This window comes from Triticum urartu, chromosome 6, assembly GCF_003073215.2.
Source record: "Triticum urartu cultivar G1812 chromosome 6, Tu2.1, whole genome shotgun sequence".
In the NCBI taxonomy this organism is placed as follows: domain Eukaryota; kingdom Viridiplantae; phylum Streptophyta; class Magnoliopsida; order Poales; family Poaceae; genus Triticum; species Triticum urartu.
In genome coordinates this window covers 432,430,364-432,501,553 of record NC_053027.1, presented here as the reverse complement: position 1 = coordinate 432,501,553, position 71,190 = coordinate 432,430,364, and the positions used below count along the sequence as shown (strand labels likewise).

Here is a 71,190-nt window from a genome sequence, read left to right as displayed (position 1 = left end):
GGACCCAAGTCTTCGGATCCCTGTTGTGGTCACGGATATGAAGAGTGGCATAGAATTGGAGCAGCAGTTCTTCATTCCAGTGCTCCTTATCAGTGACGAACTGCAGCAAGCCAGACTCTCTGAAGCAATCCAGAGCTTCTTCCAAACAGGGCAGACCAGTTATGGCTTCTGTGTCAAGACGCATATGTGGGAAAATGCGACCTTGATTGTACAGAATGCATGAGTAATAACTTCGCTGCTGATAGCTCCAGAACCGATCAGAAGATATTCTTGCCTTTGAATAGGGGTTCTTGGCGCTATTGAAGAAGGTGTTGTGTGCCTTGAAGCCATTGATATTGAACGATCCGGGTGCAGATGCAGTGCCTGGAAACCTGGGCAACCTTGGTATTGGCTTCTGAACCTGAGGCATGTGCTCAACGTGATAGTCAAACTGAGGACCAGCAGCAGGCAGAGGAGTCAGAAAGGGCCATTTGACAGTGAAAAGTTGGCCATAGTTGAATGCTTGCTCGATAGTGTGTGGCCTTGGTGGCGGAACAGGAGCAGTGGCATCAACAGAGGCATCAGGAGCAGTTGCATCATTGGCTTCATTGGCTTCTGGCACATTGGTTGGTGCAGGCTCCACATTTGCTTCAGCCATGACTATGTCATTGGCTTCATTTGTGTTGGTGGTGGCAGCCTCAAGATTCTCAACCTCCACTTGATGAGCTGGAGGGTCGGGCACAGTCACGTTCTCCTCGAGAACAGCTTCTTCAGTAATGGGGGGAGTAGGGACACGTTCTTATTCTTGTTTGTCGTCGGCTGATGCAGCCAGAATGTCTTCAGCAGCTTTAGCCTCAGACTCGGAGACATTCACAGTAGGAGTGGAATTTGGAAACACTTGACGTGCAACAGATTGGTGAGGCACTTCTCCTTCTGGAACGCTCGAAAGAGGGACTTGAGGCCTTGGTCCTTTGCGAAGCCTGCGTAGCGCTGGCGACGTCTGTGGAGATGGAGTTGGCTGGGCCTCAAATTCATCTTCTTCTTGCACTGATGGGGTTGCTTGCGGTTGGGGAGAGCTTGGAGTGTCTTGTCTCTATGGGTGATCAGCCCATGATGCATCCTGAGCAGTTGGCTTCAGAGGACGGCCAATGCTGATGAGTTCGCTGTGCGTGAGCACAGGCGATGATACCAGTTGGTGCTTGATCTGAGGAAGGACTTCATCATCTTCAACATTGTCATGGTGACCAATGTCTTCAGCAGTAGTGGGATCAACTGCTAGAATGTCTTCAGCGTCATGAGCCTCTGTGGAAGCAGGCTCATGAACAACCAGTTGGCGCTCGTGGTGTTCAGATGTAGGGCGAACCATTGAGATGGGTTCAACAACTAAGGGCTCTGTGGGAGCAGCCCGATCCTTCTTGGTCTTGCGCTTCTTCTTAGAAGGAGCGACATCAGAAGCGTCAGGATTTTTCCTTTTTCTGGCTTCAGTCTTAGCAGTCCTTGTCTTCTTCAGTTCTGAAGCAGTTGACCTGACCTTTGGCTTTGAGCCAGTCATGCTGCTTGGGAAGACTATGCGAGGTTCTTCCTGCCTCGAAGGTGCAGATTGGTCAGTTGAGGGCTTCTTCTTCTTTGCAGCTATTCTTGGGTCGATGCCAGGACGACCAAGAGCCTTGCGCTTCTTAGCCTCATTGTAGGCTTGCACACACTTGTCAGTCAAGCTCTTCATGCACTCACGAGAACCTTGAGCTTCTGCACGCTTCTTGAGAAAGGCTTCTTTGAGCTCGTGCAGCATGATCTTGAAGTTTTTGACATCTTGCACGCTGATCTTGGCTATGTGCTTCTTGAACTGAGCTTTCTCATAGTCAATCTTTTGCTTTAGTTCAACGATGCGCTGAGCTAGAGCTAGCTCAGAAGCAATGGCGCCAGTGAAGGCGACACTGAGGCCAATTGGAAGTTGCAGGTCTTCAAAGCTGAGGTTGGGCGTGTCAAACCACTCATCGATGATGTTATGGATGATTGCCACATCAAAGAGAGGCAAATCATTGAAGATCTCTGCTTCTTCCTTGCTCTTGATCAGTTGCTCAAGAGCGTCATCTGCAAGATCTTCATCGTTGGACAGATCAATGGCGTCATTGTGCAGAATAGCAGCAGCAGCCAGTGCCTGATCAGTATTCTTTCTCATCTCAATCTTCTTAGAGATACGTGATAGATCTTCAGACTGCACACTGTCTTCAGGAGGTGTAGTAGCCAGTGGCTTCGCATGTAAGACCTTTGGTGCAGGAGCAGGCTTTGAAGCTTTAGGCTTCTTCAGTTTCTTTGGCTTCGGCGGTGCAGGCGCTTCATCAGATTCAGCGTCATCTGCAGGCTCATCCACGGTTGTCCCTTGAACCATGATATGAGTGATGAGACCTTCCAGGTTGTAGAAGGGCCCAACAAGATTGGGTTCAGCTTCGCGGGTGCCATCGGCACGGGGAGCAGAAGGACCAGGGTTGAAGTCTAGTCCCAATGACTTCTTGTTCTGCTTAGCCGAATTCTTGGCAAACTGGAAGTTTCGCTTGAACAGATTGTCGTCACGACACCATAGCAATGACGATGGGTCAGCATCTGCAGGCTGTGGTCCACAGACCATGCAGGGATAGAAGCCTTGTTCAATGGCTTCATCTCTGGACCTGGGTTGAAGATTTCTATATAGGATGTCTCCCCATGGTTGCTTGATGGCATTCTTCTCTGCATATTCCTGGGTCACAAACCTGTACTTGAACCATTGCTCAGCCCAGTACCTTCGAATCCATTGGATTCGTGTCTTGCGCTGATTGTAATCCTCTTCTGGGTCTGTCTTATACAGCTCTGAGAGGTCATCAGGCAGATCTCTTGATGTTCCCCCTCGACGCTGTCGGCCACCCTTCCTTGCTGATTTCTCTATAGCCATGAGCTTCAAACTGAATGGTTTCAGCACGTTCAAAGGTTTCAAAGGCTTCCGCTTGCTGGTCAAACAGGAACTGGCTTCGGAAGAATTTATATGATGCTGTAAGAATTCTGCAAATGAATGCAGACTATGAGAACCAAGGGATTCTCCCACAGACATGTACCTGTGACAGCATTAAGGTGCGAAGGAAGGGGAAGAGGTCATATGCATTCTCAGAAGATTTTGAAGATAAATCAGTTTAGAAGACATTGACCTCATAGTGCGAAGACATTCACTCATAGATAGAGAGTTGGTTCCAGATTTGTACGAATCCACGAATAAGTACAAGTGAGGAAACTAACTACTTTGTGAAGCATAAGTGAACATACTAGCCATATTATGAGATGCAGTATGAAATAGATCCAACTTGTGTGAACAGAAACTGCTTGTGGTAGAAAGTGATGGATCTATAGAATCGAAGGGGCCGTAAAAAGGAAGTTTTATTTACCACACGAAGAACTGCTAGACGGAGTGGGAGAGGAGGCCGAGCAGATCGATCATCCGTGCCCTAACTTGGCGACGGAGGACACCTACGGCGACGGCGGAGAAGACGATGTCCGCGGCCGGCGTGAAGACGGCGTCGGTGAGGTTGCGGCAACTAAGCGCTTCGTCGCCGGCGTCGTCGAGGGTGAGCGGTGGCGCTAGGGTTTGTGCGAGAGTGGAAGAAAGGATAATGACTATGGTGAGGCATGTATTTATAGAGACAGGGACGACACAGTGTTATTACACAGGTGCCACTGGCGATTCACATCTGAAGGACATGTGGCCATCATGCAACATATCGGAGGTTGTTCCACGTTCCCACGCACGCCTGGATTGTCGGGTGGTCGTTCCCACTTCTCCGGGTTTCAGGTGAAGGAATTAGCATTGAAAACGGACTTAATGTTTGTCTCTGTATCTTCTGCTGACAAGGACGCAGAGAAGATATTCGACAGTTTCAATAGAATGCATATGATTTGGAGAGATAGAGTTTGAGATAGAAAGCATAAAGAGGTTAGGGTCCGATCATATTCACTTAGTTCAAAAGATTCAACAAGAAGACATAGCTATAAGTGAATGCTGTAGAGGACAGAACACTAGTATATATATATAATCAACATAGTGAAGATAATCATGAAGACAGGCTGATATTGAAGCCAAACCAAATGTGAAGACATACCAAACGTAACGCCATGAGTGAAACACTTCAAACAGAAAATTTTGGTGGTGGCGTTACCCACCGTATAGGAAGTATTAGACCCAGACACGGCGCACAATTATCGTGGCGCTCCGAAGTCAAATTCCATATTAATGTATTCACACTTAGAATGTAAGTCTTTATTGATTGAAGATATACTTTACTTCGTGTGTTGCACATCTAAGTCATCAATATGCATAAGTGTTAGGATGTGTGCCTGATCACAGGACATTTGAGGATTCCAAGATATTTATCTCACACCGTAACTTGCAAAACCTCTTCTCATCCAAGGGCTTGGTGAAGATATCTGCCAATTGCTCTTTAGTGTTGACGTGTATGATATCAATATCTTCCTTCACAACATGATCTCTGAGAAAGTGATGACGAATTTCAATGTGCTTTGTCTTCGAGTGCTGAACTGAGTTGTTGGCAATCTTGATGGCGCTTTCGTTGTCATAGTAGAGTGGCACTTGCTTCAGATGAATGCCATAATCTTTGAGTGTTTGCTTCATCCATAGAAGCAAAGCTGAGCACAGCAAGATCCAGCAGCAATGTATTCAGATTCAGCAGTGGAGAGAGGTACACAGTTCTGCTTCTTTGAAGACCAACATACAAGTGATCGTCCCAGAAAATGACATGTGCCTGATGTAGACTTGCGATCCACCTTGTCACCAGCATAATCAGCATCCGAGAATCCAACCAGATCAAACTCTGAGCCCTTTGGATACCATAATCCTAATGTTGGGGTGTGAGCCAAATATCAAAGAATTCGCTTCACAGCTAAGTGATGCGATTCCTTTGGTGCCGCTTGGAATCGAGCACACATGCAAACACTAAGCATAATATTTGGCCTAGATGCACATAGATAAAGTAAAGAACCAATCATGGAGCGGTATACCTTTTGATCGAACTCTTTACCATTGTCGTCGGGACCCAGATGATGTTTGGCTGGCATTGGAGTCGTGAAGCCTTTGCAGTCTTGCATCCCAAATTTCTTCAGGCAATCTTTGAGGTACTTCTCTTGAGATATGAAGATGTCGTTGCGTTGCTGACGTATTTGAAGACCAAGGAAGAACTTCAGCTCACCCATCATGGACATCTGATATTGCTCTTGCATCATATATCCAAACCCGTCTGTGTATTTCTGATTGGTGCAACCGAAGATAATGTCATCCACATATATTTGGCACACAAACAGTTCACCATCATATGTCTTTGTGAAGAGAGTGGGGTCGAGGAAACCAGGTTTAAAGCCTTTGCTCTTCAGGAAGTATTTGAGTGTGTCATACCAAGCCCGAGGGGCTTGTTTGAGGCCATACAGCGCCTTCTTGAGCTTGTACACCATGTCAGGATGTTTTGGATCTTCAAAGCCAGGCGGTTGTGCAACATACACTTCTTCGTCAATCTTGCCATTGAGAAAAGCGCTCTTCACATCCATTTGATACAGAAGAATGTTATGATGATTTGCATAGGCCAGCAGTATGCGTATGGCTTCAAGTCTAGCCACAGGAGCAAATGTTTCATCGAAGTCACTCCCTTCAACTTGAGTGTACCCTTGAGCAACGAGACGAGCTTTGTTTCTGACAACTTGACCATGCTCATCTTGCTTGTTGCAATATATCCATTTGGTGCCTATTATATTGTGCTTGCGAGGATCAGGACGCTTAACCAGTTCCCATACATTATTCAGCTCAAACTGTTGAAGCTCTTCTTGCATAGCTTGAATCCATTCAGGTTCCATGAAGGCTTCTTCAACTTTCTTGGGTTCAGATATTGAGACAAATGCGAAGTGCCCACAGAAATTTGCTAGTTGTGTTGCCCTTGAACGAGTGAGTGGACCTGGTGCATTGATACTATCAATTATTCTCTCAATCTGTATTTCATTTGCGACACGAGGATGTACAGGACGAAGATTTTGCTCTTGCTGATCATTGTCATCGTTAGAAGGATTGTCTTCAGGCTGAGCATTGTCTTTAGTTTGATCATTGTCTTCAGGTTGATCAGGTGCGGAGATGATAAGTTCCTCTTCAGGCTGAGTTTCAGAAGGTATGATTTCTCCAGTTCCCATAAGTTTGATTGATTCACTGGATGGAACTTCATCTAGCACATTTGGCAGGTGCTCTCTTTGTGAGCTATTAGTCTCATCGAACCGCACATCCACTGTTTCAACCACTTTATAATGAAAGAGGTTGAAGACTCTGTAGGAGTGCGAATCCTTTCCATATCCAAGCATAAAACCTTCATGTGCTTTTGGTGCAAATTTTGAAGTGTGATGTGGATCCTTGATCCAGCACCTGGCACCAAATACTCTGAAGTAACTAACATTTGGCTTCTTGCCAGTAAGGAGCTCATAGGATGTCTTGTTGAGAAGCTTGTGAAGATAAACACGGATGATGATATGGCATGCTGTATCAATGGCTTCAGGCCAGAACTTTCTTGGAGTCTTGTATTCATCAAGCATCGTCCGGGCCATCTCAATAAGTGTTCTGTTCTTGCGTTCCACGACGCCATTCTGCTGTGGTGTGTACGGAGCTGAGAATTCATGTGTAATGCCCAAAGTATCAAGATAAGTGTCTAGACCAGTGTTCTTGAATTCAGTGCCGTTATCACTTCTGATGTGCTTGATCTTGACGCCATAATTGTTCATGGCTCGATTGGCGAAGCGTCTGAAGACATCCTGCACTTCAGTCTTGTAGAGGATTATATGCACCCAAGTATATCTTGAATAATCATCAACAATGACAAAGCCATAGAGACAAGCAGTAGTAGTAAGAGTTGAGTAATGAGTGGGACCGAAAAGATCCATGTGAAGCAGTTCGAAGGGTTGAGTCGTTGTCATGATTGTCTTCGAGGGATGCTTGGCCCTCGTCATCTTTCCCGCTTCACAGGCACCGCATAAGTGATCCTTCTTGAACTTGATGCCCTCGATGCCTATGACATGCTTCTTCCTTGCAAGGGTGTGGAGGTTCCTCATGCCAGCATGCCCTAGCCTCCGATGCCAGAGCCAGCATTCAGAAGCTTTTGCTAGAAGACATATGGCAAGTTGTGGTCCTGCTGATAAATCTACAATGTACAAATCATCTTTCCGATACCCTTCAAACACTAGAGACTTGTCAGATTCCATTAGTACAAGGCAACGATGTTTTCCAAACATCACAATCATGTTTAAATCGCAAAGCATTGAAACAGACATTAAGTTGAAACCAAGGGATTCAACAAGCATGACTTTATCCATGTGTTGATCCTTTGAGATTGCAACTCTACCTAGACCCAATACCTTGCTTTTACCAATGTCAGCAAATGTCATGTGACTTTTCTCAGATGGACGTAGTGTTGAGTCCATAAGAAGGCTTCACTTGCCAGTCATGTGATTGGTACACCCACTATCAATAATCCATTCTGAAGCAGCTGATGTCGTACCCTACAGTGCAGTTAGGGGAATAGGCTTCACGAAGAGAATTGTGAAGCAAAAACATTTGACGAACCAGTGGATTATGAAAGCTTAGATCGAGATTTGGACTGATAGGGCGAGTAGCAAGTGATTTAGGAACAAAGTACATAATAAGACCATTTGGGCATTTGATCTTGCGCCCTACAAGATGTTTAAGGTCCCCAGCAATAGCGTCAGACGATTTTAGTTTTCGGCTGGAGACCTTTCCCTGCAAAAGAGAGTTAAGCTTTCTTAGCCACCCACATCTTCAAGGGTGGCTTCGAAGCAATGAGTCTAAGTGCAGCATCTGAGAACTTTGGCTTTGGAGCCCTAGCAAAAAGTCTTGCAGGTGGACAATAGTACTCCATAAGAATAAGTAGAATAGTTCTTGGTCTTATGAACATGGTGGTTTGATGAAACGCACTCATATTCACACGCCTGAGTACGGTTTCCCTGCAAAACATTTGCGTTAGTGCGACTCAGGTGAGTCCTCTGTCTGTATGAAGCCTTTGGACCGTATGAAGCCTGTGGTCTGTGGTTTGTCTTCTTCACCTGTGGTGTCATGATGACATTCACAGGAAGATTCTCCAAACACCTTTTCGGCACCCAGACCTTCTTCATAGGCGGTCCATTCCTGCAGTTAGTACCAATATACCTGGCAAACACTTCACCATTCTGATTCTTAAACAGCTTATAGATTGCATCAAAGGATTCATCAATAACAATGGGATTAGCACAAGTGAAGCCTGATAGAGTGGATGGATCCGCTGAAGGTTCCTTTGCAGCAACCCATGTGGTTTTGGGGTACTGCTCAGGTTTCCAGTAAGAGCCATCAGCATTCATTTTCCTTTCGAACCCAACACCCTCTTTCCTTGGGTTTCGGTTCAGGATCTGCCTTTTGAGGACATCACATAGTGTATGATGCCCTTTGAGACTTTTGTACATCCCTGTTTCAAGCAATGTCTTCAACCTAGCATTCTCATCAACAATAGCAGTGGTATCCTCAGCGGAGGGGTTAGTTACCACATCAACAGTTGAAGATATTGCAACAGTAGCAGTAGTAGAACACTCAGCAACAGAAGTAGCATTGTCACGCTCGATGCATTTAAGACATGGTGGTTCAAATCCTTCCTGAGCGGAACTGATCTGTTCGGCGCGAAGTGACTCGTTTTCCTTTTGAAGATCTTCATGAGCCGCTCTCAATTTCTCAAGATCTTGCTTCCTTTGAAGATAATCATAGGAAAGCTTTTCATGAGTTGTTGAGAGCGTTTCATGACGACTTTCAAGTTCCTCATACTTAAAGTGAAGATTTTTTATGTCTTCAATTAAGGACTGAGATCGAGTCATTTCAGCATCTAACAGATCGTCGCTTTTATCTAACAATTTTTGAATATGTTCCATAGCTTTCTGTTGTTCAATTGCAATTCTAGCAAGTGTTTTGTAGCTGGGTTTTGAACCACAATCAGAGTCATCTTCACTAGATGTTTGATAGTGAGTAGTGCGTGTGTTTACCTTGCCACCGTGTGCCATGAAGCAGTAGGTAGGAGGGGAGTAGTCCTTGTCATTTGCATCGGTGTCGGTGATGAAGTCATTGTCATCAGTGTTGAAGATGGACTTGGCAATGTATGTTGTAGCCAGACTTGCAACGCTAGAATCGAACTCCTCCTCAGACTCCACCTCCGCCTCCTCAGAAGCGGACTCCTCCTCTGAATCCATTTCCTTGCCAACAAACGCACGTGCCTTGCCAGATGAGCTCTTCTTGTGTGATGAAGACTTGGAAGAAGACTTTGAGTATTTCTTCTTCTTCTTGTTGTCGGAGTCATATTCCTTGCTCTTCTTCTTCTTGTTGTTCTCATTGTCCCACTGCGGACACTCAGAGATGTAGTGGCCAGGTTTCTTGCACTTGTGGCATGTTCTCTTCTTGTAGTCATGAGTAGAAGCTTCATCATTCCTTGAGCTTGATCGTGAAGACTTTCTGAAGCCTTTCTTCTTGGTGAATTTTTGGAACTTCTTCACAAGCATAGCAAGCTCCTTTCCAATGTCTTCAGGATCATCAGAACTGCTGTCAGATTCTTCTTCATATGAGGAGACAGCTTTTGCCTTCAAGGCATGAGTTCGCCCATAGCTGGGACCGTAGATGTCTCTTTTCTCAGAAAGCTGAAACTCATGTGTGTTGAGCCTCTCAAGTATGTCAGACGGATCGAGTGTCTTGAAATTAGGACATTCTTGAATCATTAGGGCTAGGGTGTCAAACGAGCTGTCAAGTGATCTCAGGAGTGTCTTGACGACTTCATGCTTGGTGATCTCAGTGGTGCCGAGAGCTTGAAGCTCATTTGTGATGTCAGTGAGTCGATCAAACGTAAGCTGGACGTTCTCATTGTCATTTCTCTTGAAGCAGTTGAAGAGGTTGCGAAGGACACTGATTCTCTGATCTCTCTGGGTTGAGACGCCTTCATTGACCTTGGAGAGCCAATCCCAGACTAGCTTAGATGTTTCCAAAGCACTCACACGGCCATACTGTCCTTTGGTCAGATGACCACAGATGATGTTCTTGGCAGTGGAGTCCGGTTGAACGAACTTCTTGACATCAGCAGCGGTGACACCTTCACCAGCCTTGGGAACGCCATTCTTGACGACATACCATAGGTCGACATCAATGGCTTCAAGATGCATGCGCATCTTATTCTTCCAGTAGGGATATTCAGTTCCATCAAAGACGGGGCAAGCAGCGAAGACTTTAATTATCCCTGCAGTCGACATAGCTAAAACTCCAGGTGGTTAAACTGAATCACACAGAACAAGGGAGTACCTTGCTCTGATACCAATCGAAAGTGCTAGTGATCGACTAGAGGGGGGTGAATAGGCGATTTTTATGAATGTCTTCAAAACATGGAAGTTTCGAAGACAAACGATAGAAATAAACCTATTACCATACAGCGGAAGGTAGACTATGCTAGGCAAACCATAGTCAAGTATTCAATGAAGTGAAAGCATAATGACTAATAGCAGCTAGGCAGTAAGGATCAGGTAGGAAGATATTGTGAAGCCAATCATAACAAGTAGTCACTCAGTGAAGACAAAAGATAATGCAATCATACAATGACTTCACAAGAACCAACAGTAAGCAAAGGGAAGGGAAGGATGAAACCAGTGACTCGTTGAAGACAATGATTTGTTGGACCAGTTCCAGTTGCTGTGACAACTGTACGTCTGGTTAGGGAGGCTGAGATTCAACTCAAAAGACCTCGTCTTCACCTTATTCCCCTTGAGCTAAGGACACCCAGTCCTCGCCCAATCACTCTGGTAAGTCTTCGAGGTAGACTTCCAAACCTTCACAGACTTCGTTCACCAGCGATCCACAATGACTCTTGGATGCTCAGAACGCGACGCCTAACCGGCTGGAGGATTCATAGTCCTCAAGTGTAATAAGTCTTCAGATCACACAGACAGGAAGACTTAAGTGATGCCTAACACTCTTTGGCTCTGGGTGATTAGGGCTTTATCCTCGCAAGGAATTCTCTCTCAAAGGCTTCGAGGTGGGTTGCTCTCAAACGACAAAAGCTATACTCTAACTCTGAGCAGCCAACCGTTTATGGTTGTAGGGGGTGGGCTATTTATAGCCACTAGGCAACCCGACCTGATTTGTCCGAAATGACCCTGGGTCACTAAGGAACTGACACGTGTTCCAACGGTCAGATTTTAAACACACACGGCAACTTTACTTGGGCTACAAGCAAAGCTAACTTATCCAACTCTGGACAAGATTTGCTCTCATAGTCTTCACTCGAAGACATAGGATTTTGGTTAAGCATCACTTCAGTCATTCTGACTGGTTCTCTTGGACCCCACTTAACAGTACGGTGGTTCCTATGACTCAACAAAGAAGAAAAAGAACGACGAAAGAACTAAGTCTTCGCGCTCCATAGTCTTCATGCGATGTCTTCTCTTGTCATAGTCTTCAATGTGAGTGTCTTCACATACCGCCTTTGTCTTCAATGTCTTCTTACATTTTTAGGGGTCATCTCTGGTAGGAAAACCGAATCAATGAGGGACTTCTACCTGTGTTATCCTGCAATTCTCACAAACACATTAGTCCCTCAACTAGGTTTGTCATCAATACTCCAAAACCAACTAGGGGTGGCACTAGATGCACTTACAATCTCCCCCTTTTTGGTGATTGATGACAAACTAGTTGAAGTTTTCAACGGGGAATAAAATATGTGAAATTGTAAAGGATAGGTTATTGTCTTCATAAGTGGAAAAGGCTCCCCCTGAAGATGTGCATATAAGTAATTTTCTTTTGGTATGCAAATGCACATGGCAGGTTGTACTTGTGGAGATCCTCTTCAACTTATGACAACAATTTATCATGCAAGTTATGATATTATGAAGATAATGACATGCATAATGAAAAATGGACATCTGCAGAATGACCTAAGTGCGGAAGTTATCATCGCATCGCAGAATAGCAAATAAGTAGCAGACGACCATCGAGTTTAAGTGTTACAACTCAAGGAACCAAATGTATCAAAAAGCGAGAGTTGTAAACACTAGGCAAAATATAAAGCAACCGCCCATATGGACCCGCTTGAAGACTATCAAATTCATATGATTCTTCCCCTTTTGTTAGTAAGGACCAAAAAGGTTTGAGGACATAGAGCATCTACTCGTTCCCAGAAGGAGTGGGTGAAGCAGCAGGGTCGTCGGTGTTGTTTGGCAGAGCGGACGAACTTGGTGCAGTGTTGATTCGCGCTGAAGTCGGGGGTGTTGAAGTAGCATCATCTTCATCATCAATCACTCTGGCATTCACCGTTGCAGCGGAGGAGAATAGTCCGAGTCTTCAAGGGATGGAGTTCGACGTAGGACAGCATTCCGTGGAGGAGTGGAGTCAAACTTGAATCTTTCAGTGAAGCCATCGTCTTAAAGATCTGCTTCAGCACTGAGCAGTGTCAAACTCTTCCATGATCGCTGACAGGTCTTGTGAGTGACAAAAGCATTCTTGGTGGCAAGATTGCAAATGCGATTGACGTCCACCAAGAGACTTTGCATCTGTCGCTTGAGCCAGAAGTGATGCTTGTCTTGTTTCTGATGCAGTGCCACAAGAAGTTCTCGGTCATTCAGAACACGAGAGCGCTTGCAAGGCCTTTGGGCAATGGTGATCTCAGTAGCTTCAGTCTATGCACGGTGAGGCAAGCGAGTATTTCCAGCCAATGGATAGAAACGAGCGACTGCTTGAACCCCTTCAATGTTTTGCGAGAAGCTTTGGTGGTCAGCATTCTGAAGACTAAGAGGCTCCTTGGCAGGCTCTGGATATATGGCTTCAATAGACAGATCAACCTCTGGCAAAAAGATGATATGGTTGCGTGCAGAGGGCTGATAGTTGAAGGCGGAGTGGAGCTTGATCAGACGCATGATCCAGGGAGCATAGAACTTCAGACCAAAAATGTTAGATCCTGATGCAGCAAGTTGGCGGATAAAGAAGTCTTGTGTATTGAAGCATTTTCCGTGGAGAATATGAAAGACCAAGGTCTTCATTGCACCTTCCAGCTTAGCATGAGAAGAATGTCCTTTGATGGGCCAAAGAGTTCGCTGTAGGATGTGATAGATGGTATGTGGCAGATACTCAAGGTCTTCAACAAAGAACTCCTTAGGATATTCTGCATCTGGAGGCAAAGGCTTCATCATGCTGAGCATCTGGCTCATGTCGGGTTCAGGCTTGTGAAAAATGCTCTCCAAGGCAGCACTGTGAAGCTGACAACCGGGTTCATATAGGTCACCTGGAGTGGGCAGGCTAGTAAGCTCAATGACATCAAGAGCTTTGGCTTCATGATGGACATTTCCTGTCATCCACTCAAGGACTCATGTCTTCGGATCCCTGTTGTAGCCACGAATATGAAGGGTGGCATAGAATTGGATTAGTAGTTCTTCATTCTAGTGCTCCTTGTCAGTGACAAACTGCAATAAGCTAGACTCTCTGAAGCAATCCAGCGCTTCTTCCAAACAGGGCAGACCAGTGATGGCTTCTGTGTCAAGACGCATATGTGGGAATATGCGACCTTGATTGTATAAAATGCATGAGTAGTAGCTTCGCTGCTGATAGCTCCAGAACCGATCAGATGAGATTCTTGCCTTAGTGTAGGGGTTCTTAGCGCTGTCAAAGAAGGTGTTGTGCGCTTTGAAGCCATTGACATTGAAGGACCCTGGTGAAGTGGCTGTCCCTGGAAATCTGGGCAGTCTTGGCGTTGGCTTCTGAACCTGAGGCCTGTGCTCGACATGGTAGTCAAATTGAGGACCAACAGCAGGCGGAGGAACCAAGAGGCCATTTGACAGTGATAAGCTGCCCATAATTGTATGCTTGCTCGATAGTATGAGGCCTTGGAGGCGGAACAGGAGCAGTGGCATTGACTTCAGGCTGCAGATTGGCGGTAGGTGCAGCATCAGCGTCAGGTGCAGTCACTTCAGGCACCATATTGACTTCAGGCGCATTGACTTCTGGCGCCACATTTACTTCAGGCGCCACATTAGCCTCAGCCATGACAACGTCATTGGCTTCAGTGTTGGAGTTGGTGGTCGCCTCGGTCTGTGTAACCTCCATTTGTATAACTGGAGGGTCGGTCACGTTCTCCGTGAGAACAGCTTCTTGTTGGACAGGGGGTGTTGCAACATGTTCTTCATCCACTCTTGGTTCTTGTGTTTCATCGGCTGATGCAGCCGTAATATCTTAAGCCGTTTTGGCTTCAGATTCAGAGACTTGTGGCCTTGGTCCTTTGCGAAGCCTGCGTAACGCTGGCGACGCCTGTGGAGATGGAGTTGGCTGGGCCTCAAAGTCATCGCCATCTTGCACTGGTGAGGTGACTTGTGGTTGGGGAGTACTTGGGGTGTCTTGTTGTTGTGGGTGATCAGCCCATGATGCATCATGTGCAATTGGCGTCAGAGGACGACCAGTGCTGATAAGTTCGCTGTTCGTGAGAATAGGCGATGATACTAGGTTGTGCTCGATCTGAGGAAGGACTTCATCATCTCCAACATTGTCATGGGGACCAATGTCTTCAGCAGCGGTGGGGTCAACTGCTGGAATATCTTCAGCTTCAGGAGCCTCTGTGGAAGCAAGCTCATGAACTATCATCCGTCGTTCTTGATGTGCAGACTCTGGACGAGCAACCGAGATTGGCTCGATAACAAGGGGCTCTGTGGGAGCATCCCGGTCCTTCTTGGACTTGCGCTTCTTGGTGGGTGGAGCTTCATCTGAGACGTTCTTGGTCTTGCGCTTCCTGGCCTTGGCTTCAGCTGCCCTTGTCTTCTGAAGCTCTAAAGCCACTGTGGGGACCGTAGGCTTCACGCCTGTCATGCTGGTAGGGAAGACAATGCGAGGCTCTTCCCGCCTAGATGGTTCAGTTTGGTCCACAGATGGCTTCTTTTTCTTGGCAGCCATCCTGGGGTCGATGCCTGGACGCCCAAGAGCCTTGCGCTTTTCAGCTTCATTGTAAGCTTGCACGCACTTGGCAGCCAGACTCTTCATGCGCTCATGAGAACCTTTAGCTTCTTCACGTTTCTTGACAAAAGCTTCCTTGAGCTCGTGCAGCATAACTTTGAAGTTTTTGACATCTTGCACACTGAGCTTTGCCATGTGCTTCTTGAACTGAGCTTTCTCATAGTCAATCTTGTGCTTCAGTTCAACGATGCGCTGAGCTAGAGCTAGCTCAGAAGCAATGGCGCCATTGAAAGAGACATTGAGGCCAATTGGAAGCTGCAGATCTTAAAAGCTGAGATTGGGGGTGTCAAACTACTCATCAATGAAGTTGTTGATGACTGCCACGTCAAAGAGAGGCAAATCATTGAAGATTTCTGCTTCTTCCTTGCTCTTTATCAGTTGCTCAAGAGCGTTATCTGCAAGATCTTCATCACTTGACAGATCAATGTGTTTGTCTCGCAGAATGGCAGCAGGGGTCAATGCCTGACCAGTACTCTTGATGTTTTTCTTCTTCATCTCCGTCTTCTTGGAGATACGTGATAGATCTTCAGACTGCACACTGTCTTCAGGAGGTGCAGTAGCCAGAGGCTTCAAGTGCGAAGCTTTTGGTGACGCAGTTGGCTTTGATGCCTTAGCCTTCTTCTGCTTCTAGGGCTTTGGAGCAGGTGGTGTTTCATCTGTGTCAGCATCTTCAGGAGCGTCCCCAATAGTAGCTCCTTGGACTGCAATGTAGGTGAGAAGACCTTGAAGATCATAGAAGGGGCCAAGCTCGTTTTGATCAGCTTCACGAGTGCCATCCTCCCTTGGAGCAGATGGGCCGGGGTTGAAGTTCAGACCTAGCGACTTCTTGTTCTCCTTTGCTGAAGCCTTAGCAAATTGATAGTTGTGTTTGAAAAGGTTGTCATCGCGACACCACAAGAGAGAAGTGGGGTCAGCGTTGGCAGGTTGTGGTCCTCTGACCATGCACGGGTAGAACCCTTGTGCAATAGCTTCAGCTTTGTTCTTGGGTTGAAGACCTTTGTAAGTTATATCTCCCCAAGGACACTTTATCGCATTCTTCTCAGCGTATTCCTTGGTTACGAAGTGGTACTTGAACCATTCTTCAGCCCAATATCTTCGAATCCATTGGATTCAGGTTTTCCTTTCATTGTACGTTTCCTCTGGATCAGTTTTGTACTGGACTGCCAGATCTGGTGGCAAATCTTTTGATGTGTCTCCACGGCGCTGCCTGCCACCCTTCCTTGCTGATTTTTCTGTAGCCATGAACTTCAAACTGAATGGCTTCAACACAGTCAAAGGCTTCTGTCTGCTGGTCAGACAAGAGCTAGCTTCGGGAGAATTGATGTGATGCTGTAAGAATTCTGCAAATGAATGCAGACTATGAGAACCAAGAGATTCTCCCACGGACATGTACCTGTGACAGCATTAGAGATGCGAGGGAGGGGGAAGAGGTCATATGCATTCTCAGAAGATTTTGAAGATAAATCAGTTTAGAAGACATTGACCTCATAGCGCGAAGACATTCACTTATATGTTGAGAGTTGGTTCCAGATTTGTACGAATCCAAGAATAAGTACAAGTTAGGAATCTAACTAGATGTGAAGCTTAAGTGAATATACTAGGCATTATATGAGATGCAGACAGGATAGATCTAACATTGTGTAGGCAGAAACCACTTTTGGTAAACAGGATGAATCTTTAGGATCAAAAAGATGGTAAAAGGAGGGTTTTATTTACCAAATGAAGAATTGCTAGACGGAGAAGAAGTGGAGGCCGAGCAGTTCGATCTTCCGTGCCCTAACTTGGCGACGCAAGACACCTATGGCGGCGGCGGAGAAGACGATGTCCGCGGCCGGCGTGGAGACAGCGTCGGAGAAGTTGCGGCAGCTAAGCGCTTCATCGCCAGCGTCGTCGAGGGCCAGCTATGGCGCTAGGGTTTGACGAGGTGGAGAGGTGAAAGAAGGATTTTTGACCGTGAGGGGACAAGTATTTATAAGGAAAGGGACGGCACAGCGCAATTACGCAGGTGCCCCTGGTGGTTCACATTTGAGGGACACGTGGCGTACATGCAACACATTTGAGGTTGTCCCACGTTCCCATGCCCGCCAGGATTGTTGGATGGTCGTTCCGGCTTCTCCGGATTTCAGGCAATAAGAATAGAGCATTTAAACCAGATTTAATGTTTTTCTCTGTATCTTCAGCTGACAAGGACGCAGAGAAGACATTCGACAGTTTCAATAGAATGCATATGATTTGGACAGATAGAGTTTGAGATAGAAAGCATAGATAGATTAGGGTCCGATCACATTCACTTAGTTCAAAAGATTCAACAGGGAAGACATAGCTATAAGTGAATGCTGTAGAGGACAGAACACTAATATGTATATATCAGAAAACAACACAGTGAAGATAATCATGAAGACAAGTTGAAATTGAAGACAAACCAACTGCGAAGACATAGCAAATGCAACGCATTGAGAAAAACAGTTCAAATAGAAGAATTTGGTGGTGGCGTTACCCACCGTATAGGAAGTATTAGACCCAGACACGGCGCACAATTATCGTGGCGCTCCGAAGTCAAATTCCACGTTAATGTATTCACACTCAGAAGGTAAGTCTTCATTGATTGAAGATATACTTTACTTCGTGTGTTGCACATCTAAGTCATCAACATGCATAAGTGTTAGGATGTGTGCCTGATCACAGGACATTTGAGGATTCCAAGATATTTAGCTCACAATGTAACTTGCAAAACCTTTTCTCATCCAAGGGCTTTGTGAAGATATCTGCCAGTTGCTCTTCAGTGTTGACGTGAATGATATCAATATCTTCCTTCATGACATGATCTCTGAGAAAGTGGTGACGAATTTCAATGTGCTTTGTCTTCGAGTACTGAACTGGGTTGTTGGCAATCTTGATGGCGCTTTGGTTGTCACATAAGAGTGGTACTTGTTTCAGATGGATGCCATAGTCCTTGAGAGTTTGCTTCATCCATAGAAGCTGAGCGCAACAAGATCCAGCAGCAATGTATTCAGATTCAGCAGTGGAGAGTGATACACAGTTCTGCTTCTTTGAAGACCACCAGACAAGTGATCGTCCTAGAAAATGACATGTGCCTGATGTAGACTTGCGATCCACCTTGTCACCAGCATAATCAGCATCCGAGAATCCAACCAGATCAAATTTTGAGCCCTTTGGATACCATAATCCTAATGTTGGGGTGTAAGCCAAATATCGAAGAATTCGCTTCACAGCTAAGTGATGTGATTCCTTTGGTGCCGCTTGGAATCGAGCACACATGCAAACACTAAGCATAATATCTGGCCTAGATGCACATATATAAAGTAAAAAAGCAATCATGGAGCGGTATACCTTTTGATCAAACTCTTTACCATTGTCGTCGGGACCCAGATGGTGTTTGGCTAGCATTGGCGTCGTGTAACCTTTGCAATCTTGCATTCCAAACTTCTTCAGGCAATATTTGAGGTATTTTTCTTGAGATATGAAGATGCCATTCCTTTGCTGATGAATTTGAAGACCAAGGAAGAACTTCAGCTCACCCATCATGGACATCTGATATTGCTCTTGCATCATGTGTCCAAACTCATCACTATATTTCTGATTGGTGCAGCCGAAGATAATATCGTCCACATAGATTTGGCACACAAACAGTTCACCATCATATGTCTTCGTGAAGAGCGTGGGATCGAGGGATCCAGGTTTGAAGCCTTTGCTCTTCAGGAAGTCTTTGAGCATATCATACCAAGCGCGAGGAGCTTGTTTGAGGCCATACAGTGCTTTGTTTAGCTTGTACACCATATCAGGATGTTTTGGATCTTCAAAGCCAGGAGGTTGTGCGACGTATACTTCTTCTTCAATCTTGCCATTGAGAAATGCACTCTTCACATCCATTTGATATAGCAAGATGTTGTGATGGTTAGCATAGGCTAGCAGTATGCGAATAGCTTCAAGCCTAGCCACAGGAGCAAACGTTTCATCAAAGTCAATCCCTTCAACTTGAGTATATCCTTGAGCGATGAGACGTGCTTTGTTTCTGACGACTTGACCATGCACATCTTGCTTGTTTGATATATCCATTTTGTGCCTATTATGTTGTGCTTGCGAGGGTCAGGTCGCTTGACCAGTTCCCAGACATTGTTCAGTTTGAACTGTTGAAGCTCTTCTTGCATAGCTTGAATCCATTCAGGTTCCATAAAGGCTTCAGCAACTTTCTTGGGTTCAGATATTGAGACAAAAGCAAAGTGCCCACAGAAATTTGCTAATTGTGTTGCTCTTGAACGAGTGACTGGACCAGGTGCATTTATGCTATCAATTATCTTCTCAATCTGTACTTCGTTTGCAACACGAGGATGAACTAGACGAAGATTTTGCTCTTGCTGATCATTGTCAACATTGGAAGGATTGTCTTCAGGCTGAGCATTGTCTTCAGGTTGATTAGGTGCAGAAATGATAAGTTCCTCTTCAGGCTGTGCTTCAGAAGGCATGATTTCACCAGTTCCCATTAGCTTGATAGACTCACTGGGTGGAGCTTCATCTAGCATATTTGGCAGGAGCTCTCTTTGTGAGCCATTGGTTTCATCAAACCGTAAGTCCACAGTTTCGACGACTTTATAGAGATAGAGGTTGAAGACTCTGTAGGAGTGCGAGTCTTTTCCATACCCGAGCATGAAACCTTCGTGAGCCTTAGGTGCAAATTTTGATTTGTGATGTGGATCCTTGATCCAGCACCTAGCTCCAAATACTCTGAAGTAACTGACATTTGGCTTCTTGTCAGTGAGGAGTTCATAGGATGTTTTCCTCAGAAGCTTATGAAGATAAACACGGTTGATGACATGACATGATGTATCAATAGCTTCAGGCCAGAACTTTCTTAGTGTCTTGTACTCATCGATCATTGTTCGAGCCATCTCAATGAGGGTTCTGTTCTTGCGCTCCACTATGCCATTCTGCTGAGGTGTGTACGGAGCTGAGAACTCATGAGTGATTCCCATTGTATCCAGATAAAGATCAAGTCCGGTGTTCTTGAACTCAGTGCCGTTGTCACTTCTGATATGCTTGATCTTGACGCCATAATTGTTCATGGCACGGTTGGCGAAGCGTCTGAAGACATCCTGCACTTCAGTCTTGTAGAGAATTATATGCACCCACGTATATCTTGAGTAATCATCAACAATGACGAAGCCATAGAGACAAGCAGTTGTTGTGAGGGTAGAATAGTGAGTAGGGCCAAATAAGTCCATGTGTAGCAGCTCGAAGGGTTGAGATGTCGTCATGATTGTCTTCGAGGGATGCTTTGCCCTAGTCATCTTTCCAGCTTTGCAGGCACCGCACAAATGATCCTTCTTGAACTTGACGCCCTCGATGCCTATGACATGCTTCTTCTTGGCGAGAGTGTGTAAGTTCCTCATGCCAGCATGCCCCAGCCTCCGATGCCAGAGCCAGCACTCTGAAGCTTTTGCAAGAAGACATACGGCAAGTTGTGGCCCTGCTGAGAAATCTACCATGTATAGATCATCTTTCCGGTACCCTTCAAAGACTAGAGACTTGTCAGATTCCATAAGTACAAGACAACGATATTTTCCAAACATCACAATCATGTTCAAGTCACAAAGCATTGAGACAGACATTGAGTTGAAACCAAGGGATTCAACAAGCATCACTTTATCCATGTGCTGATCCTTTGAGATTGCAACTCTACCTAGACCCAATACCTTGCTTTTACCAGTGTCAGCAAATGTGATGTGACTCTTGTCAGATGGACGTAAAGTTGAGTCCATAAGAAGACTTCGATCACCAGTCATATGATTAGTGCATCCGCTGTCATAATCCATTCTAAAGCATGAGGTGTCATACCCTACAGTACAGCCAGGGGGATAGGCCTCACCAAGAGATGTGTGAAGCATAAACATTTGACGGGCAAGAGGATTATTGAAGCTCAGATCAAGATTAGGACTGATAGGATGAGTGGCAAATGATTCAGGAACAAAATACATAGTGAGACCATTTGGGCATTTGATCTTGCGCCCTACAAGATGTTTTAGGTCCCCAGCAATAGCATCAGACGCCTTTGATTTTCGGCTGGAGACCTTTTCCTGCAAAATGAAGTTAATTCTTCTTAGCCACCCACATCTTCAGGGGTGGCTTAGAAGCAATGAGTCTAAGTGCAGCATCTGAGAACTTCGGCTTTGGAGCCCTAGCAAATAGCCTTGCAGGAGATGAATGATACTCATATGAATAAGTAGAAAAGTTCTTAGTTCTATGAACATACGGTTTGAAGACACACGCTCATATTCATAAGTCTGAGTATGGTTTCCCTGCAAAACATTGGCGTTAGGGTGACTCAGGTGAGTCCTCTGTCTGTATGAAGCCTTTGGACCATATGAAGCCTTAGGTCTGGGGTTTATCTTCTTCCTAGGTGGTGTCATGATGACATTCACTGGAAGATTCTCAAGACAGCTTTTGGGAACCCAGATCTTCTTCATAGGTGGCCCATTCCTGCAGTTAGTACCAATATACCTAGCAAACACTTCACCATTCTGATTCTTAAACAGTTTATAGTTTGCATCAAAGGATTCATCAATGATAATAGGGTTAGCACAGGTATAGCCAGATAAGGTGGATGGGTCCACTAAAGGTCCCTTTGTAGCAACCCATGTGGTTTTGGGGTACTGCTCAGGCTTCCAGTAGGAACCATCAACATTCATTTTCCTCTCGAACCCAACACCCTCTTTCCTAGGGTTTCGGTTCAGAATCTGCTTTTTGAGGACATCGCACAGTGTCTGAGCCCTTTCAGACTTTTGTACATCTCTGTTTCAAGCAATGTCTTCAACCTAGCATTTTCATCGGCAATAGTAGTGGTATCCTCAGCAGAGGGGTTAGTTACCACATCAGTAGTTGAAGACAATGCAACAGTAGCAGCAGTAGAACATTCAGCAACAAAGGCAGCGTTGTCACGCTCAAGGCATTTTAGACATGGTGGTTCAAATCCATCCTGAGCGGGACTAATCTGTTGAGCGCGAAGTGACTCATTCTCTTTTTGAAGATCTCAATTTCTCAATTTCTCAAGCTCTTGCTTCCTTTGAAGATAATCATAGGAGAGCTTTTCATGAGTGGTTGAGAGCGTTTCATGATGACTTTCAAGTTCTTGGTACTTAGCATGAAGATTTTTTATGTCTTCCACTAAGGACTGTGAACGGGTCATTTCCGCGTCCAACAGGTCATCACTTTTGTCTAACAGTTTTTGAGTATGTTCCATAGTTCAGTTGCAATTTTAGCAAGTGTTTTGTAGCTGGGTTTGGATTCACAATCAGAGTCATCTTCACTTGATGTTTGAAAGTAAGCATCGCGTGATTTTACCTTGGCACCACGTGCCATGAAGCAGTAGGTGGGAGCAGAGTCGTCCTTGTCATTAGCTTCAGCGTTGGTGTGGAAGTCATTGTCTTCAGTGTTGAAGATGGACTTGGCAACATAGGTTGTGGCTAAAGCCAGACTTGCAACGCCAGGGTCGGACTCCTCCTCAGACTCCACCTCTGCCTCCTTAGAAGCAGACTCCTCCTCTGTATCCATCTCCTTGCCAACAAAAGCACGAGCCTTGCCAGATGAGCTCTTCTTATGAGATGAAGACTTGGATGAGGACTTGGAAGAAGACTTTGAAGATTTCTTCTTCTTCTTGTCATCAGAATCATATTCCTTGCTCTTCTTCTTCTTCTCATTGTCCCACTGTGGACACTCAGAGATATAGTGTCCAGGTTTCTTGCACTTGTGACATGTTCTCTTCTTGTAGTCATGAGTGGAAGCTTCATCATTTCTTGGGCTAGATCGTGAAGACTTTATGAAGCCCTTCTTCTTAGTGAACTTCTGGAACTTCTTCACAAGCATAGCAAGTTCCTTTCCAATGTCTTCAGGATCATCAGAACTGCAGTCAGATTCTTCTTCAGATGAGGAAACGGCTTTTGCCTTCAAAGCGCGAGTTCGGCCATAGTTGGGACCATAGATATATCTTTTCTCAGATAGCTGGAACTCATGTTGTTGAGCCTCTCAAGTATATCAGACGGATCGAGTGTCTTGAAGTCAGGGCGTTCTTGTATCATGAGGGCAAGGGTGTCAAAGGAGCTGTCAAGTGATCTCAGTAGTGTCTTGACGATTTCATGCTTGGTAATCTCAATGGCGCCGAGAGCACGAAGCTCATTTGTGATGTTGGTGAGGCGATCAAATGTGAGCTGGACATTTTCATTGTCGTTTCTCTTGAAGCGGTTGAAAAGGTTGCGAAGAACACTGATCCTTTGATCTCTCTGGGTTGAGACGCCTTCGTTGACCTTGGACAGCCAGTCCCAGACTAGCTTCGACGTTTCCATAGCACTCACACGGTCATACTGTCCTTTGGTCAGATGACCACAGATGATGTTCTTGGCAGTAGAATCCAGTTGAACGAACTTCTTGACATCAGCAGGGGTGACACCTTCACCAGTCTTGGGAACGCCATTCTTGACGACATACCAGAGGTCGACATCAATGGCTTCAATATGCATGCGCATCTTATTCTTCCAGTAGGGATATTCAGTTCCATTGAAGACGGGGCAAGCAGCGGAGACTTTGATTATCCCTGCAGTCGACATAGCTAAAACTCCAGGTGGTTAAACCGAATCACACATAACAAGGGAGTACCTTGCTCTAATACCAATTGAAAGTGTTAGTTATCGACTAGAGGGGGTGAATAGGCGATTTTTATGAAAGTCTTCAAAACATGGAAGTTTCGAAGACAAACAATAGAAATGACCCTATTAATATGCAGCAGAAGATAAACTACACTAAGCAAGCCATAGTCAAGTATGCAATAAAGTGAGAGTACGAAGACTAATAGCAGCTAGGTAGAAAGGATCAGGATGGAAGATGATATGAAGCCAAACAATAATAATAGTCAAACAGTGAAGACAAATAGGTAAAGCAAACAGGCAATGACTTCACGAAGACAAACTCTAAGTAAAGAGAGGGAGAGGATAGAACCAGTCACTTGTTGAGGACACAGGATTTGTTGGACCAGTTCCAGTTGCTATGACAATTGTACGTCTGGTTGGGGAGGCTGAGATTCAACTCAGAAGACCGCGTCTTCACCTTATTCCCCTTGAGCTAAGGACACCCAGTCCTCGCCCAATTACTCTGGTAAGTCTTCAAGGTAGACTTCCAAACCTTCACAGACTTCGTTCACCGGCGATCCATGATACGTCTCCAACGTATCTATAATTTTTGATTGCTTCATGCTATATTATCTAGTGTTTTAGGCAATATTGGGCTTTATTATCCACTTTTATATTATTTTTGGGACTAACCTATTAACCGGAGGCCCAGCCCAGATTTGTTGTTTTATGCCTATTTCAGTGTTTCGAGGAAAAGGAATATCAAACGAAGTCCAAACGGAATAAACCTTTCTGGAACGTGATTTTCTTCCCGAATATGACCAGGGAGACTTGGACTCTACGTCAGAAGATACGGGAGCTGCCCACGAGGGTGGGGGGTGCGCCCCCTGCCTCGTGGGGCCCCCGTGGCTCCCCTGACGTGCTTCTTTCACCCATATATACCGTCGTACCCTAAAACTTCCAGAACGCACAATAGATCGGGAGTTCCACCGCCGCAAGCCTCTGTAGCCACCAAAAACCTCTCGGGACCTTGTTCTGGCACCCTGCCGGAGGGGGGAACCCTCACCGATGGCCATCTTCATCATCCTGGCGCTCTCCATGACGAGGAGGGAGTAGTTCACCCTCGGGGCTGAGGGTATGTACCAGTAGCTATGTGTTTGATCTCTCTCTCTCGTGTTCTTGATTTGGCACGATCTTGATGTATCGCGAGCTTTGCTATTATAGTTGGATCTTATGTTTCTTCTCCCCCTCTACTCTCTTGTAATGGATTGAGTTTTCCCCTTGAAGTAATCTTATCGGATTGAGTCTTTATAGATTTGAGAACACTTGATGTATGTCTTGTCGTGCGTATCTATGGTGACAATGGGATACCATGTGCCACTTGATGTATGTTTTGGTGATCAACTTGCGGGTTCCGCCCATGAACCTATGCATAGGGGTTGGCACACGTTTTCGTCGTGATTCTCCGGTAGAAACTTTGGGGCACTCTTTGAGGTTCTATGTGTTGGTTGAGTAGATGAATTGAGATTCTGTGATGCATATCGTATAATCATACCCACGGATACTTGAGGTGACATTGGAGTATCTAGGTGACATTAGGGTTTTGGTTGATTTGTGTCTTAAGGTGTTATTCTAGTACGAACTCTAGGGCTGTTTGTGACACTTATAGGAATAGCCCAACGGATTGATTGGAAAGAATAACTTTGAGGTGGTTTCGTACCCTACCGTAATCTCTTCGTTTGTTCTCCGCTATTAGTGACTTTGGAGTGACTCTTTATTGCATGTTGAGGGATAGTTATGTGATCCAATTATGTTATCATTGTTGAGAGGACTTACACTAGTGAAAGTATTAACCCTAGGCCTTGTTTCCTATCATTGCAATACCGTTTACGCTCACTTTTACCGCTTGCTACCTTGCTGTTTTTATATTTTCAGTTTACAAAAACCTATATCTACCATCCATATTGCACTTGTATCACCATCTCTTCGCCGAACTAGTGCACCTATACAATTTACCATTGTATTGGGTGTGTTGGGGACACAAGAGACTCTTTGTTATTTTGGTTGCAGGGTTGCTTGAGAGAGACCATCTTCATCCTACGCCTCCTACGGATTGATAAACCTTAGGTCATCCACTTGAGAGAAATTTGCTACTGTCCTACAAACCTGTGCACTTGCAGGCCCAACAATGTCTACAAGAAGAAGGTTGTGTAGTAGACATCAATCCACAATGACTCTTGGATGCTCAGAACGCGACGCCTAACCGGCTGGAGGATTCACAGTCCTCAAGTGTAACAAGTCTTCAGGTCACTCAGATAGAAAGACTTCAGTGATGCCTAACACTCTTTGGCTCTGGGTGTTTGGGCTTTGTCCTCACAAGGATTTTTCTCTCTCAAAAGCTTCGGAGGTGGGTTGCTCTCAAACGACAAAAGCCGTGCACTAACTCTGAGCAGCCACCAATTTATGGTGTAGGGGGTGGGCTATTTATAGCCACTGGGCAACCCGGCCTGATATGTCCGAAATGACCCTGGGTCACTAAGGAACTGACACGTGTTCCAACGGTCAGATTTTAAACACACACGACAACTTTACTTGGGCTACAAGCAAAGCTCACTCATCTAGCTCTGGATAAGATTTGCTCTCATTGTCTTCGCTCGAAGACATAGGATTTGGGTTGAGCATCACTTCAGTCACTCTGACTTTGTTCACTTGGACCCCACTTAACAGTACAGTGGTTCCTACGACTCAACAAAGAAGAAAAGGAAACAACGAAACAGCTAAGTCTTCGCACTCCATAATCTTCACACAATGTCTTCTCATGTCATAGTCTTCAATGTGAATATCTTCATATACCACCACTGTCTTCAATGTCTTCATACATTTTTAGGGGTCGTCTCTAGTAGGTAAACCGAATCAATGAGGGACTACTACCTATGTTATCCTGCAATTCTCACAAACACATTAGTCCCTCAACCAGGTTTGTCGTCAATACTCCAAAACCAACTAGGGGTGGCACTAGATGCACTTACACAATGGCGCTGAAAGAAACCCGCCATAAAACCGTCCACTCCCGGGGCTTTTGACTGGGCCATTTGGAAGAGTGTGTTCTTGATTCCTCCTCCGTATAAGGTTTTTGTAACGCATCATTCATGGCCTCCGTCACGCGGACAGGAACAAACTGTAGTAACTCATCTAGCTGATGGAATCCTTGTGACGTATACAGGGCCTGATAACAAGACTGGACCTCCGCATGATCCTCCTCTGAATTGCTGCATTTCGACCCATCGGCCCGTTCCAATCCTTCAATTTTATTCATGCGTTTGTGTTGAGAAGCGTGGGCCTGAAAATATCCCGTGTTCCTGTCCCCTTCGCGCAGCCATGTAATCCGAGACCGCTGACGAGTCCAAATTTCCTATTGCTTAAGGGCTAGCTTGAGTTGTTTAGTGATCTCCTTCTCCTCGTCAGACGGGCCCCTTCCAATAGAACGCTCCCGCAAGCGAGTAAGTTTCTCGCGGAGCTTACGAACTTTGCGAGCTAGGCATCCAAACTCCCGCGCTCCCCAGGACGATAAGTCATCTTGGAGTAGTTGTAGAGCTTGATTGACTCCTTGCAACCCCTGGCCTCCCGCACCTTTTCGCCATCTATCGAAGACAAGCTTATCATACTCCACATGTGTTTGCCAGACATCTTCATAGCGGAAAGGCCTCGGCCCCCTCAATTGATTTTGACCAAGTCGCTCCCGGAGATCTGCCATGACAAAACAATGGTCAGACTCCGTAGTCACAATATGCCTCACTTTAATATGTTCAAACATATTTATCAAGGCGGCATTTCCAAAAGCTCTATCAATCCGGGCTTTGACATTTGAAACGCCTGGCTGGCAATTATCCCATGTGTATTCAACTCCTGTCCACCCTAGATCAATAAGCAAACATTCATCCGTAACTTCTCTGAACGCACGCATCTGCCATTCAGGACGTGATGCTCTCGAGAAGTGTTTCATGCCCAGTAAAATTTTGTTAAAGTCTCCAATGCACATCCAGGCTTGATGCTGAATTGCAAACAACGTTCTCATGAACCTCCAGCTGTGGTGTCTATCCTCTGCCCGTGGAGCCCCATAGAAACCAGTCACTCTCCGTACCTTATAGGCATTATTCCTCCTCCGCACCATAACATCTATATGGGCAAAACTGTAGTTCTTTAGCTCAACATCTAGTTCAGACGTCCAAAACATACCAATCCCTCCACTGAGACCCACACTATTAACTGCAAAACAGCCCGTAAACCCCAAGGAGGTCTTCAAGCTTTCTACTCTTGCTGCAGCTATTTTTGTCTCCATGACAAATAGGAGACCGGGCGCTTCTTGCTTCACGATGCTGCGAAGCTCTCGAACTACCCGGGGTTCCCAAGCCCCTGTCAGTTCCAACTTAGGCAGCTCATTGTCCCAGGCAGGGCTGCCTCGCAGCCTCTGCCAATTTTTCTGAATTCATCGGGGTGGGTTTTTTCTTCTTCGGTTCCCATGTCTCCCCCTCGCTCGTAACTAAATCTTGTTCCGAGCCATGAGCCTCTCCCGAAGCACTTGGATCATCAGCCCCGCCCTCCTTCTCTGTATGAGCAGTGCTCATGAGAAGAGGCATATCAACCCTTCTGTACACTTTTTTTGGCTCTTGAGGTCCACCCTTTCTCTTGTTCTGTTGTGGTCTGACTTTCATTGGGGATGTAACCTCAGCACCTCCATCTGCAGCCGAGGTAGAATTGCGAGTTTCTGCTTTTCTACTTTGCGTACCACTTTGATCTCTCGCAGAGTTCTCACTCGATGCTCCTTTCTTTCGATCCGCCGGCGCACGCAGACCCTTCCCATACGGAAGATCGCCCTTTTCATCTCTGGTCCCTGGCGTCGGACAATAAAGATCGGCATGCCCTAGCCGGCGACACGAAAAGCAAAAGTGAGGGACATTTTCATATAGTATATCATACGGATCCATGCACTTTCTCCTCTTTGATTCTATTAATATCCATCTCCTCAAAGGCTTCTCCACTTCAATTGTGACTCTCGCCCTCAGGTACCCTGCTTCTTGATCAAACTGAAGCATTGTTGCATGTTGATCAATCTGTTTTGCTATGGCTTTAATCCACTTTTCATCACGCAGATTGAAAGGGAGATTAACCACCCTAGCCCACATCTGCAGCTTATCAAATCTCAACTCTGATGGTCTCATACACTCACCAAACTCTGACAAAATTACCGTGTTCTTACTCACATGCCATGGGGAGCGTGCCCAAACCTGATCACGATCTCTCTGGCTGGCAAATTTAGCGACAAAAATATTTTCTCCAGCAGGCCGGAAAGACAATCCCTTAGGGTTTCCCCACGCGGGACGTAGAGCACTCGTGATAGTTTGGATGTGCAAGATATGACAATGAAGAACTTTCCCCGCCAGCATCCACTTCTCCGGCCCTTCCTCGCAATCATCCAGAACAAGTGGCGTCGCTTCCTCTTCCGAGATATCCAACTTGCCCAAAGCCTCCGCCAGCTTCGCCCTCGCCGCCATAGGCGACAAGGGATCCTTCCCCCGATCCCGATCAGGGGCCGTAGCCATCCCTAATCGATCTCTCAAGGCACCTCGTCGATGGGATCAACGAGCGCCGCCATAGAGTCCACCCTGAAAACCCTAATCGCCTCTCCCGAAGCTCCAGGTTTTTCGGAGGAAAAAATTCAGCAACCACCCAAAAAAAATTCAACAGCCACCCAAAAAAATCAGTGGAACCTTCTAGTACTAGCGATAAATCTACATAGGCCGGTCCGTATAGGACTACCGATGTGGTGGCTGCGTACGAGGAAAGTGTTAACAAATGCATGAAGCAGTAAACAAGAAATGGCCACCTTAACACAGAAAATCCTATTTGAAGCACATTGCGTCAAACTGTTGACAAAACACACATGCCAGCAACGCAAGCGAGCGATTTGGCCCAGCCCATCTGTAGTATGCATACAACTTTCACGTTTCGGTTTTTGGAAACTTCTAGAGGGTTCCTAGGAAGTTTTCCCTAGTGCTGAGAACCTTCTAGAAGGTTCCTGAAACGGTTTCTTATTTTATTTTTCTATTTCTGTTTCGGTTTCATTCTCTCTTTTCGTTTTCCTTTTTTGTTTCCACATGTATTTTATTTTTTCAAAATTTGTTCACACTTTTTTATATATTTTTCAAAAAATATTTTTTCGAAAAATTATCATATATTCAAAAAATATCATGTTTTCGCAAAAAATGATAGTACTTCCAACTTTTGTTCGGGAGTTTCAAAGAAATTTCATGTGTTCAAAAAATGTTTGTGTTACAAAAAATTGTTCTGGATTTGCGAAAAACATTCATGTTTTTCAACAATTGTTTTGGTTTTTCAAATATTATACATAAATTCAAAAAATATTCACATTCGGAAAAAATGTTCAGGCTTTTCTTAAAACGTTCATGTTTGTCACAATTTGTTTGATTTTTAAAAGATTGTTCAGAATGTCGAAATATGTTCCCGTTTAAAAATTTTCTCACTAAATCAAAACCGAACATTTTTCAACAAACAATTTTTTTAAATGCACACATTTTTCCGAATTTTTTAAAATAATTTTTGAAAATGTGAAAAAATATTTAAATCCAATTTTTTTTCAATTCTCAAACAGTTTTTGAAAATGGGAACAACTTTCCAAATTACAAACCTTGTTGGAAAGGTGAACAATTTTTGGTAATCATGATTTGTTTTTGAAATTCCAACATTTTTCCAAATTTCTAACTTTTTTTGTAATTACTGATTTGAAAAAAGAAAAATCAATAAAGAAACAAACAGAAAAATATCACATTTGAAAATTCAAAACAATATTTTAGATTTGTAGTGGCTAATAGTTCCTTTGAACCGTGTATTTTTATTAGTCGTTGAAGCTCATCCGCTTGTTGGCCACGACTCCCAGCTGTTGGAGGTGCAAGGTGGGAAATATCTGGTGCACCAGTGCTTATGGTGCTACCGGTGCACCAAACTCACGTTTCACACTTTTAATGTTTAAAAAATTCCAAAGAACAGTTAGCACATTCAGACAACATTAATTTATGTTGTCACGAAATTTTGGGTCAAAATTCGAAACATAGCTCAGAAAACAAAAATGGCAAATTCACTACTGAATAGTACATAACATATGTTGGGCTATAGATTTGGCCCATTATCGCAATGATGTCAAATTTGTCATTTGAATCTCAAACAATGTTGTGTCAATGTGCTAGATTTTCTTTCGGATTTTTGAAAATGTTATACAGCATCCGGTGCACCTGTAGCACCACAAGTGTGGGTGCATCCGATACATTCCTAGTGTTGGGTTTGATCTCTCGCATGGGCGCATTCATTTTTTGGGTGATTTTTTCACTGTTTCCTCGTGACAATGGGCCAGCCTAGTTGCAATGCGCGACGTATAGGAGCCCCTAACACGTTGTTTTTTTAGAAAGTCCCTAAGACGGCGTTTCCTTCGTTAAATTGGGCCGGCCCATATATCCCCTGCTCCAGTAGTTTTGGGAAGCTACTAGATGCTTTGCGACGCTTGTCTCAAAAAAAAAAAAGATGCTTTGCGACGCGCGCAAATCGCGCAAATCGGACGCAATGCGCGGCCTATAGGAGTCCCTAAGACGTCATTTTTTATTTAGAAAATCCCTAAGACGTCATTTCCATCGTTGATCGTACGAAGTGCTCACACGCTCCCATATTGAGCCGTCCCATGTATCTCGTCTGCTAGCTCACGTTTAGCTACTAGATGCTTTTAGATCTATTTTTTGTTTTCTATGTTTTTTCACTGTGGTTTTCTACCATTTTTTTATTTTTCTGGGTTTTCTCTTTTCCTTGTCAGTTTTTCGTCTTTAATTATTTGTGGAATTTTTTTAAATACCTGAACTCTTTAACTTCTGGATTTTAATTTTGTGAACCTGTATTAAATTTATGAATATATTTTTAAATGCGTGAACCTTTAAAAAATCATGAACATTTTATAAAATCTGTTGATGTTTTTTCAAACTGGTGAAAATCAAATTCGTGAACTTTTTCAAATTCATAAACTTTTTGGAATCCGTGATTTTTTTTCAAAAAATACATGAACTTTTTTCTAATTCATGACCTTTTTCAAATCGGTGAACTCTTTAACTTCACAATTTTTTCCCAATCCATGGAATTTTCAAACTCAAGATTTTTTTTCAAAATCCATGAAAACTTTTTAAAATTCGTGAGTCCCTTTTTTGAAAAGTCATGAACGTTATAAAATAAGATAGGTTCTCTAAAACTAAGAGAGGTTGCAAGGGCAGTAACCAAGGTACTTTGTAGGATAGGATTGAAGAAGGTAGCTAAAGTACTTAACAGATACCAAAAAAATGTTAGGGGCTGGTAATAAAATATTGCAAGAACAAAAGGAGAGCTTGAGTGTGCGGTGGTCAAGATGAATATTGGAAATATGCCATAAAATCAATCATAAAGATAAACACATGCAGTGGTTCTTGAAGGAATGTGAGATTAGGAGGCAACAAATCTATCTGCATGTGTGAAAAGATAAACACCAAACATATCCCTAGTCATGCCTTTGTACTAGCTCATGTATTGTTGACGCTTTGTTTTCCTAACCATGAGCATTGTTATGGTAATAAGGATGCCAACAATGACCAGAACATATTCTTAGGGTAACAATGGTATTGGAAAGACCTAACTTATGAAATATTGCGAGATCACATCATCAATATGTTGTCGACATTTTTGTATAAAGTGTTAACGTCTACTTTTGTCCTTAGGCCATGAGAAACTTGGAGGGGTCATGCAACCGTTCTCCACATTGATTAGCAATATGTCCCATTGTACCATGGTTTGCACAGAACCGGGGCATCCTTTCATACCACACTTACAATATCTGACTAGGCTTACAAGGTGCCACATTCCCTGACAAAAATGTAGCAAGGGGCTTATCAAGCTTGATCTTCACCCTAACTCTGCACAAACTTGATGTATTCCACACCATCCAGACCCATCTCTACTTCTAGCACTTCTCCCATCTTTGAAGCCATTACCTTAGACACGGAATTATTGCGTACCAAGTTTGACAATTCAATGATCCTCATCCAGACTTTGATGGAGTCTAGAGACATATTTCTATATTTACCAGTCAATTGTATTCTTCATTTACCACTACATGGTGCCTAAAGAGCCACGGGCCTCCATACATTGTCGTGTTCCAGTCTCCAAAGCACTCGAACTCCACTGTGAACAAATAATCATTCAAAGCTCAAAACTTCACCTCTTGCGCACAACCCCATGCCACCTGCATGGCCGTGAAGAAAGCCATATGACTAGAGGGGACTTTCACGCATACCCTTATCAACACCGCCCAACATGTCTCCCGTGGAGGCTCTCTGTCCCGACCCAAAAGATCAACAACATCATCTTCCTTCAATTATCTCGAGTCTTCAAAGTAGATCATCAACTTTCCCTCGGTTTCGGATCCATCCTGACCCACCCGTTTCCGCCGTCATCGCCACCACTACCTTCCTCCTCCAGGATGTGAAGGATTAGGCATGCCCTCGCGCGATAGAGCCAAAGGACGTTATCCCAATATCGATGAGGGAAAGGCCCGCCCCGAACGTCGGTAAAATATGAGTTCCAACGGTGTCACCACCGCCCGGGAGAAACCCTAGGTTTTAGGGGCAAAATATTCTGTACAGCCCTTACACCCTGTTGTATCATGCACCTGTCGATGATGGTTTGTATGTTTTTTTTTCAAGGTGATAGACGTTGAATTTGCCAAGCCCACAAATCGTTAGTAGTGAATATGAAATCATCAAATTGGTTTTGACACCAAACACGAAATCGTCAAAATAACGTTGACACAAAATATGTTTTTTTTTATTTTTGTAACCGAACGAACTATTCTGTTTTTTTTATTGTTTGGATTGCTTACCACATGTTTCATGTGGTTAACTATTCTGTTTTTAGTTCCGCCTCCAATCCTTTTTGCCCAAGAAATGCAGCCTGTTTTTTCGGTGTGGCACATTTGGCGGCCTGCCGAACAGGATCCGCTATTGTTGGGCGTCCGGCCCAACATGGACCTGGAAATGTGTCCTTCCTTCCCAGCCCGTGCCGCCGCCGCATTCCTGACGCCGAGCCCTAAACGCTTCTACTCTCCTCGGTCCTCGCCCACCCGCCTCTCCCTTTCCCATCTCCCTTGCCTTCGCCAAACCCTCAGAGATGGCCTCGACCTGCTTCCGCGCCGCCGCCCGCGCCGCCACCGCGGCATGCCGCTCGGCGGCCTCCCGCTCCATGCCCTCCGTCGGCCGCTCCGCCGCCCGCCGCGCCCCGCTAATCTCCAGGTAAACAAACGGTGACGCAGTTGATAGCCTTATCCATGTGGGTGCCGGATCTGTGACGCGGAATGGTCTGTGGCGTGCAGGGTGCCGCTGGAGCTGGGGTGCTGCGCGGGAATGTCGCTGCTGCCGCTGCACAGCGCGGTGGCCGCGGCGAGGCTGACTTCGCGGCTGAGCACGGCGTCCCGGAGCTCCTCCGCTCTCTCTCAGGGTATCCTCTGTCGCACCTATCCCGGACTTTAACATCGTACCATCGATGAAGCTGTTGTCTGTCTTTTCGGTTTGGGTGAGAACTGCGCCCGCCCGTGCATACTTATACCTTACTTTAATCTTGCGCGCCATTAGTTCAGTTGCTTGCTCAGCATGGTGAAGAATCTGATGCTGCTTGTTTGCTCTGTGTCACCCTTTGGTCACTTCCCTGTCGATGATTCTGTGTAGTTTTTGTCCAGATGTGTGTGGTCGTTGTCGTATCACCGAAATGCCAGTGTTCTAAGAAGTTCCATTTGGTGTTTGTTTGCTATCATTTCTATTCCAAAAGGAAATTATTCAGCTCGCTGTAGATGGTTCGACTAATGAAAATGGAGAATTAGAGATGTCCATGTTCATAAACTCTAAATTCCTCTAATTCTTACCAAAATAATGTCGTATGTAGCACCGTTTTGGCCTAATAGTATGCTAGTGCTGTTCCACGGTGACATCACTGTGCGTAGTGACATGACTACCTCAATATTGTGTTTATGTTTGGGTAGGAACAACAAATCACTTTAATTCTTAGGTTGCACATGTCAGTGCTACCTTTGGGTCTCTCTAGCTGATCAGCACTCCATACTATACCTCCTTTACCTACAGTCCAAGAGAGAAAACATTTTTTCATACTATAAGACAATAACGATTGCAGATTCATTTGTTCAACAATATTCTTTCATAGATTTTTGTATTGAGGTCAATTGAGTGAGACATTTGGTTTCTGCAGGCACATGAGTTGCTAGTTCTTGAAAGGTATTTTACTGGAAGCTTGCTGTTTTGCTTCGCAATCATCAAGAATGAGTGCCTAAACATGTCAAATTTGTACCTGAAGACTAGATTTATATTATTTACATATAATTATTAGCCGCCTTTCTTGAAGAACAGTTTGATGGATAAAATACGCCATTTCCCTATGTTTTATGCAGTGGTTGTGATTTTGCTAAGCCTACCTGTTTGGGAAAAATATATGCAATATTATTTGTGCAACTTTCCTATATGCTTCTCTCTTTGCCTTGTAAGATGGTTACATTTTCTCTTGAAATTCTATTTAACAAAGTGAGTTGTATGAATCCGCCTGGCAGTGTAGTTTACAACATTACCATTCTTCTTTTCTCAGATGAAAATGATGATACGTGAAACATTTACACAATGTCTTAAGGTGGGCGCTTGGCTATTGTGGATATGCTCCAAACATATTGCTCGACATCTGTCTTAGCCGTAGTGTTATGTCTTAGACAGTCAATTCCTTGTAACATTATTATTTCTAGTATCAGGAACACTTCAACGCTGTATGCTTCCATGCTTATAAATTTAAAGAATAAAGGTGCTGTTGCGATGTTCAATCTCCTGATGTATACTTTATTTGTTTGTTTTATATAGAGATGGGTCTCTCTGCTCCAAGGTGATAAAACGCGGGAAGACCTGCTCGTGTCGTGCAATCAGTCTGATAGAATTTGTAGAGTAGTGAACTAAATGAACTTCTTTTGGTACGGAGTAATTTATTTGTGACACGTACAATCATGGTTCTGCTGGGCCTTTCCAAGTTTTGAGATCATATCTTTTATCTTGATATAAATATGCAAGGACAAATTGCAGAGTGATGGCTGTGTTTGTTTACAACAGTTCTGAATGCCATTTATATGGTAATGATCGATGAGAAACGAGTTTAATAATGCAGTATTGCCTATCTGCTATTTGATATTCTAGCCGCATTCATACAAGTCATTTCAGAACCTGGAATCAGCTTACATCCCACCAGATAGTCTCAATGCTTCATTTCCATGGTCTCCTGCTCTGTGAATTTTGTTTAAATTTGCAGCTTCCAGGAATTGTTGTGGTTGCTGGCTTGCTGTGAAGAAATGGTTGTTACAATATAAAAGGTTGGTTAGCCAAATGCCCAAATGAAAACCTGTGTATTCTACTCTACCTTGAAGATGGTCGCCTGGATTGCTTGTTTTTTTTATTCAAAACCAGAGTCGATTTCAGCAACTGTTGCATCTCATCGGACGGCTCTTCCTTTTCCTCTACATCTATCCACTGCCTCCGCCCTCTTAGAGCATCTCCAAATAATATTGCAAACTACATGCTACCCTACTCCTCGTCGGAGCTTGATGGACCCCTTGATGTAGTCGTGGCCTCATGATCGTTCACAGTGGGGCAAATCGATGTCATCTCCTTCAGTGTTGTCTGCGAAGAGCTCCTCCTGCTTGATGTCGTGGCGGTTTGATGTCGCCACCTGCTCGGACTCAAGGATGGCGTGATTCTCCATGATGAGCTTGGCGAAGGCGGCAGTGCCTCCATGCTTGGCCTCGAAATGCGCCTTCGTTGAGAGGTGCTTCACCTCCTCAACTTGGGTGAGGCAGAATTGCTCCTCCACCACCTTCATCGAGAGGAGGTGGATGTCGTCCACCATGACATTTGCCACCTCAAACCTTGCGGAACCTCCATGCCCTCCTCCTCTGAGCTCGGGCAGGCCGCCATGTGCCGTGTGTTGTGCATTGGCGTCCATGTGGGCTAGAAATCCTTCATGCCCTCCTCAAATCCGTCTCACATATGGGCTAGAAATGGGTAGTGCTGGACAGCCCAAACATATGGGCTAGATTTAAAGGGTTCGGTTAGGTGATAATTTTTTATCCATACTATGTTCGAACTGTGTGCCCGAACATATGGGGCGAAGCGGAAGATCCGGTTGAAAATGCTCTTGTCCATGCTAATCGGTTGTCTCTCTTGCTCGTGGCGCTCCTACAGTGTAGCCTTTGCCATGTCGCCAACACCCGACTGCTAGCAGTTCTGTCGCTGTTCCCGACCATCTCTCTAACCCTATCGTGCCCGACCATCTTCCCTGGTGTTACAAAACCCCTCCTCTGCTCAATGTCATCGCTGCCTTCGGCTCGGTGAGCATGAATAACCAAGAAATCATACGTTTATGCTAAATATGTAGTACCGTGAGTTTTGCAGACCAGAAGGAATAAAGTTGGTTAGCAGATGAGGAGGCTCATCAGACAGAGGGGACAATGGCGATCCACAACGATGCATGTTATGTGGTGGTTGTTAGAGTTATAATATAAGTCATGTACCCCTTTGTATTTATCCCGTTGTATAAGGGGTTTCCTGCATATGTTTCACACCTGTACATTTATATAATATCGGCCTATGGCCTCATGGGAATACAAGTTGCATATTCCTATCATGGTATTAGAGCTAGGTCAATTTTATAGCACGCGCAACTCATGCTGTTGATCCACCTCCGTCGCGACGCCTTCATCCTTGGCTGCGCTGACTCTCCCTCCCACCCCCGATCGAGACTCCCAGATCGATCTGCTCGACCCGCCCTCATTCGCCTGTCTCGTGAGGCGCCGCCGCCTGGGCGCTGCCGCCTGATAGCCGCCATCGATCCCGATCGAAGACGCCCGCGATCCAGCCGACTGGTTCTGCTCATGACCGATCCAGCCGCCAGGTCCTGCCCAAGATCCTGTAGCCGGTCCCAACTGCTCTCTCTCCCGCTCGGATCCCGTTGCTAGCGTCCTCTCCAGCGGACGCCCGATCCAGCGCCGGCCCGATCAGGTCGCTGGTGCTCTCGTTGGTTCTCAAAACAAAAAAAAACAAAAAATATGTCTGCTGCATCGGGCTATGTTGCTGTCCCTCGCTGTCCGGTAATCTTTGATGGTACTAACTACACCGAGTTTACTGGCTTCATGCGCATTCACATGCGTGGCATCCGTCTTTGGGGTGTTCTTTCTGGCGAGGTCTGCTGTCCGCCACGTCCAGTTCCTCCGGTGGCCCCTACTCCGCCAACTCCATCGGTTCTTCCTACGGATGCTAATCAGGCCGCCAAGGATGCGGCTAAGGTTGCTGATGAGGCTGCTGATCGTGCTTATGATGAGAGGGTTTTGGCTTATGAGGAGGCTCTTCAGACATATCATGGTGCTCTGTCTGTTTACACCCAGTGGCTTGATGATGATGCTCGTGCTGCAGCTGTTCTCACTGCTAGTGTTCTGCCTCAGTTTGCTTCTGAATTTCTGGGTCTTTCTACTGTCTTTGAGATGTGGACCCGTCTTCGTGAGCGCTATCAGCCCTCTGGTGATGCCTTATACCTCTCTGTGATCCGTCAGGAGCATGCTCTTCAGCAGGGTGACTCCACTGTTGATGACTTCTATGCACAGAGTTCTGCTATCTGGCGCCAGCTTGATTCTCTCCGTAGTGCTGGTTGTCGTACCTGCCCCTGTTGCCGGCTGTCCAGGCCAATTTGGAGTTTCATCCCGTCTATGAGTTCTTGTCTCAGCTCCGTAAGGAGTTTGAGCCCCGGCGTGCTCAGTTGTTTGCTCGTGGCCGTATTTCTTTCATGGAGGCGCTTTCTGAGATTCGTGCTGAGGAGACTCGCTTACGTGGTGCTGGTTTGCTGGAGGTTCCCTCTGTGCTCGCTACTCGTGCTCCTACGCCACTTGCTCCACCGACCCCTTCTCGCTCGAGTGCTCCGCCGCTCTTGCCCACTCCTTCTGGAGGCTCAGGTCGCCCCCGTCCACATTGCGCCTATTGCAACAATGATGGTCATCTTGAGTCTCAGTGCTACACGAAGAAGAAACACCTGCGCAAGGCTCGATCCTCATCTTCAGGGACTTCGTCATCTACCTCGACAGCTTCAGCCATTGCTTTGACTGAGCAGGATATTCTGAGACTTAAGCATCTGCTCACGGCTTCAGGTTCTTCCTCGACGGGTACTGCCGGTTCTGTGACTGATGCTTCCCGCACTGAGCAATCACCCTCTACACAGTCAGGTACATCCCCCTGGGTTCTGGACTCTGGAGCTTCTTTTCATATGTCTTCTCATTCTTCCACTTTGTCCTCTCTTCGATCACTGGATTCTCCTATTCATGTCTTCACTGCTAATGGTACTCCACTTTCTGTTGCTAGTAGAGGCAATCTTACTACTCCTTCTTATTCTGTTCCTGATGTTGCTCATGTTCCTCGACTTATCATGAATTTGTTTTCTGCTGGTCAACTTACGGATTCTGGTTGTCACGTCATCCTTGACGTTGACTCTTGTTCTGTCCAGGACCGTCACACGCACACTCTGGTTGGGGCTGGCCCTCGCCGCCGTGATTCTCAGGGTCTTTGGGAGTTGGACTGGTTTCATGTTCCTTCTGCTGCCACCACCATCGCCAGTTCTTCCGCTTCTGTCGCCTCCGTCACTGGTTCTTTCCAGCAGTGGCATCATCGACTTGGTCATCTGTGTGGTTTTCGGTTGTATTCTTTAGTTCGTTGAGGCCTTCTGGGGTCTGTCTCAGGAGATGTCTCTTTAGAGTGTCAAGGTTGTCGTCTTGGCAAGCAGATTCAGTTACCATATTCACATAGTGAGTCAGTGTCTAAGCGTCCTTTCGATTCAGTCCATTCTGATGTGTGGGGTCCGGCCCCTTTCGCTTCGAAAGGTGGTCATAAATACTATATTATTTTCATAGATGATTTCTCTCGTTACACATGGCTTTATTTCATGACTTCTCGTTCTGAGGTGTTGTCTATTTATAAGCGTTTTGCTGCCATGGTTCATACTCAGTTCTCTTCACCCATTCGTGTTTTTCGTGCTGACTCCGCTGGCGAGTATATCTCTAAGATGTTGCGTGGTGTTCTTGCTGAGCACGGGACTCTCTCTCAATTCTCTTGTCCTGGTGCTCATGCTCAGAATGGTGTGGCTGAGCGAAAGCATCGACATCTTCTTGAGATGGCTCGTGCATTGATGATTGCTGCCTCTCTCCCGCCTCATTTTTGGGCTGAGGCTGTCTCCACATCCACCTATCTTATCAATATACAGCCTTCCGCTGCTCTACAGGGTGGTGTTCCTTTCGAGCAACTTTTTGATCGTTCTCCCGATTATTCGATGCTTCGCTCGTTTGGTTGTGTTTGCTATGTTCTTCTTGCCCCTCGCGAACGCACCAAACTGACCGCTCAGTCTGTTGAGTGTGTCTTCTTAGGCTACAGTGATGAGCATAAGGGCTATCGTTGTTGGGATCCTATTGGTCGTCGGATGCGTATCTCTCGAGATGTGACTTTTGAAGAGTCTCGTCCCTTCTACCCACGCCCATCTTCCTCGATTTTTTCAGTGCAGGATATCTCTTTCCTCACTTTTCCTGACTCACCTATCACCCCCGCCGAGACTGTACCTCTCCGTTCCACTTTCTCTCCTTCTCCACATCTAGTTGATTTGCAGCCATCATCCTCCCCGGTCTCCTCGCCTAGCATGTCACCGGGTTCTCCACCTTCATCTCCGGTGACTTCCTCCCCGGTCTCCTCTCCCAGCCTGTCACCGGATTCTACACCTTCATCTCCGATGACTTCTTCGTCGCCACCCCCTGATTCTACCTTGCCGATTCCTCCTTCTATTATTCCATCTTTTCCTCAGCATTACACTCGTCGTCCATGACCAGTCGATGCCTCTGTGGATGGGTCGTCATCTTCCTCTCAGCCTACTTATGGCTTGCGTTCTCGTCCTCGTCCGCCTGTTGATCGCTTTGGATTTCCCACCGCTGGTGCTGCTATTCTTGAGCCGACTTCTTACCGTCAGGCTGTTGTTCATCCTGAATGACAGTTTGCGATGGCAGAGGAGATTGCTGCTCTTGAACGCACTGGTACCTGGGATCTTGTTTCTCTTCCTCGCGGAGTCCGTCCGATCACTTGTAAGTGGGTCTACAAGGTTAAGACTCGCTCCGATGGTTCTCTTGAGCGTCACAAAGCTCGTCTTGTGGCTCGTGGTTTTTAGCAGGAGCATGGTCGTGATTATGACGAGACTTTTGCTCCTGTGGCTCATATGACCATTGTTCGTACACTTCTTGCCGTTGCCTCTGCACGCCACTGGTCTATATCTCAGCTTGATGTTAAGAATGCCTTTCTTAATGGTGAGCTGCGTGAGGAGGTGTACATGCAGTCACCACCTGGGTATTCTGTTCCTGATGGCATGGTATGTCGTCTTCGTCGCTCTCTCTATGGCCTTAAGCAAGCCCCCCGCGCCTGGTTTGAGCGCTTTGCCTCTGTGATTACTGCTGCTGGTTTTTTAGCAAGTGCTCATGATCCAGCATTGTTTATTCACCTTTCTCCTCGTGGTCGGACTCTTCTTCTTCTTTATGTTGATGACATGATCATCACGGGGGATGACCCCGAGTATATTGCCTTTGTCAAGGCCCGTCTTAGTGAGCAGTTTCTTATGTCTGATCTTGGACCTCTTCGCTACTTTCTTGGGATTGAAGTCTCTTCTACCTCTGATGGCTTTTTTATATCCCAGGAAAAGTATATCCAGGATCTTCTTGCTCGTGCTGCTCTTACTGACGAGCGCGTTGTTGAGACTCCTATGGAGCTCAATGTTCACCTCCGTGCTACTGATGGTGATCCTCTCCCTGACCCGACGCGTTATCGTCATCTTGTTGGCAGTCTTGTCTATTTAGCTGTCACTCGTCCGGACATCTCTTATTCGGTTCATATTCTGAGTCAGTTTGTCTCTGCCCCCACCCCGATTCACTATAGTCATCTCCTTCATGTTCTTCAATATCTTCGAGGCACGATCTCTCACCAGCTATTCTTTCCTCGCTCCAGTTCTTTACAGCTCCAGGCCTATTCGGATGCTACGTGGGCTAGTGATCCTTCCGATCGCCGTTCACTTTCTGCTTACTGTGTTTTTTCTTGGTGGTTCTCTCATTGCCTGGAAGATGAAGAAACAGCTTGCAGTTTCCCGTTCGAGTGCCGAGGCTGAGTTGCGAGCAATGGCTCTTTTGACGGCAGAGGTGACTTGGTTACGGTGGTTACTTCAGGATTTTGGTGTTTCTGTCACTACACCGACTCTGCTTTTATCTGACAGTACAGGTGCTATCAGCATTGCACGCGATCCTGTGAAGCATGAGCTCACCAAGCATATTGGTGTTGATGCTTTCTATGTGCGCGCTGCTGTGCAGGATCAGGTTATTGCTCTTCAGTATGTGCCTTCCGAGTTACAGTTGGCGGATTTCCTGACGAAGGCTCAGACTAGAGCACAACATGGCTTTTATCTCTCCAAACTCAGTGTTGTTTATCCACCATGAGTTTGAGGGGGGTGTTAGAGTTATAATATAAGTCATGTACCCCTTTGTATTTATCCCGTTGTATAAGGGGTTTCCTGCATATGTTTCACACCTGTACATGTATATATATATCGGCCTATGGCCTCATGGGAATACAAGTTGCATATTCCTATCAGTGGTGAGCGTGCTGGTACATATGAAGCTGAAATTGAAAAGTATTACTCCGTCCCAAATTACTTGTCAATCTAAGACCAGTAATTCGGGATGGAAGAAGTATAAGAAATGCTATTTTTCTTTTCAATCACTCTTCGTGGATGATACACGCAGTTTGCCACGATGCCTACTCCATACACACGCCTTTTGGCCATTCTCAGCGGAACCTATTCGATTTCCCTCCATGGCGGCAAAGAATCCGTTACAAAGACGATGTCAATTAAAGTCACCATCTGAGGTATCTAGGAAAAAACTATCACGGGCCACATCAACTAATAACGATTGAAACGCTTGATAAAGCATGCTTTCATAGTAGGCCTTGAAGAACCTCTGCTTTTGCCAACGTTGTCAACCTGGTTCTAATGGGTTGTTTCGAAAACCAAAGTGTTTCAATGTAATAAAAAAACATTCATGAAATACTGGAATCAGAAACTTTGCTACCACCTCCGTCTCGGTGTATAAGTCATTCGCGTAGTTCTAGGTCATCGGTTTGAAAAATTAAATATGTGTTATATGTCATGAAAAGTATATTACTAGATTTCTGCACGGATGTAGTTTCTAAATATATATTTTTTGTCACATATAATACATATTTAGATAGTTAAATTGTTGACCTAGAACTACGCGAATGACTTATACACCAGGACGGAGGTAGTACTTTTTCATCGTTCACAAAGATTATCGCAAGCAAATCATAAAACTTTAAGAATCAAATTTGTGTCAAAATTGTTGATTTTTCGCTAGCAAGTACTCCCTCAGTCCCATAATATAAGAGCATTTTTTACACTAGTGTAGTGTCAAAAACGCTCTTATATTATGAAATAGAGGGAGTAATTCTTTTGAAAAGGCATAGCTAAAAGTAATTCCGTGTGCTAAACTTCTATGTCTTCCCCAAAGAAGTACTCCTAAACCCGATGAAGCAGCAGGCATACTGAAAGATAAATGAATTTTGAGTAGTACTCCGTCTGTAAACAAATATAAGAGCGTTTAGATCACTACTTTAATGATTTAAATGTTCTTATATTTGTTTACGGAGGGAGTACTACTGTACTAGTATACATTGGCAGTGGCATATTGAACAACCAGTTTCTTGTCTACTCCTAAACCTGATGAAGCAGCAGGCGTGGCCATGGTCTGGTGCCTGCCTGCCTCCCCTGCCAGTGCATATATAGGATCCCCGGGTACCGAGCTCGAATTCGCCCTATAGTGAGTCGTATTACAATTCACTGGCCGTCGTTTTACAACGTCGTGACTGGGAAAACCCTGGCGTTACCCAACTTAATCGCCTTGCAGCACATCCCCCTTTCGCAGACCATGCTACCATAATCTTCAAGCCAACAGTGTGGAATTTTTCACTTCTCCAATGGGGAGACTAATGTCACATTTAAGAATCTGTGTTCCAATGCTGACCAAGTGTTGCATGACCTAAAACTTCTTCCATCATCCCAGGACAGCAAACCATCATTCTATACAGTATATGGTCCTTTCTTTAGTATTTGACGCTGTCGAATTCGTTAGTTTTAGTCTTAGCTGTGCTGGCACTGGTAGGAGCTTATGCCAATCGGCTTGTCTGGAACTAGCACAAGCAAGAGCTGGATCACAGAAAAGCAAGTGTCCAGGGCAGCCTTCCTGTCCTAGACATCTCCTCCAGGGCTCTCTTGACACCATCTATCCGGCTGTTGGTGGCTGCCTGCTTCTTGACTCTCTTCTTATCAGCTCTCCTCTCTGCATCTTCTATCGCCTTTTGCATCTTCACTACGGCTTCAGCTCTCTGCTTCTCCAACTTCTTCTGCATTCAGTTCAGACACAAACAGAAATGTGAAACTGCAGGTGCAATGCTATCAAATGCAAATATTCAATGCAGTGAACTGAAGTATACCTCAGTTTTTGTCAGTTTATGCCTGGCCTGTGCAATCTTATTCTTCTGCCATTTATCGATCTGGGCTTCTTTCTGATTCAACCTAGTTGATTGAAGTAACATCATAAGTGCTCTGTCTAGAAAAGTTACAAAGAACTATCCTTTTGTAACACACAAATCCAATTTTGTTAGTTCATGAACTCTATACACGATGAGTTGATAACGGGTCAGCTCGAATTTTCATTTCAACAAACTAGACAGTCACAAGTCACAAATAGTCATCTATGTACCAATAATCAGGAGCATGCTCTTCTGTTTTATTCCAATGTAAGATAGAGTTTAGCACAAACTGTTCCTTTATGATAACAAACATATTATTCTACATATGATCATTCCCCAAGCCATTTGATTCCTCGTCATCATTCGCTCGATGCAACTATTCTTGTTATATGAACAATTCTTGATTCTGAGCAACTCCCTAGTTAACTGCTAACAAATGCATGTTAAAAAGTAATGATAAAAGATGAGATAAGAGGGATTACTTTTCTATGAGCTTTGCAATCTGTGCATCCTTCCAGGCAACCAACTTGGCGTGGACAGCATTTTCCTCATGTTTCCTTGCAGGGCACCGCAGCCGTCTCTCCATCCTTTGCACTGCAGCTGCACAATCCTCGACCTCTGTATGGTCAAAAGCACGACCATCATGATTGCTTCCCTCATAGGCACTATCCGACTCGAAGTTCCAATCACGAGCTGAAACAATGCAGGATTGTCTCAAATTCATGTTCTGCTGAAAAACTGATAGGTCTCAAGAGATTTAAGCCAATACCTGAGGATACACGAGATGACATAGCATCATCCTGCCAGTCCTTCTGATCCACTGCCTCATCTGCCTCTTCACTTACTTTAGGCAATCTCCATTCATTGACAGCATCAATTGCTCCCATGCGCTTCCCATGGTAATTATGTGAGGAGCGAGCTCGGCGCATCAATCTAGCTGGCGTGGCCTTGTGGACGAATTTTGGAGGCCCTCGACTGGATCCGTTAGCTGCATAGTTCAAGCAAACTAATTGAACATGACATGCAAGAAAAAAATGTGAGGCTGATCTATGAAAGGGGGAGGCAGACAAAAGGCGCAACCTCTCCTGTCCGGCAGAGAAGGGTGCAAGGGTGCCTGGGAGTCTGTAGTCGGATGTTTCGTGGCGTAGCAGAACACTTGACGAAATCTTCTCTCGTTGGTAACCTCCCTTGCTCTTGTTCCTGAGGTAGTTTGGCTTATTAGCACCTCCCAATTACTTATGAAAGATCAAATGGGTAGAAAGCATAACTAGGTGGATACAAAACTGGAAGCAACAAGTAACAATTGGATGGAACCAGACAACCAAATCATCCTAATCTGGTTGATTGACCAAATAAATGCACCATTGGTATGATTGAGATAATGTTACTCCAGTCTTTGTCCAACTCAAGATTCAGCAAGCAGAAATTTAGCAACAAGCCTGGATCACAAATGTGCAGCCTTTGCTGCTCGTTAGTTAATAATCATTAGGAGTTTCCAATCGATTCCTGGAGCATCTATCAATCAAGAATCCTATGAAACTTTAACAGAATGCTAAGATGTCGAGGCCTTAGTTCCTGGGATCGATACAAGAAACCGAACAGTTCCATCCAAGAACCTACATCTGCTCCAAGACTTGACACAAGGAATCGATGGAGCCCAACACAGCTCATGAACCGCATGCTACAGAGCAATAGTTCCAGACTGACGGCAGGGAAAATCAAGAACCTTTGAGTTATCTACTTGTCAAGCGAGATCCTGTCAGGAGCAACGCGAAAGAGAACCAAGAACACGGGAACCGACCTGCTGTGACGTGACGAAGGAGGACGTGTCGCCATCGTCGCGCCGCTCTCCGCCATCCCGGCAGCCGTCGCCGCCTTTGCTGCTGACGGGGCTGCATATGGGCGACGGGGAGGCCGGGCGGTGCGCGGTGAGGGAGCCGGCGCTCCAGGCGGCGCAGCTGCCGTAGGAGGACGCCGGGCGGCGGCCGTAGGGGCCGCCGCGCCCGCCCATGGCGGCCATGGCGAGCAGCATCTGCGTGCTCCTCCCCGCGGACGCCTCGGGCTGGTCCTCCGGGTCGGGGTCGGCATAGAAGGCGGCGGCGCCCTCGGAGGCGTCGGAGCGGGCGGGGGAGGAGCCCGGCGAGACGCGGGAGGCGGCCGTCGACTCGCCGGCGCAGGGGAGCGGGAGCGGGAGGAGGTGGTCCATGCGGCGCATGTTGATGCTGCCGCAGGAGGAGACGCCGTCGGGGACGGCGGCCATCTTCTTGCTCTGCGCGCCTCTTGCCCTCCTCCGCGGGGGTGCGTCTGGCAGTTGCAGAGGGCGCGCGATTCGAGAGATTGAGGGAGAGAGGAGGAGAGCCGAAGATGGTACGGATGGGCTTTATATCAAGCGAGGTGGGCTCTGGGCTGGGCCGTCTGGCAGGGACAGGGATCAGGTGACATGCACCTTTGCATGTCACCGTGTGACTTGCGGCCTAAATTCATATTTAAACATTGTAAAGAAATCTGAAAAAAATCATGCATGTTCATAGCACATATTAAAATAATCTTTAAAAAATTTAGATCAAAATTCGAAACATACATCAAGAAGCAAAAAAGAGAAATCTATTATGAATAGTTGCGAATGATTCTCTGTATACTATTCACATATGAGTTTCTCTTTTTTGCTTCTTGTGTATGTTTTGAATTTTGATTTTAATTTTTTAAGGATTATCTTAATATGTGCTATGAACATGCAATTTTTTCAGATTTTTTTACAATGTTTAAATATGAATTTAGGCCGCAAGTCACACGGTGACATGCAAAGATGCATGTCACCTGATCCCTGTCCATCTGGCAGCTGGGACGGGTGCTTCCTCCTCCTCTCCTGTTCGTGACATCGAGAAAAAACAGCTGCTCAGCAAATGCAAATGCAAAGGCTTTTGTCTCAAAATAAAAAAATGCAAAGGCTTTTGTCTAAAAAAAAAATGCAAAGGCTTTTGTCTCAAAAAAAATGCAAAGGCTTTGTCTACCAAAAAAAAGGAAATGCAAAGGCAACATCAACATTCCAGGGCAGACTGGAGTCTCTTGACAAACCAAATTAATTCATCACCATCAGATTTGCACGAAAAACACATTGCATCAAGTAGCCGCCGACGTATTTCTGCATTTGCCTAAAAAGACGTATTTCTGCAATGCAAAGTGTGCAGGCAACAAAAACCATTCAACAGTCAAGTCATGTGGGGATAAAACACGAACACTTTTGGTGCTTCCGTCTGATTCATCATCAGGAACTAACAAGTTCTGCCATAGCTTATAAAAGAAAATTTCTGTGGCGTACATAAATGTTGGTTAGGATCGTCATGGGGTAGTGTCAGCTTGTTACAACTCTGCCAAAAACACAAATCTGGGCGGTTGGTATCTCAATTGCCCTTGGGCGTGCCAGCTTCCAAAAATGAAGAACTTTGATCCAAATCCAAAGAATTTGCACCAGCTCCACGTATACGAACTTTGCAGCAGCACCTAAAATTCTGTCTGGACCAAAAGAGCGATCAGGCTAAGCAGCAACACCCGCTGGATAGTTGAGCACCTTGCCCTTGACTCGTTGATGGCCCGGTAAAATCTGCCACAAGAAAAGCTCAATCCTTACGGGCAAAGAAGAGATGAAGCGCATCATCGCAGGGAACGGAGCACACCAAGATGATCAGACTTCATACCCTTTTGAAAAATACTCTGCCCTTCTTTCCCATTCCAGTGCCCACTAGGCTTGCCGCCAGGAGAGATTTGTTGTCGGGCCTCCACTTCAGCTCTTTGAGATTAGAGAAAAGCTCTGAGAGTGCACCAGTCATTTCCTCGTCCTTTATTTTGTTGCACGCGACAACTTGTAGACTCTGCAAATCATTCCATGAGGTGACTACAGATTCGACACCTCGAGTTGTTAATAATGAGCAGCCTTCTAAGGACAGCAATTTCACTCTCCTGAAAAATAAGCAAGATAACCATTAGTCAAGATAAGTGAGACGACTAGTCAAGATCCTATGGTACATCCAATACAGCAATACATAAATATTAGTTTCCAGAAATATAGGCTGTGGACCAAAATGTAATAATACCTATTATTACTCTATAGGAATGTTCATATGAAAAGCATTTCCACAAGAGGATTTTTTTTATGAAAGAAGATTTCTTGATAAGAAAATACCAAATATCCACACACACAAAAACTAGGACTGTTTTGTACTAGCACTTCCATTAAGCTTCCAGGTAGTTTGAAGTTCAATGAATTTCAGCTGAATAAGGCTCAGTATGCAGTTAATCTATTGTGAAAATGCCACAGGGACCAGTTCCCGTTGGAGTGTTGGTGTCATTTTGTTTCAGCCCACTAGTTCACTAGCACCGTATTGCATCCAGAAATCTAGGGTGTGTTTGGTTGAGGAACCAAGTAAAATGGAATGTCATGGTTCCATTCCATTAGAATGGGTCCATTCCATTCCTGCGTTTGGTTGTAGTCAAATGATGGAATGGAATGGTTCCGTTTCACTGTTTGGTTGAAGGGATGGAACGAAAACGAATTTGATTCAGCTCACCTCTCTTGTAAGAATGCTGATATTCTCATTTACTCATGGCAATTTAAAACTTACCTCATATATCAAGAATTCTTTATATACTCATGGCATTAGAACAAGGATGTTGATTTTTATATACTCATGGCAATTTAAACTTATCTCATATATCAAGAATCCTTTGCTGTTGTCATATATCAAGAAGTCAGTTTTCGAGTGTTGCCAAGAATGGAAAATACTCCCATAATATAAGAGGAAATACTTAGTGTCAAAAACGCTCTTAGATTATGGTTGTCCTTATCAAGAAGTCAGTTTTCGGGTGTTGCGAAGAATGGAAAATACTCCCTCTGTCCCATAATATAAGAGGAAATACTTAGTGTCAAAAACGCTCATATATTATGGGACAGAGGGAGTAGAAGATAAGATCATGACAATCACTATGGATAATGGCTCCTCAAATGATAATGCTGCTAAGAGATTGATGGACAAGATCATTGCTAGGAAATTGGCTAAATTTATTCCTAAGTACTTCCATGTTCGCTGCTGTGCACACATTGCCAATTTGATAGTGAATGATGGCATTGCTCCATTGCAAACTTTGATCAATAAGCTTAGGGATACTGTCAAGTATTTGAAAAAAATTCCATCACACATGTCCAAATTATTGACGTTTTGCATGTCTCTAAATATGGAAGTTGGGAAAGGTTTATAGTATATGAACAAATATGTCCAAAATTTACCTCACAGCTCTCTCGAAAAGATGAAAATATGGAAGAAAATCGAAACCAGGATGAAGGTTAGACCGTTAGAAAAGGTTAGAAACAAAATTAATTAAACGCTTTCAGAACTAGAGGCGGAGCTTCTTCTCAATGAGCTGCACGCATTAGTCCCTAAAACCAATCCAAATCGGTGAGATCGAGAGCTCCCTGGTTGCAGCAGCTACTCGTCTTCCCTACTGCCAATGCTGCTGGTCTAGTCCTTTGCTTTCTGATGCGTTGGAGCCACTGCTCTGCTACCAGCCAAATCGGCAACAAAATCTGCGCTGCCGCTGCTCTGCTCTCTTTAGGCGTGACGAAGGACTCCGGGTGGAGGTCCACGCCGCTGCTGGACACCATCTCGCAGCCCACCTCGCTGGTACCAGCCGCCGTACCTACTGGCCCGCCGCCAGAGAGGGTGGCACCACCAGAGAGGAAGAGCTGTGGGACTTGCCGGCGCAGGTGACAGATTGAGAGAGGGAGGGAGGCGAGAGGGGTGGCGACGCTGAGATAATGATGGGGTTTGGGCCTTTGGGGTGAGTGAGTCATGGGGAGGGGTGAGATGCAAGAGCCGTTCTGCGTGGTTCCACCAAATCGGAGGTACCGGTGTGTCCGCATATGGATGGAATATGCCGTTCTCTGGAACGAGTGGGTTCTGGTTCCTCTACCCAACCAAACACGAGAACGACTCCTGGGAACGGAACGAACCCGTTACGTTCCGCCTGACGACTCAAACCAAACACACCACTAGGTATGAATGGCACAAGATGCCCTATCCAGGAAACAAGCTAGAATAGTTGACTTGGTAGAATCCATTTGCAGAGTCACGAAAAAGGTACTACACGGCAGACAAGCTGGATATTAAGGCGTTTCCTGGTCAGGGCCGAAATAATTGCACTCGACAAGATGAGGAAATACATTCCATTCTCATAGAGAAACAGTAACATGCCACTTTTAGGAAGCACTTACTCAGATGCCTTGAGGACTAATCAAATGCAAACAATAAATATGTGACAAACAGCAGAACTGCAGAAGAGCGCTAATGGCATAATAATCTCTTCATGTGAGGGCAATTATCTACCAAAACCTACGTAGCTACATTAACATATAATATGCTGGAATGCTTGGCACTTTTCAGCCGTTCTACCACACCATGAAATTGGAAAATTGGCAACCAGTGGTCTGGGACATCATTCAGCAGGCAATTGAAGACGCAAAAGACATCCAAATATTCAGCATATAACAGGTGCAAGATTGGCCATCTGTTGCTTCCTTTCCCCAGGAAAGTCAATTCTATGCTGAAAAAAATTCCATCACACATGTCCAAATTATTGACGATTTGCAAGTCTCTAAATTAGACATCCAAATATTAAGTTGGATGTCTGCAATGGAGCCTAATTTGTGATGCAAATAGAAGTAACTTATACCCTAATCAAATGAAATTATGCAGACAACCAAGTCAGGTTTTACAGTTTACAGGTCACTAGTGCCTGGCCATAAGAAATTATTGATGATCTGTGGAACAGCCAGTGAGCTACCTGGACGAGCATTTGATAAATAGTTTCACGATGAGGCTTTTATCAACAGAAGAGAAGACAGTTTACTAAAAGAAACAGCATCACACGCAAAGGTCATTTATGTAGACTAGGTATGTGCCCGTGCGTTGCCATAGGGGCCAAAATAGTATGTGCCCGTGAGTTGCCACAAGGGCGAAAATAGGTATATGCCCATGATGGATCTACTTTATTGGGTTACCAAAGATAAGAGATTAATTGTTGTAGTATTTATTTGTGTACGGGCTGTGAATTTATTGCTATTTATTGGGTTAGCAAACATGTCTGATCGGTACCAGGTTTTACCATAAATAAAATTCAGAAGGTTGGACGAAGGATTTGACATAAGAGGGAACGGTACTTTCTTTTTAATTACTACATATAAGTAGAGAAAAGGTTTCGCTTAAGCACACACCTTCAAATCGGTGCAACCAGCACACTAAATATATCACCTGACGGACATCAACCTTGAATACGTTAACTACATCTACTGTTTTCTTTAAACAACTAACAGCACGAACAGAATATAGAGCAAAAAGATAACTAAAGTACAGTACTTGTAACAAGATAACATACCAAGGGTATAGAACCACAAGTGTAAAAATTTGCTAGCAAATGCTATCTCAGTATTGGTTGTTAGAACACTCTCACAGACAACCAGAATGCTACTTAACCTCAAGATAGTTACTTATCATTCAATCGTCAAAAAAGCAATGGTCAGTTCAATCATGCAGGGTGGGCCATGTATTGCAAGCATTCTATCCCCTGACACTTAATCAATGTCATAGCATCCGAACGTTAGATACCTAAGGCTCCTTTTATTGGCAGCATGTCATTATCACAGAGCAAACAAAAAGCGTGAATAATTAAACAGTAGAAGGCGCAAACTGTCCCCATTAGAAACAATCATGATAGTCTATTAAGAAACTAGTGCTAATACATTTGAAGAGTCAGATTGGTGGTTACAGTACCTGCATAGGCCAGCCAACGCAAACATGTCGTCTTCAAGGCCCCAACAATTCTGGACCAGCAACTCGCGAGCACCCTCACAGACCAAAAAGAGAGCATGGAGGGCGTGGCGGTCACGTAGCTGGCACCGATGCAATTGCAGGCTCTCGAGCGTGAGGCAGGCGCCAAGATGTTCAGCAGGCCCAGGATCATCATCAATCCTGGCACACCCCTGAAGCCGCAGGGTCTTGAGGTTGCCACAGAAAGCTAGAGCAGCAAGCCACCCGCCGTCCATCCTGTGCTCAGCAATGGTGAGCTCCTCCAGCATCGCACAGCAGCGCCCGACAGCTGCAATGCCATCATAACTGCCCTCGCAACCCACAAGCTCCAGCTTAACCAACCGTTTGCAGCCATGGGCGAGGATGGTGAGGCCGATGTCAGTTACCCCGCCATCTTCACTCGTGCCATACAGCGGCGAGGAGGCGGCAACAATGCGGAGGATCTGGAGGTGCGCAAAGGCAGAGACCGGGCGGAGCGCGAGGTCAGTACACCGGTGGAGCTCAAGCTCTTGCAGCGTGGCGCAGCCTCCGGCGATATCCATGAGGCCGGCGGACTCGGACGCTGCTGTGGCCGATAAGCGCCGGAGGTTAGGGAACCTGGCGGCAACGACGGCGAGGCCCCTGTCGAGCACATCGTCGGCGAGGAACCGGCAAGCGCCGAGCGGCGGGTCCGCGGCGGGGTCTAGGGTTAGCGAGACCGCGCCGCAGGTGAGGACGGGGGAGGCCCGAGACGGCGCGGCCGGGGCGGCTATGGAGGCCGGGAACAGGTCGAGGACCGCCAGGTCGGGGAAGCGGTAGGGGAGGCGGTGCGTGACGAAGGCCCAGTCCCGCACCGCGAGGCGGCGGCGCAGGCGGCCGGAGAGGCGCGTCCACCTCTTGCAGACGAGCGAGGCGGAGGCCGTGAGGTGGGGCTCCGGGAGGTAAGCGAGGACGCGGAGGAGGAGCTCGTCGGAGAAGGCTAGGGTTTGGTCGGGTGCGCGGTCCGGCGGCGGGGTCGGCGGGGCCATGGCCGCGGCGGGCGAGTGCGGCGGCTTCCCCGGGAGCAGCCAGAGGTCGGGCCAGCCCTTGGGCCCGTCGCGGTGGAGCCCGCGGCCGGCGCTGAGGGAGTTGCGGTCGGGCTCAGGCATTTCTCGGCGCTATTGTTGCACTTCCTCCGAACGGCGCAGCGCCGGGCCGCCGCATGGCCCGGCTCCCCCGGCCGCGACCGACGGGCCCGCGGCGAGGGCGGCGGCGCTTCGGTTCGAGGCGTCGGGAAACGGCGATTCGGCGGTGCGGTGCGGCGCGGTGGGGGATCTGAGGTTTGGAAAAAAAGAGAGCGATTGCGGTGGAGGGTTTTTGCGTGGGATTTGGAAATCGGAGTTGGCGCTTGAGGCAGGCGCGGGCGGGGGGCGCGGGATAAGCAGGCGTTGCAGATTCCGTCGGGGCTCTGGGCCAGGCAAGTGTGTGGTGGTGGGGAAAAGTTTTTCAAATCCTTTCCTTGTCTCCGTCTGTGAAGTGTGAACCTCGTTGTCTCAAAAAAAAAAAATGAAGTGTGAACCTCTTCCCGTATCTCTCCATCTTCTCCAAGGAAAAAACTGAGCTTTTCTTCTCGTTTGTTCCGTTGCCGAGCTGGTCGATGTAACTAAACTTTATTTAAATTCCCATAAAAAATTATTTAAATTTATAAACTGTTCGTTGTGAAGGACGAGGGAGGGATGGAGCTTGCGAGGAACAACCGGCCTCGTCGCTCGTCGTGGTAGAGTACATTCAGGCCGTGACGGAGGATGTACACATGTACTCACTGTACTGCGGCGGCGTTAGGTTTACGGCGCCTTTTCGTTGCAAAAAAAAAAGGTTTACGGCGCCTTTTCCTTTTCTTGGGCGTTAAAGTGGTCGCCTGGTTTTTCCTTAAAGGCTAGTAGATTAACTACTCTAGTACTTCTGCTTCGAACATAAAGTCTGCAGTTGCGGTTGCTCTAGGTCATCGCAGGGTTTGTTTTCTCTTTTCTGCTGCTGTTTCTGTTACGGGAGTAGGGTATTTATTTTTGCAGCGAATTCGGTTACGGAAGCTAGAGGGCAAGAAAGGCCACAACGAGCCAAACAAAGGATGGGCTGGGGTATAACTCTGTTGCACGCATGGATCAACAGTTTGGGACCCTTTTTTAACATAGTATGAACGCAGACCCTCGTATATATGCACATACACTCATTTTTCTGAAAGCGCGCATGTGAAGTCGCACACCCTGCTCTATGAACTCTCTTTCGAGAGACTGTGCCGACACATTATCTTGAAATCGATGAAGTCGTCACAGACGCCTTCGTAGTCCTCCCACAAGATCTTGATGTTCTATGCAACATGCGCATACGCCTCCGTATAGTCGCACACCCTGCCTTATGAGCATCTTCGAGAGATTAATCCGGCATATTATCTTGAGATAGATGAAATCGCCACAGACGCCTCCGTAGTCGACGGAAACGTCTCCCTCCACTGAACGCACATCGTCGGAAGACCTAAAATAAATCTTGAAAAATGTGAGTATCAGTGTCAAGTCTAGGACTTGAACCCTAATGGGTTGTGGATATCACTGTCCTCCTAATCATTCCCTACAACCGGGGTAGGCAAATCTGGGTCACTATACATCTACGGACGTGTCTAGACGGGCCCACGGAAAATGTTGGGCGGGTCCTCATTTGCCCTCCCATACAACCACACTTTCCATATGTTAATCATATATTCATGCAAATTCATGCACATCTATCTTATAGCATAAATTCATCACCAATTCAATAAATTGACGATACAAAATAAACAACAACTCAACAAGTCATTACATCCCAAAATAAAAAACAACAACCCATACATAGATAGACGATAGACGATCCCGTAGCAACACCTCGCCGTGGAAGCTGGCGAGGACGTTGACTACGTTACCTTGCCGAAGGCTTCACGTCAGCGGGCCAGCGTATTACTGTATCTCGGGAAAACTGGCTATGACAGCAAGCTCGTCGACAGCGACGGCTTCACGCGTGCCATGTCACAGATTAAGTGGTCCATCCCCAACCCCTCTGGTTCAACCGACGTCTATCTCTTCGACGGCCCCGCCGCTGATCTCCTTCGCCACGCGATCAAGGATTTGCGATCCTTGTACGCCATCGAGCCCATTTTGGTCATTTCTGAAGGACACGTTCTACGATGGCGACTTGGGATCCTTGATATGTCCATTTTGCATCATGTTTTCTTACTGCTATTATAATATTTTTATGCATAATAATGCTTTATGGAGTAATTTTAATGTCTTTTCTCTCATAATATGCAAGGTTTACACAAAGAGGGAGAATGCCTGCAACTGGAATTCTGAGCCTGAAAAAGCCACGTCAGAGTTACACGTTCTGCACATCTACAAATGAGCTGAAAATTTATGGAGAATTATTTTGGAATATATAAAAAATATTGGAGCAAATAACTACCCGAGGGGGGCACCTGGTGAGCACAAGACACTAGGCGTGCCAGGCCCCGAGGCGCGCCCTGGTGGGTTGTGCTCAGCACGACCCACCTCTGGTGCCCATCTTCTGGTATATAGATCATTCTGACCTAGAAAAAATTAGGAGGGGACTTTCGGAATGAAGCGCCGCCGTCTCGAGGCGGAACTTGGGCAGGAGCACTTTTGCCCTCCGGCGAAGCGATTCCGCCGGGGGGAACTTTCCTCCCGAAGGGGGAAATCATCGCCATCGTCATCACCTACAACTATCTCATCTTTGGGAGGGCAATCTCCATCAACATCTTCGACAACACCATCTCCTCTCAAACCCTAGTTCATCTCTTGTGTTCAATCTTTGTACCGGAACCTCAGATTGGTACTTGTGGGTGACTAGTAGTGTTGATTACATCTTGTAGTTGATTACTATATGGTTTATTTGGTGAAAGATTATATATTCAGATCCATTATGCTATTTAATACCCCTCTGGTCTTGAGCATGATTATCATTTATGATTAGTTACTTTCGTTCTTGAGGTCACAAGAGAAGTCATGTTGCAAGTAATCGTGTGAACTTGATATGTGTTTGATATTTTGATGATATGTATGTTGTGATCCCCTTAGTGGTGTCATGTGAACATTGACTACATGTCACTTCACCATATTTGGGCCTAAGGGAATGCATTGTGGAGTAGTTATTAGATGATGGGTTGCTAGAGTGACAGAAGCTTAAACCCTAGTTTATGCGCTACTTCGTAAGGGACCGATTTGGATCCAAAAATTTAATGTTATGGTTAGATTTTATCTTACTACTTTTCTCGTAGTTGCGGATGCTTGCGAGGGGGTTAATCATAAGTAGGAGGTTTGTTCAAGTAAGAACAACATCTAAGCACTGGTCCACCCACATATCAAATTATCAAAGTAGCAAACACGAATCAAACCAACATGATGAAAGTGATATGGTGAAATTCCCGTGTACCCTCAAGAATGCTTTGCTTATCATAAGAGACCGTTTTGGTCTGTCCTTTGCCACAAAAGGATTGGGCTACCTTACTGCACTTTATTTACCGTTACCGTTACTTGCTCATTGCAAATTATCTTGTTATCAAACTACCTGTTACCGAATATTTCAGTGCTTGCAGAAAATACCTTGCTGAAAACCACCATTTCCTTCTGCTCCTCGTTGGGTTCGACACTCTTACTTATCAAAAGGACTACGACTGATCCCTATACTTGTGGGTCATCAAGGCTCTTTTCTGGCGCCATTGCCGGGGAGTGAAGCGCTCTTAGTAAGTGGAAATTGGTAAGGAAAAATTTATACTACGTGCTAAAATTTATTGTCACTTGTTACTACGGAGAACCATCCTTTGAGGGGTTTGTTCGGGGTATCTTCACCTCGACCGGAAGCACAAGGACTACGATTGATCCCCTATACTTGTGGGTCATCAAGGATCTTTTCTGGCGCCATTGCCGGGAGTGAAGCGCTCTTGTTAAGTGGAAATTGGTAAGGAAAAATTTATACTACATGCTGAAATTTATTGTCACTTGTTACTATGGAGAACCATCCTTTGAGGAGTTTATTCGAGGTATCTTCACCTCGACCGGAAGCACAATTAGTTGCCCCTCAACCTACTGCACCTACTGGAAATATTGATTATGAAATTCCTTCGGGTATGATAGAACAACTGCTAGCTATTCCTTATACTGGAGATGGAAATGAACATCCTGATATGCACTTGATATATGTAGAAGCAATTTGTGGATTATTTAAGCTTGCAGGTTTATCCGGAGATGAAGCTAAGAAGAAGATTTTTCCCTTTATCTTTGAAGGGAAAAGCATTGACATGGTATAGGCTATGCGATGATATTGGATCTTGGAACCGGAATCGATTGAAATTGGAATTTCACCAAAAAATTATCCTATGCATCTAGTTCATCGTGATCGGAATTATATATATAATTTTTGGCCTCGTGAAGGAGAAAGTATTGCTCTAGCTTGGGGGAGCCTCAAGTCAATGTTATATTCATGCCCCAATCATGAGCTCTATAGAGAAATTATTATTCAGAATTTTTATGCTCAACTTTCTCATGATGATCGATCCATGCTTGATACTTCTTGTACTTGTTCTTTTATGAAGAAGACTATTGAATTCAGGTGGGATCTTTTAGAAAGAATTTAATGCAACTCTAAAGATTAAGAACTCGATGAAGGTAAAGAGTCAGGTATTAAGCTTGAGTTTGATTGTGTTAAATCTTTTATGAATACTAATGTTTTTCACAAGTTTAGCACTAAATATGGACTTGGCTCTGAGATAGTAGCCTCCTTTTGTGAATCATTTGCTACGCATGTTGATCTCCCTAAAGAGAAGTGGTTTAAATATCACCCCCTATTAAAGAAGAAATTAAAGAATCGGCCGCAGTTAAAGATGAAACTATTATTTATAATGTTGATCCAGTTGTGCCTACTGCTTATATTGAAAAACCACCTTTCCCTATTAGGATAAAGGAACATGCTAAGGTTTCAATTATGGTTCATAAAAGTAATATTAAAGCACCTAAATCTGCTGAACAAATTAAAGTAGAACCTAGTGTTGCTATGGTTAAAGATCTCCTGGTAGAAAATATTGATGGGCATGTTATTTACTTCTGCGATGAAGCTGCAAGAATTGCCAAACCCGATGAAAAAGATAAACATAGACCTGTTGTTGGCATGCCTATTATCTCAGTTAAAATAGGATATCATTGTTATCATGTTTTATGTGACTTAGGTGCTAGCGTGAGTGTTATTCCTTTTACCTTATACCAAGAAATTATGAATGATACAACACCCGCTGAAATAGAAGACATAGATGTTACTATTAAACTTGCTAACCGAGACACCATCACACCATTTGGGATTGTTAGAGATGTTGAAGTCTTATGTGGGAAAATAAAATACCCCACTGATTTTCTAGTTCTTGGTTCCCCACAAGATGACTTTTGTCCCATTATCTTTGGTAGACCTTTCTTGAACACCGTTAATGCTACAATAGATTGTGAAAACAAATTATCGGTGTTAGCTTTGGTGACGAGTCTCATGAGTTTAATTTCTCCAAGTTGAGTAGACAGCCTCATAAGAAAGAATTACTTGGTAAGGTTGAAATAATTGGTCTTGCTTCTATTGTCGTGTGTCCTACTGATCCACTAGAACGATATTTGTTAGACCATGAAAATGATATGCATATGCATGAAAGAAATGAAATAGATAAAAATTTCTTTGAACAATGACCTCTGCTCAAACACAATTTGCCTATTGAAACTCTAGGAGGTTGTCGTGGATTTGTCACGGCAGATGTCCTAGTGAAAGGACTTAGTCGTGAGGCCAACGCATCTATGTGGTAGCTTGAGAGGGGTTGATCGGAATCGAGAGACGCGAGGCGGATCAACACACAAGACAAGGATTTAGACAGCTCCGGGCCCCGGGAAACATCATCCGGTAACAACCCTACATGTTGTTTGTGGCTAGATCTCATTATGCTCATGAGGGAGTCGTCGTCTCTCCGGCTCTCCTAGTTGTGTCTAGACTTAACCATTATTCAACTCTTCCCTCTTGGGGTGCCCTGCCCCTCCTTATATAAGTTGAAGGGGTGGTTTACATGTAGAGTCCAACTCGGAATAAGACTTAAACTATTCTGACTTCTCATCACGGGCTTCTCTCCATGGGCTTCTTAAGGTCTTGGGCTTCTTACAATCTGGCTTACAATCTAGCTTACAGTCTGGCTTACAATCTGACTTACCATCTAGCTTACCATCTGGCTTAACATCTTAAACAATCTGCCGGCTTAAACATCTTAAACATCTGCCGGCTTAAATGTAACGCCCTCGATGCGGCTATATCTCCCACGTGTCGAAGCATGACTTAGAGGCATAACTGCATTGAAAGCAATGTCGCAAGTGAGGTAATCTTCACACAACCCATGTAATACATAAGGGAAAAAGATACATAGTTGGCTTACAATCGCCACTTCACACAATTACATGAATAAGGCATTACATCATCCAGATACAATCAAGGTCCGACTATGGAACCAAAATAAAAGAAGACTACCCCAAATGCTACACAGATCCCCGATCGACCCCAACTGGGCTCCACTACTGATCAACTAGAACGAAACAACACAAAGGACAAGATCTTCATCGAGCTCCTCCTTGAGCTTGGTTGCATCATCTGCACGATATCATCGGCACCTGCAAGCTGGTTTTGGAAGTATCTGTGAGTCACGGGGACTCAGCAATCTCACACACTCGCGATCAAGACTATTTAAGCTTATGGGTAAGGTAAAGGTATGAGGTGGAGCTGCAGCAAGCGACTAGCATATATGGTGGCCAATATACGCAAATGAGAGCGAGAAGAAAAGGCAAAGCACGGTCGAAAAAGTATGATCAAGAAGTGATCCTAGAACAACCTACGTCAAGCATAACTCCAACACCGTGTTCACTTCCCGGACTTCGCCGAGAAGAGACCATCACGGTTACACACGCGATTGATTCATTTTAATTAAGGTCAACTTTACGTTTTCTACAACCGGACGTTAACAAATTCCCATCTGCCCATAACCGCGGGCACGGCTTTCGAAAGTTCAATCCCTGCAGGGGTGTCCCAACGGGGGTTAGACACTTAATGCTAAAGTTGCAATTTTTAAGCTTTTTCGGTTTAAGTGGAGTTTAGGCACAATTTCAACACACACAATACATATCAAGCAAGCATGCAAAGAGTATATGAGCAGCGGAATGTAAAGCATGCAACTTGCAAGAATGTAAAGGGAAGGGTTTGGAGAGATCAAACGCAATTTGAGACACGGATGTTTTTCCCGTGGTTCGGATAGGTGGTGCTATCCTACATCCACGTTGATGGAGACTTCAACCCACAAAGGGTAACGGTTGCGAGAGTCCACACAGGGCTCCACCCACAAAGGGTAATGGTTGCGCGAGTCCACACAGGGCTCCACCCACGAAGGGTCCACGAAGAAGCAACCACCCACAAAGGGTCCACGAAGAAGCAACCTTGTCTATCCCACCATGGCCATCGCCCACACAGGACTTGCCTCACTAGCGGTAGATCTTCACGAAGTAGGCGATCTCCTTGCCCTTACAAACTCCTTGGTTCAACTCCACAATCTTGTCGGAGGCTCCCAAGTGACACCTAGCCAATCTAGGAGACACCACTCTCCAAGAAGTAACAAATGGTGTGTAGGTAATGAACTCCTTGCTCTTGTGCTTCAAATGATAGTCTCCCCAACACTTCAACTCTCTCTCATAGGATTTGGATTTGGTGGAAAGAAGATTTGAGTGGAAAGCAACTTGGGAAGGCTAGAGATCAAGATTCATATGGTAGGAATGGAATGTCTTGGTCTCAACACATGAGTAGGTGGTTTTCTCTCAGAACATATGAGTAGGAATGGTGTGTGTGTTCTGATGGCTCTCTCCTCGAATGAGAAGGAGGTGGAGGGGTATATATAGCCTCCACTCAAAATCCAACCGTTACACACAATTTACCAATCTCGGTGGGACCGAATCAGAAAACTCGGTCGGACCGAAATGGTAAACCTAGTGACCGTTAGGAATTTCGGTGGGACTGACATGCAACTCGGTAGGACCGATTCGGTTAGGGTTTGGGCATAACGTAATCTCGGTGAGACCGATTACACAAACTCGGTGAGACCGAGTTTGGTAATTAGCTAACCAGAGAGTTGGTCAGGCAAACTCGGTGGGACCGATTTGCTCTTTCGGTGAGACCGAGTGGAACTCGGTGAGACCGAAAGTTACAAAGGGGAAACACTGAGTTTACATTGCAATCTCGATGGGAATGATTACACAAACTCGGTGGGACCGAGAATAGTGCAATGGGTAACAGAGAGTTTGCAACCCCATCTCGGTGGGACCGAGATCCTTATCGGTAGAACCGAATTGCTAGGGTTTGGCAGTGGCTAATGACAAGTGAAACTCGGTGGCGCCGGATAGGAAAAATCGGTAGGACCGAGTTTGGCTTAGAGTTTAGGTCATATGTGGATATGGGAAAGTAGTTGAGGGTTTTGGAGCATATCACTAAGCACATGAAGCAAGAGGCTCATTAAGCAACACCTCATCCCTCCTTGATAGTATTGGCTTTTCCTAAAGACTCAATGTGATCTTGGATCACTAAAATATAAAATGAAGAGTCTTGAGCTTTTGAGCTTGAGCCAATCCTTTGTCCTTAGCATTTTGAGGGTTCCTCTTTCACATCCATGCCATGCCATTGTTGAACTTATCTGAAACATGCTAGATAGAAGTGTTAGTCCAACACGAGATATGTTGTCATCAATTATCAAAACCACCTAGGGAGCACTTGTGCTTTCAATATCCCCCTTTTTGGTAATTGATGGCAACATACATCAAAGCTTTAGATAAAGATATAAAGAACAACAAGTAAAGCTTTGGAAGGACATGTAACAAGCATAGGCTCCCCCTACATGTATGCACTCATGTAAATATGAAATATAGTGGCATGTGAGAGCATAAACATGACAGAGCAGGCAATGTGTTACATGTATCTTGGCCATATGCATCAGAGCAAAAGATTAAAAAAATGCCTTCATGCTCATGAGTCCTTCTTGCAAACAATATGTACATAAGCAAGAACTCCTCCATACTCATGATTTTGATGCATATACTTACCTTGTGGTCTTGAGTTGGCTTAGAATGGAATGAACCTGCACAAAAAAGTTAGATAACACAGGTACGTCCACTAGCCAGAGCAAACAAAAGAAACCACAAGAATACCAAGACTGGGATGACATGTAGAGAGTGAGTACAGGTACCACATTGAATTCAACATGTCCCCAAGAATAAAGATATGCAATGAATTTGACTGATTTCTTCTCCCTTAGGTGTCTTGCTCCCCCTGAATCTTACATGGGATATTGGGAGAAGATAGGAAACAGAAAATCAGAGCTGAAAGATGAAAGAACTTAATTCAAATGAGTTCATATGAACATGTCTTTCCCCCAAAAAGACATGTGGCATCTCTCCTCTTGAACATCAAGCATCTGGGATCCTTGAGTATTCTCTCCCCCTTGGAGATTTCTTTCTCCCCCTTAATATATGGGATCCTTGAGTATTCTCTCCCCCTTAGTACTTTCTCTCCTTTGTAGGTGATAAGCTTTATGTGATCTCTCTCTCTGAAAGCTTTGATGTGATCTCTCTCTCTCCCTGATGATAAGCTTTGATGTGATCTCTCTCTCCCCCTTTGACATCAATTTCCAAGAAGGTTTTTCCTGGAATCCGTCGAATAGGTTTGGTCCTTGAGATTCAGTACAAAGCAGGGAATAAAACTGTGATGCTTGTAGAGGACAAGATTCATTGAGTGGAGCTGGATCAGAAGAAATATAGAATATGTGGCAAACTGTTTTTCCTGTTGCGAAATCGGTGGCACCGAGTGGCATGTTTCGGTAGTACCGAAGGGATTCGGTTGGACCGAAAATGGCAATTCGGTGAAACCGAGTTCATCACAGAGAAAAACACTTGTCACCTCAGCTCACTAGTCAAGTAAGATCTCACAAAGATTTGCAATGAATTTGATGCAGAAATATGCAGAACAAAAACCAAAAAAAAGAGTGAAAGTTTCTAGATGAAGTTTTTTTTGTTTGAAAAAGAAAGAAACAAATATGCAAGGACAAATGCAATAACTCAGAAAAGAACACAAGAGAACTTCATCTAGAATTGGGCGGTGACTTAGTCACCTATGTTAGAGTATATTGACTTAGGAGTCAAGTGAGGACACTTGATCGTAGGTCATACTCATCATTTTAAGCTCAAAATGGGGTTACCATTTTCCGTTTAAGCATCTTGATGTATTCTCACCTTGTTAAGTTGCTTTGACTCATGTCTTGGAGTAAAGCTTCTCTAAGATGGAATAACATACCTTGGGTGGTGGTGTGGTTCTTGCTCATGTAGTTGAACTTGTGTGGGTGCTCAAGGTTGATGTAGCTCATCAAGAGTTGGGAGCACCACTTGGAGTTTGAGTTCATCTACCTACATGGGTTAGTTCTTGCAAGGAAGAGCACTTGTGTATCCAAAAATGACAATCATGAAGCTTAACATAGAATTTGTCAAAGGATATGTTTGAATGGCTTTGTGCTTCCTTGTCTTCAACCACTATTGTGTAGAGTCTTGGTCTTGTCGAGATTGCTCAAGATGTGAGTGAGTCGCAATCTCATGGAATTAGATTCAACCAAGCACCTACATGGGTTAGGCAACATGCAAGGTGCAAATATATCCAAGACATAAGATAGTTATCATAAGAGATATATCATGGATTAGTCATAAGCTCATGTCTTGCATGTATCCAATGGAGTTTCTACTCCAAGTTCGAAGCTTTGGTACTGTTCTGCCCTAAACATAATTTTAGAGTTGTTAAACATGCAAAATGATGCCACCATGTTAAACTCGCCATTTTTCTACCCCATTTACATATAAAGTTTATTAAAATCGGAGCTACGGTTATTTAGTTACGAAATAAATCATTTTAGCAAGTTAATTAAGCAAGTTTAAACAAACATCATCTTAAGCATTTTAAACATAGATGAAATTTGCATATTATTAAACTAGATGAAATTCTAAGCAAGTTTCATATATAAAGTTTTTACATATGATGCATGGTTGGAGAGTTATTATATGCATGATCTTGAAGGGGTTTTCTGCAAAACTGTTTTATTGGAATAACAGCTAAATTCCCAGATCTGAAAAAAAACACTGCAGGCTGAAACTGGGCGCTCACCATGGGCCAAGCCTAGTTAGTGAGGGAGGCTGGCGGCGGCCTCACGGGCAGGCCGGCTTAGGCGCGCAGCTGGCCTCACCATGGGCCTCGGCTCACTCGGTGGAGGAGGGAGGCCGGTAGGTCACGCAGCTGGGCCTCGCAGGAGACGCTGGGCCGACGTGGTGGAGTGGTTCACGTAGGCAAAGGAAAAGGGCGGTCAACGCAGCTAGGTAGGGGCGTCCTCTTCCCTGGTTCGAAAGAACAGAGGCAGGGCAGGGCTCGGTGCTGCTGGTAGTTGCCGAAGACGAAGAGGGAAACGAGCCCGGCATGGAGCGCCAGCGAGATGCGGGCGAGGGAGTCAAGCGGCGCTGCTGCCGGCGGGCTTGGGGTGACGCGGACGAGCAGGACGGAGAGAAGGCAGGGGCGCTGGGGATGCAAGGAGCAGCAGCAGGCAAGGACGGATCCGAGATCTTGACGGGGTGGTGGAGCCGCGAGTCGACGGCGCGAGGAGGACCCGGGAACGACGGGATCCGAAGGAACGGCGACTTGGTGGGGGCCGGCCGGATCTGGAGCAGTCTGTGGCGGCTTGAGGCACCGGCGTGGGAAGAAACTCAATGAGGCCATGGCGCTGCAGATGGATGGGTTCGGCGTTGCTGTGGGGAGCTCCTCTCCCGTATGGAGCAATGGGTGGACTTGGCAGTAGGTGCTCCGGCGAGGAACTTGGCAGGGCGATGGATCCTGCGAGGACGCGGCTTGGGAAACCCCGGCGCGGGCGAGGCGAACTGGAGACCGGCGAGGATGGTCCCTGGTGTTCCTGTTACAGAGAGTGGAAGAGTGAGAGATGAAGAGGGAGAAATGGAGGGAGAAGAAAACAGGCGATGAAGAGGAGCGACGGGGAACGCTTGACCTGGCGGGGGGATTGGCAAGGCTCATCGGCGGCGAGAGCTTCGGTGGCCGAGGCTCCTCTCTTGTTGGGCTCGAGCGAGGCAACGAGGAGGAGGCAGGTGCAAGGCCTCCTGTTCGTCTGCTGCGGCCGGAAGGACGAGGACGAAGACACGCAAGGTGGAGCTCGGGCACGCTGGATCGGGGAAAAGGAGGAGGTTGGAGAGGATTTGGATCGGGAGGAGGGTGGCTCTGGTTGGCTGGGCGATGGGATCGAGGGAGATTGAGTGAGGGGATCCCGAGAGGATTAGTGGCGGCGGCCGAGAGGGATGGATGGGACAACTCTCCTAATTTCTAGGGTTTGTCCAAATAGACTAGGAGTGGAGTATATATATACCTCACAGACTAGGTTAGGGGCTACCTCGTCCATACGATCGCAATCGGACGATTGCGGATAAAATAGCTAGGGAGCCCAATTAACAAAACGGAGATGTTTTGCAGATGTTTGGGGATGATCCGGACCCAATGGTGACGACTGCCCGGGTTGGGTCAGGGACAGTTTCGGACGCGCTCGAGGGGGCTACGGGCTGACGAGAGAGGTTAGGTTGGGCCTGGCGGTAGGTAGTGGGCTATGTAGATGGTCTCAAGCTGAGATAAGAGAACAGAGGGAAAGCCCGGCAACAGTTTTCGGAGACCGAAAACGTCCGACGTTTGCTCGGCTATAATGCCGCTATAGTTTAACGGTTGGGCTATCAAACGAACTCCGAATGCGATGAAACTTGACAGGCGGTCTATCTACACTATAATAATGAAGGAAATATGCCCTAGAGGCAATAATAAAGTTATTATTTATTTCCTTATATCATGATAAATGTTTATTATTCATGCTAGAATTGTATTAACCGGAAACATAATACATGTGTGAATACATAGACAAACAGAGTGTCACTAGTATGCCTCTACTTGACTAGCTCGTTAATCGAAGATGGTTATGTTTCCTAACCATAAACAAAAGAGTTGTTATTTGATTAACGGGATCACATCATTAGGAGAATGATGTGATTGACATGACCCATTCCATTAGCTTAGCACCCGATCGTTTAGTATGTTGCTATTGCTTTCTTCATGACTTATACATGTTCCTATGACTATGAGAATTATGCAACTCCCGTTTGCCGGAGGAACACTTTGTGTGCTACCAAACGTCACAACGTAACTGGGTGATTATAAAGGAGCTCTACAGGTGTCTCCAAAGGTACATGTTGGGTTGGCGTATTTCGAGATTAGGATTTGTCACTCCGATTGTCGGAGAGGTATCTCTGGGCCCTCTCGGTAATGCACATCACATAAGCCTTGCAAGCATTGCAACTAATGAGTTAGTTGTGAGATGATGTATTACGGAACGAGTAAAGAGACTTGCCGGTAACGAGATTGAACTAGGTATTAAGATACCGACGATCGAATCTCGGGCAAGTAACATACCGATGACAAAGGGAACAACGTATGTTGTTATGCGGTCTGACCGATAAAGATCTTCGTAGAATATGTAGGAGCCAATATGGGCATCCAGGTCCCGCTATTGGTTATTGACCGGAGACGTGTCTCGGTCATGTCTACATTGTTCTCGAACCGTAGGGTCTGCACGCTTAAGGTTTCGATGACAGTTATATTATGAGTTTATGAGTTTTGATGTACCGAAGGAGTTCGGAGTCCCGGATGAGATCGGGGACATGACGAGGAGTCTCGAAATGGTCGAGACGTAAAGATCGATATATTTGTAGCGACCAGACCTCAAACAGTCTGATCTCTGTGCTCCGGTGTCATCCCTGGATCAGTAATGCCGACACCACACAGTACTCGGAGGATTTATAGCAGAGTAGCAATCACACACTTATTACATCGAGTGTCTCAAAAGAGAACTTATTACAATAAATATGGCTTAAAGCCGTCTAATAACGATAACAACGGAAGGCTTGGAAGATAAGTGAGTCCATCAACTCCAACGGCATCACTGAGTATAGAACCACGACCTAAAACTCCTTATTCGTCGTCTGAAAAGTCCGCAACATTAACGTTGCAGCCCGAAAACGGGTCAGCACATGGAATATGCTGGCAAGGTAACACATAGAGAGTAATGGAATGCAACAGCTATACTATATGCATATTTGGCTGGTGGAAAGCTCTATGGTTACTATTTTTGCGTAAAGCCAATTTTTTCCTACTTCAAAGGAATAAAATTAATTACTATCATGGTGGTTGTTAAACATTGAGAATGGTTGACAGCATTCTCAATCCCAATTAAGTAACATCATTAAAACCCATCAAAATTAATTTAGAGTAACATGTTGAGATTCACATGATAATCCAGGTACTAGATACTCAAGATGTCCATAACCGGGGACACGGCTAACCATGATTAGTTTGTTACACTCTACAGAGGTTTGCGCACTTTTCCCCACAAGACCCGATCGCCTCCGTTTGGTTTCTCGCACTACAGGGTGTTTGAGAAGACGGATGACCGAGACACAGTCTTTCAGAAGCGCTAGCACCTTACGACGGGTAGACCGGTACACCTACTTTCCCCTACATCTGCTAGTCTACCACTGTAAGAGTTCGCACAACTTAGTCAACTATGCCAGAGCCCATAATGGCTTGTGGCTGCACACGGAAGTTTCTAGTATGAAAAATCTCATGATCCCTTTGAGCCTGGGTGGCGGTCCAAAGAAAACAGGCAAGTCCTGGTAACCCCAGGTGCCTCAATCCACCTAGATGTGTGTTAGGTTGCCACCTCAGATAAACCCTTAATTATAAATCTCACATCTATCATGGATTTCACTCACCCAATCCACGTCTACTAGCATAGCATGGCATAATAAGCAAACGTAGAAGTAACTCCCAAAGGTTTGATAATAAACAGGTAATAGGTACTACCTCATCTACTTCCCATCCCACAGTTTAATTAGATCCTAATCATGCAATGTGTGAGGATTGATGTAATGCAATAAAACTGGGTTGTAGAAAAGGTATGATCAAAGTGTTACTTGCCTTGCTGATGATCCGCGTAACCTAGAGATTCGAACTAACAGGCGGCGCACTCCGGGTATTCTATCGCAGACAAACAACAAGCATACAATAAGTACTCATCTAATGCACAGGTAAAACTCAAATAAGAGATCTAACCAGAAAGTTCAACTTAAGAACCCTGGTTGGCAAAAAGAATCAAATCGAACGAAGCAAAAGAAATCAAACGGCGAAAGAAAACAACTTCGTTCTAGTAATCTGGATCTAGGGCAAATTTTACAGTAGCAAAAACATGTTTAAGTTTATTATTCGGAAAGAGGGTTTCGAGACGAAACTCCAGGCGCTTGAATCGCCTGATTCCGATAAACGAGCGAAAAGTTATACTAAAACGAAAATCGGATCAGAAATCGCGATCAGAAAATAACCGTGGAAAATCCGACGAAAAAGGAAAAACGACGAACAGAATTTTTTTTTAACAAAAAAACTGCACGGAAAATGAGGCGGCGACGAACCTCGAAAGGCACGCGGCTCCGTCGGCGGCGGCGGCGGGCGGCGGCGGCGGCGGCTAAAGGCGGCGGCGGCTAGGGTTTCGCAGGGGCTGGGCTGGCTCTCTCTCTCGCCCAGGCGGGCGCTATATAAAGGCCTGGCCGGCGGTTTCCTGGCCGGGTATGGCCCGGAGTCGGTTATGCGTTTTTTTATTCCGCTCGAAAGAAAAATAAAAAGAAATACTAAACGGACTCCAAAAATCACGAAATAAATTTTGCCGGTTTCCTAAAATCAAGCCTGATAAAGTGAACATTTATCTGGTCCCAAACTACAACTTTGAAAAACGCGCATTTTTCCTAAATTCAAATAAAATGCCGAAAAACTTCGAAATAAAACTTATTTGATTTTTTTATTAAATCCTCAATATTTCTATATTTTGGGAAAGTCATTTTATTCCCTCTCTCATATTTTTGTAATAGAAATAATTGATGATAAAATAAATAAAATCAAATGATCCTGTTTACATAATTTGAGAAAACTCAAATACGTAAATAACGAAATCCCCAACTCTCTCCGTGGGTCCTTGAGTTGCTTAGGATTTTCTAGGATCAAAACCAAAACCAAAATAAAATATGATATGCATGATTACCTAATGTATAACATTCCAAATTGAAAATTTGGGATGTTACAATATTGGACGACTATATTCGGACATCGGAAAGGTTCCGAGTGATTCGGGTATTTTTCGGAGTACGAGAGAGTTACGGGAATTCGCCGGGGAGTATATGGGCCTTATTGGGCCATACGGGAATAGAGGAGAGAGGCCAAAAGGAAGGAGGCCTACGCCCCCCCTCTGGTCCGAATTGGACAAGGGGCGCAGCCCCCTTTCCCTCTTCCTCTCCCCCTCTTTCCCCTTCTCCTACTCCAACAAGGAAGGAAGGAGTCCTACTCCTGGTGGGAGTAGGACTCCCCTTGGCGCGCCCCCTCCTAGGCTGGCCGCCCCCTCCCCCTTGCTCCTTTATATACGGGGGCAGGGGGGCACCTCTAGACACACAAATTGATCTTCCTGATCGTTCCTTAGCCGTGTGCGGTGCCCCCCTCCACCATATTCCACCTCGGTCATATTGTAGCGGTGCTTAGGCGAAGCCCTACGACGGTAGAACATCAAGATCGTCACCACGCCGTCGTGCTGACGGAACTCCTCCCCGACGCTTTGCTGGATCGGAGCCTGGGGATCGTCATCGAGCTGAACGTGTGCCAAGAACTCGGAGGTGCCGGAGTAACGGTGCTTGGATCGGTCGGATCGTGAAGACGTACGACTACATCAACCGCGTTGTCACAACGCTTCCGCTGTCGGTCTACAAGGGTACGTAGATCACACTCTCCCCTCTCGTTGCTATGCATCACCATGATCTTGCGTGTGCGTAGGAATTTTTTTGAAATTACTACGTTCCCCAACAGTGGCATCCGAGCCTAGGTTTTATGTGTTGATGTTATATGCACGAGTAGAACACAAGTGAGTTGTGGGCGATATAAGTCATACTGCTTACCAGCATGTCATACTTTGGTTCGACGGTATTGTTGGACGAAGCGTCCTGGACCGACATTACGCGTACGCTTACGCGAGACCGGTTCTCCCGGCGTGCTTTGCACAAAGGTGGCTAGCGGGTGACAGTTTCTCCAACTTTAGTTGAACCGAGTGTGGCTACGCCCGGTCCTTGCGAAGGTTAAAACAGCACCAACTTGACAAACTATCGTTGTGGTTTTGATGCGTAGGTAAGATTGGTTCTTGCTTAAGCCCGTAGCAGCCACGTAAAACTTGCAACAACAAAGTAGAGGACGTCTAACTTGTTTTTGCAGGGCATGTTGTGATGTGATATGGTCAAAACATGATACTAAATTTTATTGTATGAGATGATCATGTTTTGTAACCGAGTTATCGGCAACTGGCAGGAGCCATATGGTTATCGCTTTATTGTATGCAATGCAATCGCGCTGTAATGCTTTACTTTATCACTAAGCGGTAGCAATAGTCGTGGAAGCATAAGATTGGTGAGACGACAACGATGCTATGATGGAGATCAAGGTGTCGCGCCGGTGATGATGGTGATCATGACGGTGCTTCGAAGATGGAGATCACAAGCACAAGATGATGATGGCCATATCATATCACTTATATTAATTGCATGTGATGTTTATCTTTTATGCATCTTATCTTGCTTTGATTGACAGTAGCATTTTAAGATGATCTCTCACTAATTATC

The 71,190-nt window shown here is 45.3% G+C and overlaps 3 protein-coding genes across 15 annotated transcripts; 1 reads left to right on the top strand and 2 right to left on the bottom strand.

The window, feature by feature from the left end:
• The first annotated feature begins 33,810 nt into the window (after positions 1–33,810).
• Positions 33,811–35,960, top strand: LOC125514010 (protein NUCLEAR FUSION DEFECTIVE 6, mitochondrial). 13 transcript variants are annotated; one of them, XR_007286242.1, is made up of 5 exons: positions 33,812–34,043; positions 34,124–34,248; positions 35,011–35,036; positions 35,401–35,442; positions 35,664–35,960. XR_007286242.1 is itself a non-coding variant. In XM_048679253.1 (4 exons), exons 1-3 carry the CDS (start codon positions 33,922–33,924, stop codon positions 35,418–35,420), a joined length of 267 nt encoding a protein of 88 aa, XP_048535210.1. In that variant the 5' UTR covers positions 33,811–33,921; the 3' UTR covers positions 35,421–35,442; positions 35,664–35,960. The 13 variants fall into 13 exon arrangements, 8 of the variants coding, with proteins under 8 accessions (XP_048535210.1, XP_048535212.1, XP_048535209.1 ...); XR_007286241.1 differs by having other exon boundaries at positions 33,813–34,043; positions 34,124–34,323; XM_048679253.1 differs by lacking the exon at positions 35,011–35,036 and having other exon boundaries at positions 33,811–34,043.
• A 7,905-nt stretch (positions 35,961–43,865) lies between these two features.
• LOC125512266 lies at positions 43,866–46,714 on the bottom strand. Its single transcript, XM_048677364.1, has 6 exons — positions 46,255–46,714; positions 45,560–45,653; positions 45,223–45,459; positions 44,936–45,146; positions 44,415–44,496; positions 43,866–44,324 (listed from the first exon to the last, which is right to left on the bottom strand). Exons 1-6 carry the CDS (start codon positions 46,711–46,713, stop codon positions 44,133–44,135), a joined length of 1,275 nt encoding a protein of 424 aa, XP_048533321.1. The 5' UTR covers position 46,714; the 3' UTR covers positions 43,866–44,132.
• A 1,007-nt stretch (positions 46,715–47,721) lies between these two features.
• On the bottom strand, positions 47,722–53,735 carry LOC125514009 (F-box protein At5g51370-like). The gene is made up of 3 exons (XM_048679247.1): positions 52,274–53,735; positions 48,149–48,410; positions 47,722–48,054 (listed from the first exon to the last, which is right to left on the bottom strand). Exons 1-3 carry the CDS (start codon positions 53,434–53,436, stop codon positions 47,989–47,991), a joined length of 1,491 nt encoding a protein of 496 aa, XP_048535204.1. The 5' UTR covers positions 53,437–53,735; the 3' UTR covers positions 47,722–47,988.
• Positions 53,736–71,190: the final 17,455 nt, after the last annotated feature.

What these genes read in the sequence shown, in the direction of transcription:
- LOC125514010 (XM_048679248.1), top strand. Translation starts at nt 33,922, where the DNA reads ATGGCCTCGACCTGCTTCCGCGCCGCCGCCCGCGCCGCCACCGCGGCA. An exon ending in CGCGCCCCGCTAATCTCCAG is followed by an intron (nt 34,044 to 34,123) that starts GTAAACAAACGG and finishes TGTGGCGTGCAG; the next exon opens with GGTGCCGCTGGAGCTGGGGT.
- LOC125512266 (XM_048677364.1), bottom strand. Translation starts at nt 46,713, where the DNA reads ATGGCCGCCGTCCCCGACGGCGTCTCCTCCTGCGGCAGCATCAACATG. An exon ending in GTCATCTCGTGTATCCTCAG is followed by an intron (nt 45,147 to 45,222) that starts GTATTGGCTTAA and finishes GCATTGTTTCAG; the next exon opens with CTCGTGATTGGAACTTCGAG. An exon ending in ATTGCAAAGCTCATAGAAAA is followed by an intron (nt 44,497 to 44,935) that starts GTAATCCCTCTT and finishes TCAATCAACTAG; the next exon opens with GTTGAATCAGAAAGAAGCCC.
- LOC125514009 (XM_048679247.1), bottom strand. Translation starts at nt 53,436, where the DNA reads ATGCCTGAGCCCGACCGCAACTCCCTCAGCGCCGGCCGCGGGCTCCAC. An exon ending in GCGTTGGCTGGCCTATGCAG is followed by an intron (nt 48,411 to 52,273) that starts GTACTGTAACCA and finishes CTTATTTTTCAG; the next exon opens with GAGAGTGAAATTGCTGTCCT. An exon ending in GCAGAGTATTTTTCAAAAGG is followed by an intron (nt 48,055 to 48,148) that starts GTATGAAGTCTG and finishes TTCTTGTGGCAG; the next exon opens with ATTTTACCGGGCCATCAACG.